Source organism: Erinaceus europaeus, chromosome 14, assembly GCF_950295315.1.
Source record: "Erinaceus europaeus chromosome 14, mEriEur2.1, whole genome shotgun sequence".
Lineage (NCBI taxonomy): Eukaryota > Metazoa > Chordata > Mammalia > Eulipotyphla > Erinaceidae > Erinaceus > Erinaceus europaeus.
Window position 1 is genome coordinate 25,257,551 of NC_080175.1, and position 58,485 is coordinate 25,316,035.

Below are 58,485 nucleotides of genomic sequence, written 5' to 3' on the forward strand. Positions count from 1 at the left end.
AAACTTTGTTTTTTAAAAATATAAATTTTATTTGTTGGATAGAGACAGAAAGGGTAGAGAGGGAGAGAGACAGCTGCAGCACTGCTTCTCCATACTGTGTAACTTCCTCCCAGTATATGGGGATGGGGGATTAAACCCTGGCTCTTGCATATGGTAACATGTGCCCTCTGGTGTGTCACTTCCCAGTCCCTCATTGGGTTTTTTGTAAGAGTATCCTCAACTTTGACTATACATTAAAAATGTTCAGACCTGCTCCTGTGCCTTAGTCAAAATTCTGGTTCACTAGTTCTGGGATATGGTCTCAACACCTGTACTTTTCCCCTAAATGTCCCTAGGAGATTTGGATGCATGGTAAGAGTTGGGAACTTATGTTACAGGGCACACACTTCTCAACTGGGGAGATATTTTCCTTCCTTTCTTCTTTCCAGCCCTCTCTTGTCTGTCACATTGCTATCAAGTAACTTGTCTATTGCATGTGCTTTCCAAAATCTGAAGTCTCTAGTTAAGAGTTTAGATTTAGAAAATTCCAACTGCTTCTTTTACTGTAGTAGGGGCTGTGTCCAAACCTGGGTGTGCACATAGTAAAGTCAGTGTACTAGCCAAGTGAGCTATTTTGCTGGTCCTAGAACATACATTGTACAATACTTGAGGACCTGGGTTTGAGTACCTAGTCACATGAGAGCAGCATGCAAAGGAGAAATCTCATGTGTGGTGCAGCAGTGTTATGGTATCTCATTTGCTCTCTTTAATGCTCTACCAAAAAGAGAAAAGAAAAAAGAAAAAGAAAAAAGAAATAGTTTTGCTGGGATCAGTGGAATTATGCAGGCACAAAGTCCCAGCAAAAGTCCTGAAGAAAAAAGAAACTGGGTTTATAATTGAATTGTCCCAAAAGTTCCAGGCATAGAGGAAAAGCAGTTTTAGCAGTCTGGCACAGGTGGTGTTGAGGATTGAACTCAGGACCTCCTGCCAGCAAGTCCTGAGTTCTACTGCTGTGCCACCTCCTGGGATGTGTCAGTTTTCATTTACTGTCTTAAACTATCTTCTTTTTTAGTAGTTTACTGATTTTTTTTTTAAAGATTCTTTTTTTTATAAAAGGGGACAAGAGAAAGAGAAAGGACCATAGTACGGATCTCTACATAGAATATGCAGTTCCAGGAGTTGGTGGTAGCACAGTGGGTTAAGCGCATGTGGTACAAAGCGCAAGGACCTGTGGAAGGATCCCGGTTTGAGCCCCCGGCTCCCCACCTGCTGGGGAGTCACTTCACAGGTGGTGAAGCAGGTCTGCAGGTGTCTATCTTTCTCTCCCCTTCTCTGGCTTCCCCTCCTCTCTCCATTTCTATCTGTCCCATCTAACAATGACATCAATAACAATAATAACTATGAAAACAATAGAAAACAAGGGCAACAAAAAGGGAAATAAATATAAATATAAAAAAATTATAAAAAAAAGAATATGCAGTTCCAGGATGGAACCTAGACTCTCACACATACAAGTCCTGTATTCTACACCTCTGTATAACATGGCACAGGATGATTCTTTGCTACGCAGTGTTGTGCACCTCAGGATGTTTAGCACCATCCCTGACCTCTCTCTTTGCTTCTCTCTCCCTGTTAGGATAACCCTATCTCCTGACATTACTAACGATCACCAAGGGGAAAAATATTCCTTAGAAAATGACTGCTCTAGAATATTATTAACATAGAGGTAAGACTCTGTCTAAAAGAAAGACTCTGAACACCCAGAGCCTAGCACAATGTACACTGCAGGTGCTCAATAAATAATTGTTGAATGAATGAATGTTAAACACTTCTTTTACTCATTGCCACCAGGGTTACTGTTGGGGTTCAGTGCCTGCACGATGAATCCACTGTTCTTGGTAGCCATTTTTCTCTTCTTTTCCTTCTTTTTATTTGATAGGACAGAGAAATTGAGAGGGGAGTGGAAGATAAGCGAGAAAGACACCTGCAGGCCCACTTCACTGCTTGTGAAACTTCCCCACTGCAGGTAGGAAGCAGGAGTTTAAACCTAGGTCCTTGCACATGGCTAACATGTAGTAGGCTCAACTGGTGTGCCACCACCCAGCTCTCCAACACTGTTTTTTTTAAAAAAATTTTTATATTTATTTGTTTATTTATTTATTCCCTTTTGTTGCCCTTGTTTTATTATTGTAGTTATTATTATTGTCATCGTTGTTGGATAGGACAGAGAGAAATGGAGAGAGGAGGGAAAGACAGAGAGGGGGAGGGAAAGACCTGCAGACCTGCTTCACCGCCTGTGAAGCGATACCCCTGCAGGTGGGGAGCCAGGGCTCCAACCGGGATCCTTAAGCTGGTCCTTGCACTTTGCGCCACCTGCACTTAGTCTGCTGCGCTACAGCCCGACTCCCAATTTTTTGTACTTTTTAAGAAATTACTACCAAGGTCTCAGCCAAGGTAGTAATTACTACCAAGGTCTCCTGATGACCTTGCCCCTTTACCTTCAGAAAGAGAGAGACAGAGGAGAGACACCGCAGCACCACTCTGCTATTCATGGAGATTCCCCTTGGTCCTACCGTGCAGAACTCCTGTGTGGTTGCTAGGGTCTTGAATCTGGGTTTCATACAGTCAAGTAGGTGAGCTGTTTCCTGGTCACTTTTCTTCCTTTCTTCCTTCCTTCCTTCTTTCCTTCCTTCCTTTTCTTTACCTATCCATCTATCTATCCATCCATCCATCCACCCATCCCTATCTTTAGTTATTTTATCAAACGGAAAGTTAACTTTTCTACCTGATTACCAATCCCATTCTAGCCAAGGCATACAGGGTGAATCAAGCCCCATATAGACTCCTGGTAAAAACAATTCTCCTTATGCACACTTTGAGACTGGCTGTCACTGCACTGAAGGAGCTTTGGCGCTGTGGTATCTTTCTCTTTCTGTCTCAAAAATAAATGCCCCTTCATTTTTTTTTTTGCCTCCAGGGTTATTACTGGGCTCAGTGCCTGCACTATGAATTTTTCATTTTTTTTTTTCCTCCTCCAGGGTTATTTCTGGGCTCAGTGCCTGCACCATGAATCCACCGCTCCTGGAGGCCATTTTTTTCCCCCTTTTGTTGCCCTTGTTGTTGCTTCGTTGTGGTTATTATTATTGCCCTTGTTGACGCAATTCGTTGTTGGATAGGACAGAGAGAAATGGAGAGAGGAGGGGAAGACAGAGAGGGGGAGAGAAAGATAGACACCTGCAGACCTGCTTCACCACCTGTGAAGCGACTCCCCTGCAGGTGGGGAGCCGGGGGCTCGAACCGGGATCCCTACGCCAGTCCCTGCGCTTTTGTGCCACATGCGCTTAACCCACTGCGCCACCGCCTGACCCCCCATTTTTTAATTTTTAAAAAATATTTATTTATTCCTTTTTGTTGCCCTTGTTTTATTGTTGTAGTTATTCTTGTTGTCGTCATTGTTGGATAGGACAGAGAGAAATGGAGGGAGGAGGGGAAGACAGAGGGAGAGATAAAGACCTACTTGTGAAGTGACCCCCCTGCAGGTGGGGAGCTGGGGGCTCGAACCAGCATCCTTACGGCAGTCCTTGTGCTTTGTGCCATATGCGCTTAACCCACTGCACTACCGCCCGACTTCCAGAATTTAAAATTTTTTTTTAAGCTCTCAAGTGACTTGGGTATATCAATGGATTTAGGAACTTCTAGCTTCAGTTCATTTTTGTAAGGGACTTATTATGGTAACCTTAGTTGACAATCCTATAGTAAAACAGAAGTGGACAAAAACCATAAAGCACATGAGAGAGTTAAGAAAGAGCCTTTTTTCTTGATTTCTAATTTTAGAAATGGACTTATCAAGCTATAGATTATTATATTTTTTAATAATTTATTTACTTATTCATGAGAAAGGAGAGAAAGAACCAGCCATCACTCTGGTACATGTGCTGCCAGGGATCAAACTCAGGACCTCATGCTTGAGAGTCTAGTGCCTTAGCCACTGCACCACCTCCCGGACCACCAAGCTATAGATTTATATGCAGCCACTGCCACCATTGCTTCTGGCAGCCATCTTTTTCCCATTATTGTTGTTGGATAAAACAGAGAGAAATTGAGAGAGGAGAAGAGGGGGGAGAGAAAGATAAGACACCTGCAGGCCTGCTTCACCACTTGAAAAGTGGCCTCCCCCCTGCAGGTGGGGAACTGAGATCCTTGCATGGGTTCTTGTGCTTTGCACTGTGTGCTTAACCTGGTGCACTACCATCCAGCTCCTTCACTTTTCTAAAAAAAAAAAAAAAAAAAACTGGGGGTCGGGCGGTGGCGCAGTGGGTTAAGCAGCATGTGGCGCAAAGCGCAGGGACCGGCGTAGGGATCCCGGTTTGAGCCCCGGGCTCCCCACCTGCAGGGGAGTCGCTTCACAGGCGGTGAAGCAGGTCTGCAGGTGTCTATCTTTCTCTCCCCTTCTCTGTCTTCCCCTCCTCTCTCCATTTCTCTCTGTCCTATCCAACAACGAATTGTGTCAACAAGGGCAATAATAATAACCATAACAAAGCTACAACAAGGGCAACAAAAGGGGAAAAAACGGCCTCCAGGAGCGGTGGATTCATGGTGCAGGCAAGGAGCCCAGCAATAACCCTGGAGGAAGAAAAAAAAAAAACTGATTTAAAATAGGTCTACAGAAATTATAAGATCTTAGGAGTATAGTCAGTTCCAATTTCTTTTGGCATGAAGAATACATTGACAGAGCTATTTTTATGAATCTCCTTGTGTGAGGAAAAGAACTGATTGTTAAAGGCTTAGCTATTAAAGCAGAGTGGGAACCTTCAAATCAAGAGAATCTACAGAAAGAATTAAAGTTCATACCGCCTACCTGTTCTAAAAATATTGACAGGCAAACCGTTTACACAGGAGGGACTAACCTGACTGATAGTTACAGACCAAGACATACTAAGTAGTGGGGCAAACACCTAGTGCACTGGGAAATGATGGGAATATTCTGAACTACTAGACACTGAGTGATCAGGAGGGCTTAAAATGGTTCTTACCATAACAACAAGGGCAACAAAAAGGGGAAAAAATAGCCTCCAGGAGCAGCAGATTCATGGTGCAGGCTCCAAGCCCCATCAATAACCCTGGAGGAAAAAAAAGGGGGGGGAGTTCTTACCTTTGGTTGCTATCTGAGGTAAAACCAACTAAGAGCAAGTTTCTTAGTGATGGATAAGGGTACTCAAAAGCAGTGTGTGAATTAAATGCTACTTAATGGTTTCTATTGTTCTGAAAGTTGAATTGCTACCTGCTACCACACTCTACCCAATCCAGTAGTCCCTCTTCTCACCTACATTACTGTAGGCTTGAAATATAAATAACAATGAAATATAAATAAGGATAAATAGGCTTAAGTTAATAGAGGATTTAGAGATAGATGTTTTGTCTCATCAACAGATTAATTAGATTCTTTCAAAGTATTTTTGCTTCACAGCTCTATTTTCTGAATAAGGTTTTTGGAGCTGAGTTGTAGAGGAATCTCTTCGAACCTCTATGTTGCACAGTCCACATGTCTATTTCAGGGATCAGAGTAGAGAAAATGCATGACTTAGCTTCTGTAGAAGGAACTGTGCTGGTTGCTGACCACTGCTCTTCCAATCTGCTTTCTTTGTCTGTGCCCTCTTCCCCACACCAGGCGGTCTTGCATTGCCCTTCAAAAGCCCTGTCAAAGATGGCCTCCAGCTCAAAATCTGAGCAGAGTGCTGCAGTCTGTCCCCTCCCCCAACACGCAGCTGCTTCTGGTTTAGCCTGAAGGAACCCTAGAGAGGTGCTTCCCAGCTCCAGCTGGGGTCTCTTCTGGAGTAGCTAAGACAAATGTTGAGCATCATCCCCAGGCTGAAAGGATGCAGGCTGAGTGGGTCTGGGAGAAAGGATGGGCCACATTAGCATCTGCAGAGAACAGGGATGACAAACACTCCTAGGGATTTTGACTTTTAGGGGCCCACAGTGAGACAAATATTACACAGTCTGACTGAAAGAGACTACTCAAGCCACTGCTCTGCTTAATGAACTCCGGTAGAGAGAGGGCTCTTACACGTAGTCCACTCACTCACAGATCACAGGCAGTTCATGCCTTACTCTTCTTCCTATCTTTGCTTTTATCTACATTTTTCTTTTTCCTCTTACCATGCTCTCAAAGTGTATGTTAGATGTACCTCAATCAGCTGGTTTACACTGGGAGTTGTGACTTAGGTCAGTGTATCCCAAAACTAGTCTGGGGAATGCTAGCATATAGCGTTTTCATTGCAAATGTGTGTTCCCAGGTCCTGCCTATGAAATACTGAATCCGTGCATTCAGTAGTGGGCCTGAGAGTTTTACATTTTTTTTTAAGCTTTCAAGTGACTTGGGTATATCAGTGGATTTAGGGACTTCTAGCTTCAGTTCATGTCTGTAAGGGACTTATTATGGTAACTTTAGTTGACAATCCTACAACAAGAAAGAAGTGGACAAGAACCATAAATAAAGCACATGAGAGAGTTCAAAGAGAAAGACCTTTTTCCTTGAACTCTAATTTCAGAAATGGATCTATCAGGCTATAGATTTATATGCAGCCACTGCCACCTCCAATCTCCCAGGGACCAGCCCCTTTCTGCTATTTAATTAGGCTGTATTCTAATCTCATACTGGAGAGAGAAGAGTGCCGACTTGGCACAGCTCCCTAGAGAGCATTAACTAATGGTGATCTTGATTGTTCAGCAAGGTCTTTCAAGGAATGTTTCAGCTTTCCAAGATGAACCATAGAATAGGGCCAGGGTCCCTAGTACCCTTCAAGAATGTCACTAGCAGCACTGGAACTCTAATGGTTGTCAAATAACAATGCAGGGACTGGAATTGACCTGTGTCAGAAATGGAAAAGACATACGCTGCATTTGAGTGGCTGCATTTGGCTTTTGGAAACAACAGCCTTAGTTCTTTATAATTTTCTCTTGCTGCCTGATTCAGAGTCTCTTATACACTACTGTGTAGTTACTATGTCACCTTGAATCATTCTTTCAAAAATGCAGTAAGCATTCTTCTCTTCAAATAGGCTGTCAGCAGTCCAAGGTAGGAAAAACATGACTTTAATGGAATCTTAGATGGTGGCAAATAGCAAAGGAAAATGGGCCTGCCATTAATCGCTGAAGCAGAAGAGAGAGGATTCCCATTACTGCAGTGAAAGGGGAGGAGGAGGGAGTGAGGGGCAAGGGAACAATGGCTGGGTCTCACTGTGGAGATTTGTTTTTCATCTTAGCACTAAGGTTGTTAGAACAACCAGAGACCACCACTGAGGTTCACAGGTCTTTAGGACCTGCAGGTGAGGCTGTGAGCACCTCCTTAATGCTTAGTCCCAAGGGACAGGAAATAGCTTTCTGTTGTCTGATTTCCTGTCCAACCCAGCAAGTCCACTGAGGTTTAAGGCCAAAGCTGATGGGGGCAGCACTGCAGGGCTGAAGATGCCACATTTTCTGTCGGTGTTTTTGTTTGCTTGTCCCCTGCAGACTATGTTTGCATGACCCTATTATTGTCTAACACTGCAAGCTTTTAAAAAGCAAACAAAATAAATCAGAAAATATTGTGACTCTCTGTATCTTTTAGAATGTAGAGACGAGGAAATGGTAAAGTCCAATTCAGATGACAGATATGGGTGATTATGTAGACTATCCACCTTCAGAAGACTATTAAGCTCACCCTTGAGGTTTCTAGAAGAAAAAACAAATTCTCAACTAAATAAATGTGATTTACTCAGAGGCCAGGCCATACAATGAAAAGTTTTGTTAGATTTTGAAGGAGAATAGGAACATTTATTTGAAAAGTACTGTGATACCAAACGAGCTAAGAAAAATGGTCAAAGCCAGATTCTTTTCTTTCATAATTTATAAACGTAATTTATAATAGCAAGTTTCAGTACATCAATAATACCTCTTTAACTCCAGACAAAAATAGTACTTTTGATGGTTCATTTCTTTTTTTGGCTGCATTTTATTAATGCTCCCAAACCTGACTAATTTTTATCAAATGTACACTGTCATCTTGCCTAGAAGGAATAGTTTGAAAGTCTATGATTTATCACCACTCTATCCAATATCTTGTTTACTGTATCTTGAAACGGAACAGCAGTCTTTACTGTCTGAGATAAGTTTCCCAATTCAAGTTGCCTTCAAGCCAATAAATCCCATTCTTTTCTTTAAAAAAAAAGATAAATAAAACGAATCACATCATTTTATATTATCTTCTGCACTTTTCTCCTGTGTCTGTGCTTTTTGAAGTCCTAAGTACAAAAGGCTTTATACAGTAGAACTGAAGATGCAGTGGTCTTTGTTTGGAGAGAGAAGAAAGAACCAATCAATATCTTCACAGGAGCTTAGAGGGCAGACAAAGGTGGAAAAGAAAAGTGGGCTATGATTATGATTTACGTGTGATTTAACACATGCATTTAGCATGGAAAATTGTTAAGGAAATGGGCATTTTTCAAGTGAGACCTTATTGCTGCTGAGCAGAGTAAATGGTTTTTGTTAAATGTTAAGCCATCCATGAAAATGAAAATTGATGCTGTTCATGAGATGACCCATGACTGCAGGTAGTCAAAACTGATGTGTTCTTGCAGGGAGGAAAAAACAAAAAACGAAGCAGTTAATTAATTGCCTGGAGAGTCACAATTAGGACACGACATGAGAAAGACATTTCTGAGATGAGAACCGCAAATCAGCACCAAGGACAGCGCCCCACTCATTCAATTTGAAAAGCTTTAGGAAGAAATGCCTTCAGAGTCTGTGAGCAAGGGAAGTGTGTGTGTGTGTGTGTGTGTGTGTGTGTGTGTGTGTGTGTGTGTGTGTGTGTTACAAGCTCAGTCATTCAGCTCGATGACTCTCATTCTCTTTTGAAGACGAAAGTCAAGAAAACGGGCTAGGATCTTTCGCAGTTCAAGCCGGCATTTTCCCTTCACCCCTAGGGCACCGCACTCTATGAATATCAATTCCGCAGTGCACAGGAAACCTTTCAAAGTCAACCAAAGAAGCCAGACAATCCAGACAGTGCCACCAACCTCTCTGTGTTAGGCTCACTCTTACTTGGGTGGGTGGGGTTCGTTCTTCATGTCGCCAAAATATTTATGGTCACTTTCTGGTAGGGAAACATGAGTTAGATTTCAGACTCTAAAGAACAAACGCTTAAGGACTTTTTTTTTTTTTTCTTTCTTAGAAGATCTGGGATAAAGACCTTAAATGAAGGGCAGGGAAAGATGGTTTGCAGGTCCCCCCCCCCGCCCCAGAAAAAAAACCAGTGGAGGAGATTCCGGGGTTTTCTTTTTGCCAACGTCCCCAGTGGGGGCCCTAGTCCCCCTTGTCCCCCCCCCCCCGAGGGTCCTGGCTGTGAGGGACAGTCAGGTGTGCGCGGGAGGGGTCGGCGCCGCAGCGGTTACCTGGTATCCAGCCACTTCAGCGCTGTGCCGCTCCTCCAGCTCCAGGATCTGCCTCTCCAGGGACTCATTGGCTCCGCGCAGCCCCTCGATCTCGATGGTGCGCGCCTGCAGCTGGCGCCGGTACTCGTGGATCTCCTCGCGGCTGGCTCGGATGGCCTCGGTGCTGCGCGCCGCCTGCTCGTTCAGGTTGGCGAACTTGGACTTGTACCACTCTTCGGCGGACTGCAGGTTCTTGGCGGCCAGGGACTCGTACTGCGCGCGGATCTCCCTGAGCGCCGAGCTCAGGTCCGGCTTGGCCACGGCCACGTCCACCTCGGCGGCGGCCTGCGACGACGCCTGCAGCGTGGCCAGCAGCTCGGCCACCTCCTCGTCGTGCACCTGGCGCACGAAGGCCAGCTCGTCCAGCAGCGACTCCACCTTCTTCTCCAGGTCCAGGCGGGCCAGCGTGGCGCCGTCCACGTCGCGCTGCTGCGCCTTCAGGGCGCGCTCCGCGCCCTCGCGCCCGCGGCTCTCCTCCTCGCAGCGCGCCCGCAGCCGCTGCACCTCGTCCGCCAGCCCGTCGCGCTCCAGCAGGGCCTGCGCGCGCGCCGAGCTCGCCTCCTCCAGCTGCGCGCGCAGCTCGCGCAACTCGCGCTGGAAGAGCTCCCCGATGCGGGAAGGCTCGGCGTGGCGCTGGCGCAGCGCGGCCAGCTCGGTCTCCAGCGCGCGGTTCTGCGTCTCCAGCTGGTGCACCTTCTCGATAAACACGGCGAAGCGGTCGTTGAGGCCCTGCAGCTGCTCCTTCTCGTTAGTGCGTATGATCTTGTACTCGTTGGTGCGCGCCGCCGCCTGGCTCAGGTCCAGGCCGTCGGACGCGGGCGAGCGGCGGTAGGCGAGGCCCAGGCCGAGCGACGAGATCGACGAGCCGGCGCCCGCGGAGGCCACGTTGCTGCGGGACAGCGACTGCGAGCGGAAGCCGCCCGCGCCGCCCGGCCCGGAGAGGCGCGAGGACAGGCGGGAGCCGTCCCCGAACACCTTGCGGTAGGAGGAGGCGGCGCACAGGTAGTGCTCGGAGCCGAAGCTCATGGTGGCGGGGCCGGGTCGGGCGCGGTGGCGGCTGGAGACGCGGAGCGGAGCGGAGGTGCGCGGGTGGGCGCGGCGGGGCGGTGCGCACCGGCTTTTAAGGCGCGGGGCCGGGGCGGCGCGTCAGGGGCGGAGCTGCCGCATCGGGTGGCGGGGGGCGGCGGGGAAGCGCAGTGACGACCGCAGCAGCGCAGGGCCGGGCAGTCTGCGTAGCTGCCGCACCCAGTGCTCTCTCAGCCCCCTCGCCCCAGGAAGGGTTGGAAAGGCCAGGGCCGAGGGGTACGTAAAGGCCTGGAGCTGCTCGGACAACGCGTTGCTGGCCCGCCCCACAGCCTGACCTCCCTGCGCCCTTGAGCCCGGGGAGCGGTGTAGGGTCCGCGCACCCCCACCTCGAGCGGGACCTTTGAGCGCGGGCACCGCAGTGAGGCTGTGTCCCCGTCCTCCACCTGCGCAGGGTCCCCGCGGTAGTGGGTCTGCAGGTCAGAGAGCGTCTCCGCAGCTGCTGGGTGCGCGGGGCCGGTGAGCCCTGAAAAGCCTGAGAAGCCCCGGGGAGAGCGGAGAGGAAGGGAACGGGGGCAAGACGAGAAAGAAGCCTAGGCAAGAACTGGAATGGCCGCACTGGGCAGAGTCGAGGGATCCCCCGCCCATTGTGTGACAAGTATGTCCTGGGAGGGCAAGAAGCTCACCTGGGTAGTGCACCTGCTTGGTCATGCCCACCATCCCAGGCTCTACCCCGACCCGCAGCGCACTGGGGGAAGCTTCAGTATTGTAATGTCTTTCCCTCTCTCCTCCTCTCTCTTTCCACCAGAAAAAGTCATCCCAGAGATGTGAAGCCCTGGTGAGAGATCCTCCCCTCCTCTCTTTCCCTCCATCTCCCTCTTCTCTTATCTCTCTTCCTCTCTCCTTCCCTCTCCTCTCTCTTTCTCTCCCCCCCCACAATTAGTTCTGTAGTTCAACAAGTAATTATGCTGTTCTTTCCTTTTTTAGTTTTAGATAGAGACTAATAGATACTGAGAGGGAAAGGTAGCTATTTAGAGAGAGACCTACAGCACAGCTTCACCACTCTGAAGCTTTCCCCTGCAGGTGGGGACTGGGGGCTTGAGCCTAGATCCTGGCACACGGTAATTTGTGTGCTCAACTACGTGTGCCACCACCTGCTTCCTCCCATTGGCTTAATTTATTTGCTTTATCTTCCTGACCCTGTAGGCACTTGGCGATTTCAGGCTGCATTAATCCTCATCTTACTTGGGAGAGTCATTCTCTGTGGAGATCTCTTTCAGAACAAAAGAGGTCCTGGTGAACAGACTGAACTCCAGTTTGGGGAAAAGCTCAGCCAATTGCCCCCTCTCCCACAGTGGGAGGCAGAGGTAGGGGAGATGAAGAATGGGAGGACTCCTGTACTAGGAATTAACTGCCAAGCTAAAAACAGCTCTTAAGAGGTGGCTGTGACTTTGGAGAGGGAGTAGGATGAACTTTGAAACTAGATTTCAGAATTCTAAACAGAAAGCTTTCTTAATCTTGGGCTCACAGGCTGTTAGTTCTCAGATAAATGCCTGAGACATACTAAAGGAAGGGGAAAAGGAGTCCTCTGGAGTTTGGAGCAGATCTCTTGGCTCTGCACTTGATGACATGGAAGATGGTTAGAGTTAGCTTGGACCTGGCTCCTTATTACAGATGAAGACCTGAGCTGCAGGGACTCAAGTCTGAGTTCTTTGCATCCAGAAAGACTAGGTGAAGTGCAGGGTGCAAGAGTGATAATACTGCTGCATAATCACTCCAGCCTAACCATTGTGTCAGGACTTTTGCACAGGGTTACTGCCTTCTAGCTCCCCTTCAAGGTGGTCCTTCTCATTTTAGATGGGGATTGGGCTGGCAAGATAGCTCACATAGATAGTGTGCTTGCTTTGTTGTGGGCACAGCCCAGCTTTGAGCAAGCCCTCCCTATCCACTCCGGGCCCCCACTATACTGAAGGAAGCTTTAGTGCTGTGGTCTCTTTCCCTCTGTCTCCGCTTTTCTATATGAAAAAGTTGGTCAGGAGTAGTGAAGCCCCACTGATGACAAAAGAAGGTTGCATCGAGCTTCAGCTGCTGCAGGGTCTGAGGGAGAGAAGGGGCAGCCTAGGGAGGAGGGAAGAATGGAAAGAGTGATAATTAAGATCAACTGCAGTACTCCCCAGGAGGTCACTAGCAAGCAAACATATATTTCTTTCCCCATTGTGTAACTCTGCTTCTTAGAGGGACAAAACGAAGTCTCATTTATTTTTAATTTTTAATTTTTTTTTTTTTGCTTCGAAGGTTATCACTGGGGCTTGGTGCCAGCACTATGAACCCACTGCTCCTAGAGGCCATTTTCTTTTTCATTTTATTGGATAGGACAAGAGAAATTGAGAGGGGAGGGGGAGATCGTGAGGGAGAGAGAAAGATACCTGCAGACCTGTTTCCCGCTTGTGTGATCCCCTGCATATAGGGAGCTAGGGGCTCAAACTGGAATCCTTGTGTGAGTCCTTGTGCTTTGTACTACATGTGCTTAACCTGGTGCACCACTGCCCAGCCACTGAAGTCTCATTTATTTACATGGAGTCATAATAAGGCTAAATGAGTTTCTGAAGAGTGCTGGCTAATCACAAAGTTGCAGGCTGTGGGGCCAGGAGCTAACTCACAGGGTGGAGCTCACACTTTACCATGAGTGAGGACCTGGCTTTGAGTCCTCATCACTATATGGGAGCCTCATGCCCAGCATCAGGGGACCTTCACGAATGGGGGAGTAGTGCTATGGTATCTCTTCATCTCCCTGTTTCTTTTCTTTCTTTTTTGTTGCCCTTGTTGTTGCCCTTATGGTTATTGTTGCCATTGATGTTTTTGGATAGGACAGAGAGAGATCAGGAGAGGAGGGGAGGCAGAGAGTGGAAAGAAAGACACCTGCAGACCTGCTTCACCACCTGAAGCGACCCCCCTGTAGGTGGAAAGCCGAGGGCTCAAATAGGGATCCTACACCAGTCCTTGTGCTTTGCACCATGTGTACTTAACCCGCTGCACTACCACCCGACCCTTGGTGCCTGCACTACAAATCCACTGCTCCTAGAGGCCATTTTCCCCATTTTTGTTGGCCTTGTTGTTGGATAGGACAGAGAGAAATCAGAGGAGGGGAAGACAGAGGGGGAGAGAAAGATAGACACTTGCAGACCTGCTTCACCACTTGTGAAGCGACTCACCTGCAGGTGGGGAGTGGGGGCTTGAACCAGGATCTTTACCCTGGTCCTTGCACTTTGCGCCACGTGCACTTAACCTGCTGCGCTATGCCTGACTCCCTATTATCCCTTTTGTTGCCCTTGTTTTTTTTATTGTTGTTGTAGTTATTATTATTTTATTATTGATGTTGTTAGATAGGACAGAGAGAAATGGATAGGGGAGGGGAAGACAGAAAAGGGGAGAGAAAGATAGACACCTGCAGACCTGCTTCACTGTTTGTGAAGCGGTCCCCCTGCTGGTGGGGAGCCGGTGGCTCGAACCAGGATTCTTGCACTTGGCACCATTTGTGCTTAACCTGCTGTACTACCGGTCAGCCCCCTTATTTCCTTTTCTTCTTTTTAAATTTTTTTTCCCTATTTATTTATTGGATAGAAACAGAGAAATTGAGAGGGGAGGGGGTAATAGAGAGTGAGAGAGACAGAGAGACACCTGCAGCCTTGCTTCACCTCTCAAGATTTCCCCCTGCAGGTGGGGACCAGGTTTTTTTTTTTAAACAGTAGTTTACTTATTTATTTATTTATTTTCTCTTTTTAATTTTTTTAATATTTATTTTCCCTTTTGTTTCCCTTTTTTATTGTTGTTGTAGTTATTGTTGTTGTTGTTGTTAGATAGAACAGAGAGAAATGGAGAGAGGAGGGGAAGACAGAGAGGGGGAGAGAAAGACACCTGCAGACCTGCTTCACCGCCAAGGGCTCAAACTAGGATCCTTCCGCTGGTCCTTGTGCTTCACACCATGTGCGCTTAACACGCTGCACTACCTGAATCCCCATTTTTGCACACTATAATGTGTGTGCTTAATCAGGTGTGCCACCAGCTGGCCCCTCTCTCCCTGTTTCTATAAAAATAAATAAAAAGAGTCTGGGGGCCAGGCAGTAGTGCTGCGGATTAAGCGCATTTGGCACAAAGCGCAAGGACTGCCATGAGGACCTGGGTTCCAGCCCCCGGCTCCCCACCTGCAGGGAAGTCACTTCACAGGCGGTGAAGTACGTCTGCAGGTGTCTTTCTCTCCCTCTCTCTGTCTTCTCCTCCCCTCTTAATTTCTCTCTGTCCTATCCAGCAACAACGACAACAATAATATTAACAACAACAACAACGACAGACAACAAGGGCAACAAAAGGGAAAAAATGGCCTCCAGGAGCAGTGGATTCATAGTGCAGGCACCGAGCCCCAGTGATAACCCTGGAGGCAAAAATAAATAAATAAATAAAATAAAAAGAGTCCACAGGGAGCAGTGGTATGAAGCTCCAGCATTAACAGCAATGTATATACATTGCAGGCTGGTTTATAATTTTAAGGCACTACACCTGTGGGGCTTGCAGTACCTCTCCAAGGTGCTGAAAAACTGAGTTATTGACATTTATCTTTCAAATAAACATTGATTTGCATCTACCATCAGCAGCCTGTACATCTGGTCTAGTGGCAGAATTATAGGGAACTGTCTGTGATAAGCCTCAGGGATAGAATGCCCCTTGGGAGAGGGAACACAGTCAACCTCACTTCTTTATGTTGAAAGGGCCAGGATTGGTGTGGTTAAGTGAAAATAACTGAAGACAACTAGAAGATCTTATTTCTGGGCTATACTAATCTCATGTCAGCCTCATTCAGGGATTTTAAAATTCACCAAATTGTTCTGATTAGGAGTCTACCTTTGCTTCTCTTCCTATCCTCTAGTAGAAGTATTCCAAAGGCAGAACATACAGAGAGGGAGGGAAAGTGAGCTAAAAGGCCCAGATGACCCCAGAAAAGGTGGTGACTTTAGACAATCAAGTGAAAGCTGCATTTGGCAGTATCTGAGCAGCTTGCCTGAGATCCTCCCAAGGGACTTCTACTTCCCTTTCTTTGGCATCCCCACTGCACAGATGTTTGGCTTTAATAATTGTAGCACAATGCTCATTTATAAAGGAGTACTCTTGGCTGAGCCTCAAACCACAGCTTCTTCCAGCTGGCTAGGTTTCCTGAGAGAGTGCCCTCTCATATCGAGGGCTGCGTCTTCATCTTTCTGATGTCAGATGAAAGCATCGCAGAAGGGAGTCGGGCTGTAGTGCAGCGGGTTAAGCGCAGGTGGCGCAAAGCACAAAGACCGGCATAAGGATCCCGGTTCAAACCCCGGCTCCCCACCTGCAGGGGAGTCGCTTCACAGGCGGTGAAGCAGGTCTGCAGGTGTCTTTCTCTCCTCTCTGTCTTCCCCTCCTCTCTCCATTTCTCTCTGTCCTATCCAACAACGACAACAACAATAATAACTACAACAATAAAACAACAAGGGCAACAAAAGGGAATAAATAAATAAAATAAATAATTAAAAAAAAAAAGAAAGAAAGCATTGCAGACACTTTGGTTGGGCATCCCCAGAATCCCCCTCGGACTGTTTATTTTCTGTGACCTCTGAGTGGCACTTGGCATTGCTTACCATTCACATTGGTTACCAGGACTTGATTTTTGTTCTTCACTTGAGACATTTTTAAACGAAGATTTATTTGTTACTTGGAGAGAGAAAGAGAACCAGGGGGCTGGGCAGTGGAGCACCTAGTGAAGCACATGTCGCCGTGTTCAAGGACCCAGGTTCGAGCCCCTGTTCCCCACCTGCAGGGGATACGCTTCACAAGTGGTAAGCAGGTCTGGAGGTGTCTTTCTCTGTCCCTCTCTATTTCCCCAATTCCTCTCTGTCCTTTCAAATAAAAATAGAAAGGGGCTGGGTGGGTGGTGCACCCAGTTAAACGCACACATTACCCAGCACAAGGACCTGGGTTTGAGCTCCCGCTCCCCACCTGTGGGGAGGATGCTTCAAAAATGGTGAAGCAGGTCTGCAGGTATCTATGTTTCTCTCCCTCTCTTGATCTCCCCAACCTCTCTTAATTTCTCTCTGTCCTATCTAATAAAAAAAAAATTAGAAAGAAAAAAAAAGCTGCTGGGAGTGGTGGATTGGTGCGGGTGGCAAAAAGAGAGAACAAGAAGCAGAGTATCACCCTGGTACATTCTGTGTTAAGGATTAAACTCAGTGCCTCATGCTTGGAGGTTCTGTCCTTTTTTGCTGTGCCACCTCGCAGGCTACACACACTTATTTTTGTTGTTGATGTTTGGTCTCCCAGAGACTGGGAGGCTCATGGTAAAGTTCTCTCTCGATAGAGTGCACACTGCCCTGTACAAGAACCCGAGTTTCAGCCCATGGCCACCACATAGGAGCCCTAGGCAAGGGGGAGGTTTCACAAGTGATGGAGTGGTGTTGTGGTATGTGTGCTTTATTTTCCCTCTGTCTTCCTTTCTGCCTCACATTCTATCTGTGAAATAAGGGGAGAGGGAAGAGTCCACCAGGAGAGGTGGAATCCTGCAGGGGTGGAACCACAGTGAAACACTGGTGTCAAAAAATGATAAAGTTTAAAAAAAAAATAAGGTGATTTAAAAAAAATAACAGAGGGTAGGGGTAGATATAATAGTTATGCCTGAGGCTCCAAGGTCCCAGGTGTCCAATCCCTCACACCACCATGAGCCACAGCTAAGCAGTGCTCTGGTAAAAAAGAAAAACAAAACCAGAATAACTGATACTCCTAGTAGCTGTCATTTAATCTGAAGAAACTATGATATCCACTTTCTGTATATAATATCATCAAAATCTCACAATTATCTCTTTTGAAGTAAATCAAATTTTTGTTTTGTTTTGCACTGGGGTGGGGAGTGAGTTGTAGGGGTATGGAGAGGTCAGTGCCAGCACTTTGAATCCACCGCTCCCGGTGGCCTCCCCCCCCCTCCCGTTATTTTATTTGACAGGACAGAGAGAAATTGAGAAGGGAGGAGGAGATAAAAAGACACCTGCAGGTCTGCTTCACCACTCATGGGTGGGGAGTAGGATCTCGAACCTGGGCCCTTGTACATGGTAATGTGTGCACTAAACTAGTTATGTCACTGCCCACACCTGATTAAGAGCTCTTAAATTTAGATTCAGTGGATCTGAGGCAATTCTGAGTTTAAATTCTAGCTTTTTTTTTTTTTTTTTTTGCCTCCAGAGTTTTTGCTGGGGCTCAGTGCCTGCACTACAAATCCACTGCTCCTGAAGGCCATTTTTTCCCATTTTGTTGCCCTTATTGTTGTCATTGTTATTGTTGCCATTGATGTTGTTGTTGGATAGGACAGAGAGAAATCCAAAGAGGAGGGGAGACAGGGGGGAGAGAAAGACACCTGCAGACCTGCTTCACCGCTTGTGAAGCGACTCTCTTGCAGGTGGGGAGTTGGGGGTTTGAACTGGGATTCTTTTTTTTTTTTTTTTTTTAATAATTATCCTTGTGTATTTACTGGATAGACACAGCCAGAAACTGAGAGGGAAGGGGGTTATAGGGAGAGTGACAGAGAGACACCTGTAGCACTACTTCACCACTTATGAAGCTTTCCCCCTGCAGGTGGGGACCAGGGACTGGAACCTGTGTCCTTGAGCACTGTAACATGTGCGCTCAACCAGGTGCGCCACCACCCGGCCCCCCGAACTGGGATTCTTATGCTCCAGTTACTTTTAATGATTGGCCAAGTTTAGAGAACAATGTATGTATTGAACATTTGCAGGTAAAGAAATTAAGGCCAGCCCTTGGCTCCAATATCAATTACTGTAATTAATTCATTCAGTAAACATTTATTGGAGTACAGGACACTGAAGTCAGTGCTAGAAATAAGATAGGGGAGACTCTTCCTCCATAGGATCAACATTCCTGGAAGAAAAGATGCTGATGTCAAACAAGCAACTGCATAATCTAGTTGTGAATTACAGTTGTTACAGGTACTCTCAGGTTGCTGTGGAGCACAGAACAAAAGTCCTGATCTATATGGAGCATTCCCAAATCTCTGTCTTCAATTTCCAGCACCAGACCCAACTATTCAGCTTGCCTCAGGGACATTTGCTGATTTTCAAATGCCGTGTCCTCTTGATCTTAGCTTCAAGGCTGAGTAGTGACCCAACTACTATATATCTAAAAAGAAACTTACATCTCCTTATAACCTTCCACTCCTGACCTTGACTTTAACTTTGTGTCCCACCCCTGATCCTCTACCGGTGGAAGTCTCTCTTCCTGCAATTTCCTCCTCTGTCCCTACTTCAACTACTAAAATCTTTAAAAGCCAACTCCTTCAGGAAGCTTTCCCTGAAATTTTTAGTTTAAAGTGATCTTTTTTCCCTATGAACTCTCCTTCTCCATAAAGCTTTTGTGATATCCACATGGCTCATAATTATGTACCCTTTTTTTCTTTTTCTTTTTTAAAAATATATTTTCAGTGGGAGTAGATAGCGTAATGGCCATAAACCGTAGCTGAGCTTATGGTTAAAAAGGAAAGAAAAGGAAAGAAAAGAAAAGAAAAGAAAAGAAAAGAAAAGAAAAACTAAATATATTTTTATTTAATCTTTAAAAAAATTTCTTTAAATTATTTATTTTCCCTTTTTGTTGCCCTTGCTTTTTTATTATTATTGTTGTTGATGTCATCGTTGTTGGGTAGGACTGAGAGAAATTAAGAGGAAGGGAAGACAGAGGGGGAGAGAAAGGTAGACACCTGCAGACCTGCTTCATTGCCTGTGAAGAGACCCCCCTGCAGGTGGGGAGCTGGGGTCTTGAACCGGGATCCTTCTGCTGGTTCTTGTGCTTCATGCCACGTGCGCTTAACCGCTGCGCTACCGCCTGACCTCCTATTTAATCTTTTTAATGAGAAAGAGTCCTACAGAGAAAAAGCCAAAGCACTGTTCAGCTCAGGCTTATGGTGGTGCCAGGGATTGACACTGGGACTTGGGAGCCTCAGGTATAATAACCACTATGCTGTCTCCCTAACCCACCCTTGCTATAATTATTAGTGTACTTGTTTAAATGGAACTAGAAGTGCTTGGAATACAACTATTATTTAGTATTAAAAAAAACTATTTATTTATTTATTCCCTTTTGTTGTGCTTGTTGCTTTTTTGTTGTAGTTATTATTGTTGTCATTATTATTTAGTATTTGTGTATCTCTCTCAGCATCTGTAACAGTATTAAACACTTGGGAGGTTAAAAAAAAAAAGGATGATTAAAAATACTCCCCTGGGAGTCGGGCGGTAGCGCAGCAGGTTAAGCGCAGGTGGTACAAAGCACAAGGCTCACGCAAGGATCTTGGTTCGAGCAGGTGGGGAGTCACTTTACAAGTGGTGAAGCAGGTCTGTAGGTGTCTGTCTTTCTCTCCCCCTCTGTCTTCCCCTCCTCTCTCCATTTCTCTCTGTTCTATCCAACAACAGTGACATCAATAACAACAATAATAACTACAACAATAAAACAAGAGCAACAAAAGGGAATAAATTAAAAAAATACTCTCCTACACAATTATTTGGGGAAAAAATCTTGATGTAACATTAGGATATGATTCATAAAAGGAAAAATAAAATCATGACCCAAGAAATGGTGCAGTGGTAGAAATGTGGAGTTAGGATCATGAGATCCCAAGTTTGATACCTGACACATGCCAGGATGATGCCCTGGTTCTCTCTCTTTCTCCCCTCAAATAAATAAATAAATGAACAAATACATAAATAAATAAGTAAAATTTAAAATAAAATAAATCCAGGGGACCGGGAGATAGCTCAGGTGGTAGAGGTCACACTTTACCATGCACAAAGACTTGGGTTCGAGCCTGCAGCAACCACATAGGAGCACCTATACAGGGGAGGTTCATGAGCAGTGGGGCAGTGCTGTAGTGTCTCTCCTTCTCTGTCTATCTCTCCCTTTCTGTCTTAAAAATAAGAAAGTTATGGGAGTCGGGCGGTAGCGCAGTGGGTTAAGCGCAAGTTGTGCAAAGTGCAAGGACTGGCGTTAAGGATCCCAGTTTGAACCCCCAGCTCCCTGCCTGCAGGGGAGTTGCTTCACAGGCGGTGAAGCAGGTCTGCAGGTGTCTGTCTTTCTCTCCCTCTCTCTGTCTGGCCCTCCTCTCTCCATTTCTCTCTGTCCTATCCAACAACGACGACAACAATAACTACAAGAATAAAACAACAAGGGCAACAAAAAGGAATAAATAAATATTTAAAAAAAAAGATCACTGGGAATGGTGGAATCATGCAGACACAGAGTGCCAATGATAATCATGGTGTCAAAAAACAAAACAAAACAAAACAAGAAAAATAAAATAGAAAAAGTACATTCAACTTCAAAATTATTAGTATTTATTTATTTAATTATTTATTTATTTTTACCAAAGCATTGCTCAGCTCTGGCTTATGGTGGTGTGGGGAATTGAACCTGGTTTTAAAAAAAAATTTTATTTAGTATATATGAGAGAAATTTTAATGTGAGGCAGAGGGAAAGAAAGATAAGCCAGAGTACCATACAGTGCTGGGGATTGAACCCAGAACCTCAGGCATGAAAGTCCTATGCTCTGCCAGTGATCTGTTTCCCCACCTACTAAAAATAAAATCTTTTGTTCTCACTAAGCAGAACCTGGACTCGAGTTGGTGTACTGCACCAAAGTAAAAGACACTGGTTTGGGAGCTGGGGTGGGGGGGGGGTGGGGAGGCGGGTTGAGGTCCTGGAACATGATGGCAGAGGACCTAGTGGAGGTTGTAGTGTTATGTGGAAAACAGAAATGTTATGCATGCACAAACTGTTGTATTTACTGTTGACTGAAAAACAATCTCCCAATAAAGAAATTTTAAAAAATAAAAATCATTTGCTCTGCAAGAAGATTATGAAGATGAAAAGACAAAACAGGTCTGGAAGATTGTAAATCAAATATCCAAGTTAGAATTTGTATCCAGCATATATAACTCCATAACTGATAAGAAAACGAACCAAAACCACACTTGCTCAGCTAGAAAATGAACAAATTACTTGAACAGACATTTTGCCAGAGACTATATATGTATATAGAAGGCAAGTAAACATAGAATGTGTTCAACATCACTGGTCTTCAGGGAAATACAAATTAAAACCATTGTGATGTATACTGTATACTTACTAGAGTGACGGAGCAAATACTGGCAGTATTAGGTGCTTACAAGGAATCAGAGCATCTGAAATTTTCATTTGTTGCTCTTGGGAGTAGCTGCTCTGGGAAAACAGGTTGGCAGTTTTTAAAAAGTTAAATGTGCCTTTAGCATATGACCAAGTGATCTCATTACTGTATATTTAGTTTAGAAAAATGAAAATATATGTCTACACAAAAATCTGTATATGGGCGGGGGGGAGATAGCACAGTAGTTATGTAAAGACTCTCATGCCTGAGGCTCCGAAGTCCCAGGTTCAATCCCCTGCACCACCATAAGCCAGAGCTGAGCGGTGCTGTGGTAAAACAAACAAACTTACCTTGTAAAAAAACAAAAAGACTGTATATGAATTTTCATACAGGCTTTATAATAGACAAAAAAGAGGTAATCAAACCATGATTCAAAAAACTGCTCAGCATTTAAAAACTCAACTATTGATAAGTAGTTGGCAAAACTTGGATGAATCATAGTCATTTTATTGAATTCAAAAGCTAATCTCTGGGGCTGGGCTTGGCACACCTTGTTGAGCACACACATTACCAATTACCGTCCTCAAGGACCTGGGTTTCCAGCCCCTGCTCCTCACCTTCGGGGGTAGGGGGTGGGGAATGAGCAGTGAAGCAGGTCAGCAGGTGTCTCTTTTTCTTATTTTTGCCTCCAGGGTTATCGCTGGGGCTCGGTGCCTGCACCACGACACCACGTACACACTGCTCCTGGAGGCTTTTTTTTGTCCCTTTTGTTGCCCCTGTTGTTTTATTGTTGTTGTGATTATTATTATTGTTGTTATTGATGTTGTTGTTGGATAGGACAGAGAGAAATGGAGAAAAGAGGGTAAGACAGAGAGGAGGAGAGAAAGATAGACACCTGTAGATCTGCTTCACCACTTGTGAAGTGAGCCCCTGCAGGTGAGGAGGGCTCCAACCCGGATCCCAACTCTGGTCTTTGCACTTCCGGGCCCTGGCGCTTAACCTGCCCAACTTCCAGGTGTCACTTTTTTTTTTTTTAATTTATTTCTTTATTGGGGAATTAATGTTTTACATTCAACAGTAAATACAATAGTTTGTACATGCATAACATTCCCCAGTTTCCCATTTAACAGTACAACCCCCACTATGTCATACATCATCTTTCATGGACCTGTATTCTCCCCACCCACCCACCCACCCCAGAGTCTTTTACTTGGGTGCAATATGCCAATTCCATTTCAGGTTCTACTTGTGTTTTCTTTTCTGGTCTTGTTTTTCAACTTCGGCCTGAGAGTGAGATCATCCCATATTCATACTTCTGTTTCTGACTTATTTCACTCAACATGATTTTTTCAAGGTGCATCCAAGATCGGCTGAAAACGGTGAAGTCACCATTTTTTACAGCTGAGTAGTATTCCATTGTGTATATATACCACAACTTGCTCAGCCACTCATCTGTTGTTGGACACCTGGGTTGCTTCCAGGTTTTGGCTACTACAAATTGTGCTGCCAAGAACATATGTGTACACAGATCTTTTTTGGATGGATGTGTTGAGTTCCTTAGGATATATCCCCAGGAGAGGAATTGCAGGGTCCTAGGGTAGGTCCATTTCTAGCCTTCTGAGAGTTCTCCAGACTGTTCTCCACAGAGGTTGGACCAATTTACATTCCCACCAGCAGTGCACCAGGTGTCACTTTTTCTATTTCTTCCTCCTCTCAATTTCTTTCAGTCCTATCAAATAAAATAAAAAGGGAAAAATGGCCTCTGGGAGCAGTGGATTCATAGTGCCGGCGCCAAGCCCCAGTGATAGTCCTGTTAGCAAAAAAATAAATGAATAAATAAGATAGTTAATTAAAAATAAAAAGCTAATCTCAAGAGGTCTGAGAGCTTGCACAGTGGATAGAGGAATAAATTCATATGCATGAGTCCTCAGTTCAATCCCTGGGACTGTATGTGTCAGAGTGATTCTGCTTCTCTCATAAGTAAATCCTAAAAAAAAAAAAAAAGAAATAGAAAACTTAATTTCACAGACCAGGAGGTAGTATAGTGGTAGACCTTAGGATTTATTTATTTATTTATTTATTACCAGAGCACTGCTCAGTTGTGGTTTATGGTGGTGTGGGGGACTGAACATGGGACTTCAGAGCCTCAGTCATGAGAGTCTCTTTGCATAACCATTATGCTATTTACCTCCGCCTGACCTTTGGATTTCCAATGCATGAATTCCCAGGTTTGATCTCTGGAACCATGTATGCCAGAGTGCTGTTCTAGCCTCTCTGTCTTATTAAATGAATAAAATAAAAGATATTAAATAAATAAAACATAATCTTAATTGTATGATATATGCTGGCTAGAGCACACACTTTACCATGCTGATTCAATCTCAAGTACAGCATGGGAGCACTGTGGACAGCACCAGGGAGGTCCATGTATGGTGGAACAGTATTTTGGTGTCTTCCCATATCTCTTCTCCTTCTCTTACTCCCTGCTCCCCTCTTCCCCCTTTATATATATATATTCATTTTTAAATTGGGAGGCTCTTTATTGGCTTCCTGCAGCTACATTATCAAAAAACAAAAAACAGAGGGACAAAGAATAGGAAAGCTATCAGGGGAGGGGATGGGATACAGAGATCTGGTGGTGGGAACTGTGTGGAGTTGTACCCCTCTTATCCTACGGTTTTGTTAATGTCTCATTTTTTAAATAAATAAAATAAATTAAAAAAAAAGACTTGGGGGCCGGGCAGTGGTGCACTGGGTTAAGTGCACATAGTACGAAGCACAAGGACTGGTACAAGGATCCCAGTTGAAGCCACCAGCTCACCACATGCAGGGGAGTCGCTTCACAAGCAGTGAAGCAGGTTTGCAGGTGTCTGTCCCCCCCCCCGTCTCTTTCCCTTCCCTCTCTATTTATTTTTTTATTTTTTTATTATTATCTTTATTTATTGGATAGAGACAGCCAGAAATCAAGAGGAAAGGGGGGGGGGGTAGAGAGAAAGAGGGACAGAGAGACACCTGCAGCACTGCTTTACCACTCATGAAACTTTCCCCCTGCAGGTGGGGACTCCCCTCTCAATTTCTCTCTGCCCTATCCAACAACAATAAAAATAACAACAAAATGGAAAAAATGGCTGCCAGGAGCAGTGGATTTGTCGTGCAGGTACCGGGCTCCAGGGATAATCCTGGAGGCAAAAAAGAAAAAAGATTCAAGATGTTAGATATCATGTGTTTCAATTTGTGTAATATTCTCAAAGTGGTAAACTTGCAGCTATGTAGGACATATTAACGCTAATGGGTTCCGGTTGGGAGGGGTTGTGATTATAGAGGGGGAACTGAGAGCCCTGGTGAATCTCAATAATATCTGTAGTTGAGTTGATTTTTTGTATAGTGTCACTTTCCTGGTTTTGAAAATGTACTGTGATTATGTAAACTGTTATCACTAGGGTGGAACTGGGTGAATGGTACCTAGAAACTTTCTGGACTATTTTGTTGCAACTTGTGAGTCTTAAAGCTGTTCCAAAGTAAGGAAATTTTGTTTAAAAAAAATATATAAATAGGCAAATGTTCTTTGGAAATAAAGGCTGTAGTACACAGAGTTGCAGTGTCATGGTTTATGTAACCTACTCTCAGATGGTTTGGTAAAAACAGTACATGTACACACAGAGGGGAGCTAAAACAAATGGAGCAAGAGGTTAACTGCTGAATCTAGATGAGGGCATACATTATGTGTGTGTGTGTGCGCGCGCGCACGTGCGTGCGTGCGTGCGTGTTCGTGTGTGTGTGTGTGGTAGCCTTACAACTTTTCTTGCAAGTTTTTCAAAATAAAAGAAAAATTGATTAATGGATGGATATTTAGTTGAAATTAGCAATATATATATATATGTGTGTGTGTGTATATATATATATATATATATATATATATATATATATATATATATATTACTCCAGTATGGGATTACTCCAATATGACCTTCTATGTAAAAATCCCCCTACTTCAGGGGCTGGGCAGATAGCAGCAGTGGTAACAATACATGTTCAGACCTGAGAAACCAGAGGTTTCAGGCTCATTCCTCAATACCACCACAAGCCAGAGCTGAGTAGAGTTGGTGAAAAACAACAAAATCCAACTTTGGCTAATTGTTAGCTTCCCTCTCCATTCCACCCAACACAGAAAAACTGCTTGTTCTGGAGGAACAGAAAAAGGCCAGAAATCACAGTCTATTGGGAATATTCTAAGTGGTACTCTGAGTCCTCGATGTTACCATTTCAACAGACATTTACCGAATTCTTTATGTTAGCTGCTGGGATTACAGCAGTGAATATAACTGGAAGTAATAAAAGCTGACAATTTTTCTCAGATTTAATAAAAATATTTTATTTCTTAGTGAGAAGAAGAGGGGGAGGGGAAGGGAGAGTGAGAGCTAACTAGGCCACCATCTGGCCAGGGATGGAATTCATGACCTCATACTTGCAAGTCTGGTGCCCTAACTGCTGCCTGAACTGCTCAGCTTATTTACTTATTTATTTATTTCCCTTTGTTGCCCTTTTTTTTAAAGAAAATATTTATTCCCTTTTGTTGCCCTTGTTGTTTTATTGTTGTAGTTATTATTGTTATTATTGATGTCATTGTTGTTGAATAGGACAGAGAGAAATGGAGAGAGGAGGGACAGACAGAGAGGGGGAGAGAAAGATAGATACCTGCAGACCTGCTTCACCGCTTGTGAAGCAACTCCCCTGCAGGTGGGGAGCCGGGGGCTCAAACTGGGATCCTTACGCTGGTCCTTGCACCTGCACTTAACCCACTGCGCTACCGCCCAACTCCTTATTTATTTATTTATTTATTTATTTATTTATTTTTAATGCAGCACTGGGCAATGAAGCAAAGACATCAAGCATATATAAATTTTCAGAGTGGCCTCCCTAGTCTAATTTTTAAATTCTATATTTATAGAGAGAGAAGGAGGGGATAGAGAAAGAAAGACAGGAATAAAAGGGAGAGACACCACAATACTGGTTCACCATCCATGGAATCCACATGATACTGTTCATGGTCCTTTGATGTGGTATTTAGGATTGACCTAGGGTCTCATGTACATTAAGGTGTGTACTCTTCCCACTGAGCTATCTCTTAATCTCTGTCAGATTGTTATAGATTTAGAATAATTACCATTTTACTCTGCAGTTTTCTTTTATTCATAAATTGTGGATCTTTCCTCACATAGTTTGTGGAGCTCTGCTTACTTCCTTTTATAGTGTAGTGTGAAATTATATAAATGTGCTGTAATTAGTTAAATCAATCTCTAGTTTGACTCTTGTGTTGTTTCTAGTCTTTTTCTAATAAAATCACCCTGATTTTTTAAATAAGAAAATACATTACCTGAAATTCAGCCCCAGTCTCTACTTTCCGTTGACCAGCAAGTCAACATTTATTGAATATCTACTGTATCTCTAGCTGTGTTTGTGCTGTTTGGGAGAAGACATGAGGCATGGTCACTGTCCTAAGGCGCTTATGATTAATTGAAGACCTCCCTAGCCTTGCTGCTTCATAGTGTTAGAATGAAATAGGATTTGAGCAACCATTTGGCTCGTGTCCTGCTTTGATTAGTCAGCAAATATCTCAAGATTAATGACCTGACTGTGGGAGATACAAGGGGCTCAAAGGGTTCCTTATCCCATCTCCCTGAATCTTTCAGTTCAGCTCAGCAAATGTAGATGAATCAAGCTTTTCACTCCCTGGAAAAAGGTGCTGCCTAAATCATATATATTCTGGCACAGGAAACAAACCAACACCAGATTGAGAAAATAACCCCTCCTAATGGGTCTCCATGGAGACTGGAGGAAGAGAGCCCCACAGTGGGGCTGGGGAGAGAATGAAACAGTACAGTGAAAAAAGAGGGACATCCAAGGAAGCTTGGGTCTCTGAAGGTGCATGTGATGAAGCCGGACTGAACACACAAGGGAAAAGCCTCACACTTTCCTACAGTGACAACAGAGACCTGGTATCTTTTCTTCTGTGAATACTCAACAGGAGTCACTACACTTGCATTCAAAAGATATTTGGGTGATAATGCATTTTGTTTTTCTCTTTCTTATTTTCTTTCTTCCTTTCTCTCCCTCCCTCCCTCCCTTCTTCTCTTTCTTTCTTTCTTTCTTTCTCTCTCTCTCCCTCTCTTCCTCTCTCTTTCTTTCTTTCTTTCTTTCTTTCTTTCTTTCTTTCTTTCTTTCTTTCTTTCTTTCTTTCTTTCTTTCTTTCTTTCTTTCTTTTTTTGCCAAGCCATTTTTCCCCCCTTATTTGCCTCCAGGGTTATCGCTGAGGCTCGGTGCCTGCACCAGGAATCCACTGCTCCTGGAGGCTATTTTTCCCCCTTTTGTTGCCCTTATTGTTATCATTGCTGTTATCATTATTGTTCGTATTGTTGGATAGGACAGAGCGAAATGGAGAGAGGAGGGGAAGACAGAGAGGGGGAGAGAAAGATAGATACCTGGGAGTTGGGCGGTAGCACAGTGGGTTAAGCACAAGTGGCGCAAAGCACAAGGACCAATGTAAGGATCCCGGTTTGAGCCCTGGCTCCCCACCTGCAGGGGAGTTGCTTCACAAGCAGTGAAGCAGGTCTGCAGATGTCTGTCTTTCTCTCCCCCTCTCTGTCTGCCCCTCCTCTCTCCATTTCTCTCTGTCCTATCCAACAACGACGACATCAATAACAACAACAATAATTACAACAATAAAACAAGGGCAAAAAAAGGGAATAAATATTAAAAAAAAAGATAGACAGACAGCTGCAGACCTGCTTCACCACCTTTGAAATGACCCCCCTGCAGGTGGGGATTTGGGGGCTCAACCCAGGATCCTTATGCGGTTCTTGTGCTCCATGCCATGTGCTCTTTTTTTAAATTAATTTATTTATTTTCCCTTTTGTTGCCCTTGTTGTCTTTTTATTGTTGTAGTTATTGTTGTTGTTGTTATTGATGTCATCGTTGTTGGATAGGACAGAGAGAAATAGAAAGAGGAGGGGAAGACAGAGAGGGGGAGAGAAAGCTAGACACCTGCAGACTTGCTTCACCACCTGTGAAGTGACTCCCCTACAGGTGGGGAGCTGGAGGCTCGAACCAGGATCCTCATGCTGATCCTTGTGCTTTGTGCCACGTGCGCTTAACCCGCTGCACTACCACCCAACTCCTGCCATGTGCTCTTAACCTGCTGCTCCACCGCCTGGCACCCTGCCAAGCCATTTTTAAACTTGTGATAGTGGTTTACAAATTGTAAGATTGTAGACTATAGTTGCACATCATGTCTGCCACCAAAGGTCTATGCCCCCACCAAACCCCAGACTCATTCACCATAAGGCATGTGCATCTCCTGTACCCAGACCCAATTTTATTTTCTGATTGATTAGGTTCATTTCCAGTCATTTCACTCCACTTTATACCACCTCACAAACCAGCTGCCTTTGTGTTATAAATGTTCTCCTCTGCTGTGATCATGTATGGTCATGGTGATACATCACAGTGTGAACTGGCTGTGAATGGTAAAGACCTGCCTTTCTCAGGAGGAGGCTGGGAGTACAGTGAGCCGAGGCCCAGAGAGTCAGTGACGTCAGCTCTGTCACGGCTCTCCCACGCTTTGCTACCGGGTTTGCCTTCTGTAACACACAAGTCACAGTGCAGAGGTATAGATGTCAGGGGAGTTCTGCACATAGTTTTAGACAAATAATTGCCACATGGTGCTTTGTAGTTTATAGTTGCTTGAAATATCCCTAGCTTACATCACCTTGCCTACTTATAATAATTTCAGAATGGGCTTGTTCCTCCCAAGACTGAAAAATCTGCTTTCAGCTCTCTTGGCAAGTCTGCAGTAACAGGAATATATTCAAAACACTGGGTACACTGAGGTATTAGCGAATCTATGAACTAGGTCCCACTTCCTATAAGCTGTCAAAAAATATGAGAGGTTTATGGGAATCAAGCCATTTCTGGTTCTGTGTCTGTGATGGAGAAAGTAGTGTTCACCAAATAGCACAGAAATATCTCATGCCCACACTCTTCTCAGTATGCTTCACAGCCCCCTGTGTAGCTGGGTTGGGTTGTGTGGCTAATTTTTAGAAAGCACTGTGAGAAGAAGCAACACATGTCCACCACTCTCCCTGGAAGGCATGGGCTTATTAGTTGTCAGAACCTCACAATATAAAACCAAACAGGAACCCTGAGTCATCATTTGGGATAGTGCTGCCCTGGGAAGTCTTCTGGCCTGCAGAGCACTTCCTCTGAGTATGGTGGGGGAGATTGCATAATGGTTATGCAAAAAAGAATTTCAGGAAGGGACTGGTGTTGGTGAGGTAGTAATGAAAAAGGGACTCTGCTACACTGCTGGTGGGAATGCAGATTGGTGCACCCCTTTGGAAGACTGTATGGAGAGTTTTTAAATAAGAATGAAATTACCATATAATCTGGCAATACCACTCACTCTTAGACATCTATCCAAGGATACACAATAATAAATGCTGCAGACAAAATTCACCACTGAGGTTACTATTGTGCAAAACTTTTATCAGAAACAAAAATTTGTATAGCTTCAATGTATAGATCTCAATATATTCATTATCTTGTCTTTAACACATATCCAAAAATGCTTTGGCATTTCTCTGCAATGTCAAGCTGAAGTTTCCTCCCCTTAAATGTGGGCTAGATTTAGCAATAGACTTCTAATGAACTAATCAGGACTGCACCAAGGTCTGACAGAAGACATGTTGGTTTTGCAGGGCACACAAGTTTCTTTTAAAAGAGTTGGCTTCCACTGTAGAAAATACAGATGGCCATGGGTGTGTGTCAGTAAAAATTTATCTGCATAATCTGGCAGTAGGCTGGGTTTGACTTACTGGAGTACTTACTATATGGACAGGAAATAAAATAGTAACTTTCCACTAGAGAACTTTATTACATACCACCTTGTTAATATTACCATAATTAAGTCATATGGAAGGGATGCCAGCAAAATGACAGGTGCTCCAAAAGTCATTCTCTTTATGATGCAAGGTGATAAAAATCATCATAATCAGAGAGTTGGGTGGTAGCGTAGTGGGTTAAGCGCACATGGCGCGATGTGTAAGGACCGGCGTAAAGGATCCTGGTTCAAGCCCCCAGCTCCCCACCTGCTTCACCACCGCCTGCGACTCTGCAGGTGTCTCTCTTTCTCTCCCTATCTCTGTCTTCCTCTCCTCTCTCGATTTCTTTCTGTCTTATCTAACAACGACGACATCATCAACAACAACAATAAAAAAAAAAAACAAGGGCAACAAAAGGAAAAAAAATAATATAAAAAAATTAAAAAAATTATCATAATCCATTTTTTTTTAGACCACTGGGCACTTAACCAAAAACCTACAACAACCAGAATGTTTTTAAGAAAGGAATTAGGACTGACAAAATAGCTCTTTTGGGCAGTATGCTTGCTTCACCATGCATATGACCCAGGTTCAAGCTGGCCCTCACCACTCTGAAAGAAACTTAGTTGTTATGGTATCTTTCTCTTTCTAGTTTCTCAAGATAGTGGAGTCTATATATAGCAAACCTACAGCCAACATCATACTCAATGGTGAAAAACTGGAAGCATTTCCCCTCAGATCAGGTACTAGACAGGGCTGCCCACTATCACCATTACTATTCAACATAGTGTTGGAAGTTCTTGCCATCACAATCAGGCAGGAGCAAGGAATTAAAGGCATACAGATTGGAAGAGAAGAAGTCAAACTCTCCTTATTTGCAGATGACATGATAGTATACATGGAAAAACCTAAGGAATCCAGCAAGAAGCTTTTGGAAATCATCAGGCAATACAGTAAGGTGTCAGGCTATAAAATTAACATTCAAAAGTCAGTGGCATTCCTCTATGCAAACACTAAGTTAGAAGAAATTGAAATCCAGAAATCAGTTCCTTTTACTATAGCAACAAAAAACAATCAAATATCTAGGAGTAAACCTAGCCAAAGAAGTGAAAGACTTGTATACTGAAAATTATGAGTCACTACTCAAAGAAATTGAAAAAGACACAAAGAAGTGGAAAGATATTCCATGTTCATGGGTTGGAAGAATTAACATCATCAAAATGAATATATTACCCAGAGCCATCTACAAATTGAATGCTATCCCTATCAAGATCCCAAGCACATTTTTTAGGAGAATAGAACAAATGCTACAAATGTTTATCTGGAACCAGAAAAGACCTAGAATTGCCAAAACAATCTTGAGAAAAAAGAACAGAACTGGAGGCATCACACTCCCAGATGTCAAACTATATTATAGGGCCACGCCAAGCCCACTGGCAACAACTGGATTAGGGCAGAGAGTAGCTCCCAAACATGAAAATATATAAATACCATTAACTGTTTACCCCATCAATCTGTAAGCAATTGTTTTTTTTTATAAATTTTTAAAATTTTATTTATTTTCCTTTTTTATTGTTGTAGTTATTATCGTTGTTGTTGATGTCGTCGTTGTTGGATAGCAGAGAGAAATGGAGAGAGGAGGGGCAGAGAGAGAGGGGGAGAGAAAGATAGACACCTGCAGACCTGCTTCACTGCCTGTGAAGCGACTCCCCTGCAGGTGGGGAGCCAGAGGCTTGAACCGGGATCTTTCTGCCGGTCCTTGCACTTCACACCACGTGCACTTAACCCGCTGTACTACCACCTGACTCCCAGACAATTATTTCTTAAACATGGTAGCTAAGAAGAAACTAGATAAATTGAATTTCATCAAAGTTATAATCTTGCATATCAAAAGATAGTACTGCTCCCTGGAGGATCCAAATGTACATGTTACAGTGTGAAAGGATATGGGTCCAAGCTCCCTGGGCTCACTTGCAGGGGGAAAGCTTCATGAGTGGTGAAGCTGTACTATTAGTCTCTCTCTCCCTCTCATCTCTCTCTCTCTTTCTGTCTCTCCTTTCTCTCTCTACTGCTGTCTCGAATGGAATGGAGTGGAGTGGAGAGTGGAGTGGAGTGGAGTGGAGTGGAGTGGAGTGGAGTGGAGTGGAGTGGAGTGGAATGGAATGGAATGGAATATAGAATAGGGTAGGGTAGGGTAGGATAGGATAGTATGCTGCAACCTAGTAGGTAGTGTAGTGTTACGTGTTGAACTCTCAGTGATGAGGTCTCTAGTTCAGTCCCTGTAATTGTATATGCCAGTGTGATGCTCTGATTGATATTCTCTCCTTCTCTCTCTCTCTCTCTCTCCCTTTCTTCTCCCCCTACCACCTTTTTTTCTTTTTCATAAATTAATAAATCTCTTTTTTAAAAAGACAATACTGGGGTCGGGTGGTGGCACATCTGGTAGATCACACACATGACTGTGTTCAAAGGCTGGAGTTCACACCCCTGTCCCATCTGCAAGGGGAAATGTCACAAACTGTGATCCATCATTTCTATTGCTTGAACCAATACTTTAAGGGAATTAATTAGGATAGATTATTCTTGCTCTAGGAGCTCCTGGTCAATGGCACGGTGAATTTAAAGTGTTTCCTGGGTATGCCTGTACCTAATTGAAAACCTTTTCTCTTTCTTTCTTTCTTTCTTTCTTTCTTTCTTTCTTTCTTTCTTCCTTCCTTCCTTCCTTCCTTCCTTCCTTCCTTCCTTCCTTCCTTCCTTCTTTCCTTCCTTCCTTCCTTTCTTTCTTTCCTTCTTTATTTCTCTCTCTCTTTTTTTTTTTTTGCCTCCAGGGTTATTGCTGGGGCTCAGTGCCTGCACCATGAATCCACTTCTCCTGGAGGCCATTCCACCCCCCACTTTTGTTGCCCTTGTTGTTGTAGCCTTGTTGTGGTTATTATTGTTGTTGTTGATGTCTTTCATTGTTGAATAGGACAGAGAGAAATGGAGGGGGTGGGAGACAGAGAGGGGAGAGAAAGATAGACACCTGTAGACCTGCTTCACTGCCTGTGAAGCGACTCTCCTGCAGGTGGGGAGCCGGGGCCTTGAACCTGGGTCCTTATGCCGGTCCTTGCGCTTTGAGTCACGTGTGGTTAACCCACTGTGCTACCGCCCGACCCCCCTGTTTATTTCTTTATTAATATCTGTTTTCACTCTCTTGCTCATGAAAATAGGCTTAAAGAAATAGGTAGATTCGGGCCTGGTAGTGGTGCACCCAGTTAAGCACACATAGTACTAAGCATGGGACCTGTTGAAGGATCTGGGTTTGAGCACCCGCTCCCCACCTGCAGAGAGGACACTTCACAAGCTGTGTAGTCGGTCTTCAGGTATCTCTCTTTCTCCTCTTACCTCCTCTGCCTCTCTCAATGTATCTCTGTCCAATTAAAAAGAAAAAGAAAAAAATGGCCTCTGGGAGTGGTGGATTGGCAGTGCTGGCACTGAGCCCCAGCGATAACCCTGGTAGGAGAGAGAGCGAGAGAGGGAGAGGGAGAAAGAGAGAGGAAGGAGAAAGAAGAAAGAAGTAGGTAGATTCTAACTACTCATTTAAATATTGCTTCAAATTTAGAGGTCTTGTGATAATCAGAAAAATAAGCATCAGACTGAGTTTCTATTTAACTTTATATCAGAAGTTTATTTTTGTCTCTAAATTTTTATCATTAGATATTTCTTTATATATATTTTATGTGTTTATTATTGGATAGAGAAAGAGAGAAATTAAGAGGGGAGGGAGACACCTGAAGCCCTGCTTCCCCGCTTGTAAAGCTTTTCCCCTGGAGTTGGGGAGCGGAGGCTTGAACCTGGGTCGTTTTGTACTGTCATTTGAGTGCTTAACCAGGTGCACCACCACGTGGCCCCTCATTAGATATTTCTACCCCAACTTTTAATTTTGAAATATCTCAGATCTTCAGGAAAGTCCTATTTTCTTATGTTGAAGTTGACATTTTTCCATGATTGCTTCCACTCTGTGTAGAGCTATCTATGTCTCTGGGGCTGGGTGGTGGCGCACCCCAGTGGAGTGCACACATTACCGTGCTCAAGAGCCTGGCTTCCAGCCCCCAGTTCTCACCTGCAAGGAGAAGTTTCACAGGTGGTGAAGCAGTGCTGCAGGTGCCTCTCTTTCTGGTCTGTCTTCCTTCTCTCTCAGTTTTGATCAAAATGAAAAGAAGAAGAAGGAGAAGAAGAAGAAGAAGAAAAATAAATGGCTACCAGGAGTGGTGGATTTGTCATGCAGGCACCAAGCCCCAGTGATAAGCCTGGTGGCAATAACATTTTGTTAAAAGGCATATATGCAGACATAAGCCTTTTTCTAAAACACTTGACTTGGTCACAGATGTTAGAATGCTTCACTCCTAAACACTTTAGCAAGTGTCTCCTAACCACAACCTTAAACAGTTTAGCAGGTGTCTCCTAACTGCTAACCCTGGGAAATCTAACCTTGATACAGTGCTGTAGCTAGAAGGATCCCACAGTCAGGTTTTCTTGATTACTATAGCTTTATAGCTGTTTTAGGACCTTGTTTTTAGATTATACAGTACATTTGATTGTTATATTTCTTCTAACTCCTTTAATATAAGACAGTTCTCCAGTCATTGTGGCATTTTAAAGAATGTTTTATTTATGTTAAGGAGAAAGGTGGGGGAGAGACTGGAGCATTGATCAGCTTTGGTTTATGGTGGTGCTGGGAATTGAACCTAGGATTTCAGTCTCAGGCATGAAAAGTCGTTTTTTTTATAGTATTTATTTGTTTTTAATTTTATTAGTGGTTTACTATTAAAACATTTTATTAGTGATTCAATATTGATTTACAAAATTACATGTCAGTAGGGGTATGGTTCCACACCATTCCCACCGACTGAGTTCTGAGTCCCAAGTCCCTCCATTGCAAACCACTGTGATTCTCCCAAGGTTGCAGACATGGGTCTACTATCATCTCTACAGCTAGCTGTCTATATTTGTACATAATTTCCCCCTTTTTCTTCCAGGTCCAGTCCTCTCTTCCCTTCAAAGCCACACATAACCCTATTACTACATCCAAATATTTCTCTCCTTTTTGTCACCTCTCTCTGGGACCTGATGAAGCTGGAGTTCAGAGGTCTCTTATCCTCTTCCTCCTATCACTTCTCCCTCACTGGGAATATGAATCCAAGATGTTTTTGGGGTGCAGAAGGTAGGAATTCTGATTTCTGTAATTGCTTCTCAACTAGAATTGGGTGTTGGCAGGTTGATCCATACCGCCAGCCTGTTTCTGTCTTTCCCTATTGAGTAGGGTAGGGCTCTGGAGAGGTGAGGTTCCAGGACACATTCATTGGGGTGGGGATTGGGTCCTGGATCATGATGGAGACCTAGAGGAGGACCTAGTGGAGGTTGAATTATTATGCATGTACAAACTATTGTATTTTACTTTCAACTCTAAACCATTAATCCCCTAATAAAGAATGAAAAAATATATATATTGTCTGGGAAGATTTAGTCAGAGTAGAGAATAAAACCAGAAAACTGGATTAGGGCAGAGAATAGTTCCCAAACTTGAAGAGAATATATAAATACAATTAGTTGTTTACCACATTAATCTGATCCAGGGCCCATATCTATTCATATACAAGAGCCTGTGTAACCTCTGTGTCCCTATCAGTCTAAGCTCCCAGTCCATGGTCACAGCTGGGAACACAGCTAGGCTACACTCATTTCAGGACCAGTCTTCCTCAAGTGGCAAAGTAGGCTGACCCAGCTTCCCAAAGTATTTTTGCAGAACCATTATGCTCTCTCTCCAGCCAGTTTGAGGTATTTTTTACATTTCTATTTTTGAAACATTTAGGTTAGTTGTTTTGTCCTTGTCTGGTTTTTATTTCTCATTCATAGATTTCAGTTAAACACTGTTTTGTGCATGGAGTCAGGGCCTCACGAATGCTTGATTTAAACATGCTTGGCCATCTTTTCAGTCAGATAGATGTGGGGAGAAAGGGAGGGAAATATGGTACCAGAGCCATGGCACTTCCCATGTGTTGTTGGAGTTCAAACCAGGGGCCTCATACATGTAAGGCTGCATCACTCTCAGGCTCCTTTTTCATTCAGAGAGAGAGGGAGAGATGACCCAGCACCAGGGCCTCCCCTGGTGCTATAGTGTCTCCCATGTGGTCCCAGGGTTTCAACCTGTCTATAAACTTGGTGAAGCATGTGTCCTACCATATGGGCAAGTGTTCTGCTCAAGCCCAGGTGTTTTAACTTCTTTCCCAATTCACTGTCCTAGGCAGGTGCTAATGATTCATAGAACTTAGGGTGGGGGAGTTGGGCAGTAGCACAAGTGGTGAAGCAGGGCTGCAGGTGTCTGTCTTTCTCTCCCCCTCTCTTTCTGCTCCTCCTCTTTCCATTTCTCTCTGTCCTATCCAACAACGACAACATCAAAACAACAACAGTAATAACTACAACAATAAAAAACAAGGACAACAAAAAGGGGAATAAATAAATAAATGAAGTTAGGGTGGGTGTTGAGATCTCTTCTTCAGATCTGTATTCAGGCATAGTAGGGTTCAAACCTGTGCCCTTTCCTTTTACTAGCTATTTGACTACAAGAAAAGTTATTAACCTTTCTGAAACTCAGTTACCTATAAATTGGATACTAGTGTGGCCATGGAAATAGTGGTAGACACAGAACTTTCAGGTGTTAAGTTCTGAGTCTGATCCCAGGCATTGCATATACAAGAGCCATGCTGTGCTTCTCATTAATAAATATTTTAGGGAGTCAAGCGGTAGTGCGGCGGGTTAAGCGCAGGTGATGCAAAGTGCAGGGACCAGCGTAAGGATCCCGGTTCGAGCCCCCAGCTCCACACCTGCAGGGGAGTCGCTTCACAAGCGGTGAAGGAGGTCTGCAGGTGTCGGGTATCTTTCTCTACCCCTCTCTGTCTTCCCCTCCTCTCTCCATTTCTCTCTGCCCTAACAATGACATCAATAACAACAACAATAATAACTACAACAATAAAAAGGACAAAAGGGAAAAATAAATAAATTAAAAAATAAATATTTTAAATAAATACTAATTTCCAGTAGAGTTACATCAGAATTATCCTGAGAATTGAAGGTATGTATGTAAAAGTCCCCTGTACTATGCCTGGCACATGCTAGGCACTCAGAAATGTGTAGCTTCTGTTTTGTATGTTTAAAATATATTTATGTGTGAGAGAGAGAACCAGAGCAGAGAATCACTCTGGCACATGTGATAGCAGCGATCTAACTCAAGAACTCATATTTTCAAGTCCTCCATTCTATCCAGGAGCTAACTCCCTAGCTGTAGAAATTTTTAACTTTCTAAAAAAATTTCCACCAGGGTTATTTCTGGGGCTTGGTGCTGGCAATATGAATCCACCTCTCCTAGTGGCCATTTCCCCCATCTTGTCTGATAGGGGTGAAATTCAGAGGGGAGAGGGAGTTAGGGACAGCAAAGATAGACACCTTCAGACCTGTTTCACGGCTTCCCCCCTGCAGGCAGGAAGTGAAGGTTGGAACCCAGGTTCTTGTTCCCTCAGCTGGGTGCACCACCTTCCCACCGCAAAAAACTTACAACTTTTAAGGAGTTCTGTCCATCATTGCAGTTAATGCTCTGGAGACTATGGAAAACATTAAGGACCACAGGCCATTATATCAAATAACTATATTGTCTGGAGGGTAAAAAAATGCACACTGCAAGTGACCCTGAATTCTCAGAGGAAAAAACAAAATGAACAACAAAAACAAATCTGGTCGTCTGTGGCCGGGTGTGCTCCTGAGTTGTCTTCTGGAGCAGGCAGGACTTGGGCAAAGCAGGCTGTGGGTGGCCCACCCAAGGGGGAAGTGGACTGTATAAGCGCCAAGAGAATATTAAGAGCACAGAGAGGCAATCCAGAGAGAGGGGTTCTTTAGGAGCCCGGCGCAGGGCCTGTTGTGTGTCTAGGGACAATGAGAGTACTCAGGCCTGAGGGAAAAAAGCCTCTTCCGAAGGAACCTTAAGCCAAACCAAGATCTGCTGCACTTTTCTTAGCTGCCACTAGGGGGCAGTGTTACCAAACAGCGTGGTGCTTCTCATTTAGAATTGTCTGGGTTCTTATTTTGTGTCAGGAGGTTGTTAAGTATTTTGTCTCTAATGTGAGCTTCTAATGTTTGTGGGGCACCTTACGTGAAGATCACAATGTTCTTTCTCTTCGTTGACTTGCTTTTATACTAACCACAGTCCTGTGTGGTCTCCATGTTCTGGTATGATCCTCAGGGAGGAACTGATGTTGAGAGTTTTAGATGAAATTCTCAAGTTTACACAGGCTGTAACAGGGAATCCAAATATGAAGCAAGGCTTGTACTCTCCACCCATTGCCCACTGCTGCAGCCTAGAGTTTTTTCTTAAGGAGCTAGGGACGACATACGCATATTTATCACAACAACAAGGTATGTTGGTAATTATGAGCCATTCAAGGAGATCAAAAGCTCTTGGGGGTCGGGCGGTGGCGCAGTGGGTTAAGCGCATGTGGCACAAAGCGCAAGGACCGGCGTAACGATCTCGGTTTGAGCCCCCGGCTCCCCGCCTGCAGGGGAGTCGCTTCACAGGCGGTGAAGCAGGTCTGCAGGTATCTATCTTTCTCTCCCCCTCTCTGTCTTCCCTTCCTCTCTCCATTTCTCTCTGTCCTGTCCAACAACGAACAACATCAACAATGGCAATAATAATAACCACAACAAGGGCAACAAAAGGGGGAAAATGGCCTTCAGGAGCGGTGGATTCATGGTGCAAAAAAAAAAAAAAGAAAAGAAAAGAAAAGCTCTGGAGGAAAAAAAAGAAGAAAAGCTCTGGAGATGGGTCCTGGAGATTTTTGTCAGTTAATGTGAGTGTGCCAATGCCACAGGATTCTGTACTTAAAAATGGTTACAGTGGTTTCTCTGAAGGTGACTCAGCAGTGGAGTGTGCGAATGTCTCACTTATATGAGGTGCTGGGTTCAAGCCCTGGCATTTAAAATCATCGCTGACTCCGAAGTAGAATGCAAGGCTTTCATAAATGGGCCTCACATTTGTTTGCTCTCATTAAATAAAGAAATCTTTTGAAAATGATTAAAATGTGCCAGAGTGGTGCTCTAGTACTCTCGTTAATAAAGATTTTTCTTTTTTATCAGCTCCGGTTTATGGTGTATTAGGGATTGAACCTGGGACTTTGGAGCTTCAGGCATGAGAGTCTCTTTGCATAACTATTATGCTATCTACCTCTGCCTTAAAGAATTCTTTAAAAAACAACAACAGGTTGTTGTATGCTTCACATTGGTTTGGTCTCGCCCCACCCCTGCCAGGAGAATTGGTTTGGCCCTTGCTAGTTTCGGGCCCCCTCTTTCTCCCCGCCCCCTATGCCGCATAGTGCCAGAGTTCTGCCAGCAGCCGCCAGACAAGAAGGATGCAGGACAGATCTGTGTGGTGATTAGTTTGGGTTAGTGTATGAATCATTGTTTGTGAATAAAGAAATATAGCTTCACTGCCCAGCTGTGTGTCTCTGGTCGTCTCTGCCTACCGCCACGAAGCTAGCCTGGCCAGCTAGAGGCCCCAAACGTTAACAACAGGTAATAATAACTATTATTATTTTGGCCACTAGAGTTTTGCTGGGTTTTTGTACCTGTATGATTCCACCACTCTGGTGGATTCTCCCACCTCCCAGAGAGCACAGCAGAGAAAGAGAGACAGAAAAAGGAGAGATACCACAGCACTGCTCCTCCATCTGTAAAGCTTTCCTTTTGCACGATGCACCCAAGTGGCTGCTAGGGGCTTGAACCCATGTCCTCATTGCATGGCAACATGTATACTCTACTGAGTGAGCCATCTCCCAGCCCCCAAATAGTAACTTTTGTTATATGTATGTTACTACAATTTTATTTAATATATATTTTAAAATATTTTATTTATTTTAATGACACACACACCCCCATAGCACTGCTCAGCTCTAAATTATGCTGGTGCTAGGGATTGAACCTGGGACCTCAGAGCATCAGCTAAGAGAGTCTTTTGCATAACCACTATGCTATCTCTCCAGTCCTTATGACCATTTTAAAATGTCAACTACTATATTTTTATTTTATTTTATTTTATTTTTAGATAAAAACAGACAGGTAGAGAGTGAAAGAAACCACAGCACCAAAGTTTCTTTTAATGCAGTAGGGGGCTGGACTCAAACCTAAGTTGCACACATGGCAAAATAGCACACTATCACCAGCCCTGTGCGATAGTTATCACAATAGTTAATGCTAGATATTTCTGGCTGTCCTTTTTTGGATACATCATTTGATTAAGTTCTCTTGAAAGAAACTTCGAACACCAGTTTATGTGGGTAGATTCCATTTGTAAGAGTGAGCACAGAGCGGAGACAGCCCTGGGGTTGAGAAACAACTTTGATTCTTGGCAAAATTTTGAGTTCACAGCTTTCTGATCAACCTTGCACTGCTCTGTAATCTTGTATTTCTCCTTTTTTGTGTTGAAGATCTCATCTTCCTGGTGTCTGGGCTTTCGCTTCTTCTTGGACTATTTGATTGGTTAAAAATATGTATTTATTTTCCCTTTTGTTGCCCTTGTTTTTTTTTTTTTTTCATTGTTGTTGTAGTTATTGTTGTTGTTTTTGATGTAGTTGTTGGATAGGACAGAGAGAAATGGAAAGAGGAGGGACAGAGAGGGGAAGAGAAAGATAGACACCTGCAGACCTGCTTCACCGCTTGTAAAGCGACTCCCCTGCAGGTGGGGAGCCAGGGGCTAGAACCGGGATCCTTATGCTGGTCCCTGTGTTTTGCACTACATGCACTTAACCCGCTGCACTACTGCCCAGCTCCTTTGCAGCTTCTTCTTCTTGGAGTAAGTATCAGTGAGATGCTTGGAAATTTTCACACTACTGATAGCAATTTTGGTGGAGGTGGCAATGACAGATTTCTGGTGTTTTCTACGCAGAGGAACTCAGTTGAGTGACAGAGGTCCAGTCACAAGGAGCAAGCCACTCTCCAACTGCTTCAGGAAAACCACCCTCTTGCCTCTGTGACGCCCAGTGAGGATGGTCAGGATGGTCCCGGGAGTGCTGGCTTGCAGCTTCCAGACATGCTGACTGAAGGGCTTTTTGCTGTGGCTCAACAGCTTCCGGGGCACATTTTCATTTGGGTAGTATCCAGGCATTTTTTGAAGTTTAACCACATGGATACCACCATTCTTGCCACCACTAACTGGCTTTATGACAGTAGCAGGGACCTTTTCCTTCTTTTTCTTCTCAGCTTTGGATTTAGCAGCTGAGTACTTCCTCTTGTACATGGCCTTTCTGATACATAGCTGATCAGGAGTATCTGCCCATGCCTCTGACGAGGACTGGGTTCCAGCTGCAGTGTGGCTTTCCTTTTCTGGCCTTGGCCTTGGCCTTGGCCTTGGCCTTGGCCTTGGCCTTAGCCTTAGCCTTGGCTTTCACCTTCTTACTCTGGGCCCCAGCATCAGCCTTCTTGGCTTCTGGCTTCTTCTCTTTTGCAGCAGACTTCTCAGTGTTTTCACCCCGCCATCTCTCAATAGCCCCCACCCTACAGCATGTCTGACCCCTGCTGATTTCCATTCAATAGGCTCCTGGTTCAGATGGCGAAAGATTGGGGTCCCGAGATCCAGTCTTGCAGAGAACACTTGCCATTATTACCTTGCAAGATGAGAAAGAGAACTAAGGGCTGTAGCTGTCTTTTTTTTTTTTTTTTTTTTTTTTGCCTCCAGGGTTATTGCTGGGCTCGGTGCCTGCATCATGAATCCACTGCTCCTGGAGGCCATTTCCCCCCCCCCCCCCCCCCCGTTTTGTTGCCCTTGTTGTAGCCTTGTTGTGGTTATTATTGTTGTTGTTGATGTCATTTTTTGTTGGATAGGACAGAGAGAAAAGGAGAGAGGAGGGGAAGACAGAAAGGGGGAGAGAAAGACAGACACCTGCAGACCTGCTTCACCGCCTGTGAAGCGACTCCCCTGCAGGTGGGGAGCTGGCGGCTCAAACCGGGGTCCTTACGCCGGTCCTTGCCCTTTGTGCCATGTGTGCTTAACCCGATGCACTACCACCTGACTCCCTGTAGCTGTCTTTTTAAGGCACTTAGGAACATATGAGTCATTTAGTTTTTACAACCAGCAGTCAAGGTAGGTACTATATTATTTTCATTTGACAAATCACCTTGTTGTTTGCTGCCGCCCCCACCAGCCCTAGCGTAGGCTGTGATCTGTGCCTAACTGACCCTTAGTTAACCAGCACTGTGGAGTTTGTGACAGTCCTGAGTCATGGACTTTGGAGCTGGGTGATCTGGTTGATACAGACTTATGCTTTAGCAGTTTTGCGTTAGAGGCAAGTTATTCCCCGTGAGTCTCATTTTTTTCCATTTGTGAAGTTAATATCATGACAGTATCTGTTTCATGGGATTGTTGTGAGCGCAGAAAATAACATGCATTGGTATAAATGTGAAATGCTTCGCAGACTCACATAACACATAAATGTGATGGCTATTCTTGTTACCTGCACAGGCTAGAGTACTTGGAAAATATTCAGTAAATGGGTTATGTGTTCTTGAAATAGTTTCTGCTCCTCCTGGGGCTGTGGGGGTTGGAGGGAGGAGTAACCCCACAGAGTAGGCCCAGTTTCAGACAGCTTTAGCTCACTGGGTGTGGTTCCTTGAGCCCAAATCCCTCATTCCATAGAAGGAAGTGGAGTAATGGAGGAGGTTTGTGCTAGCTCATGCCTTTGCACCAGTCTACCAGGAAGTGAGCTTGAGAAGCAGTCTGATGTGGTGAGAGCAGGCAGGGTGGTTGTTGGTATGTTCCCTTCCCCCGACCTCTGAGAAGAATTGGTTTGCCCCTTGCTAGTTTCGCGCCCCGCTTTCTCCCCGCCCCCTATGCTAAGGACGGGCAGAGTCCCAGCAGCAGCGGAGAGAGGATGATGGAGAAAAGCACATGGTGTGGTGATTTGCCCGTTCGTGAATAAAGATTAAATTGCATTCTCAGCCCAGCCGTGTGTCTCTGGTCGTCTCTGTTACCCGCCCATGAAGCCAGCCCGGATAAAACAACATATGGCACCCAATGTGGGGCACCTGTACAATATAGGTTTCTGTTCACCCCACACCCCTGATACTGTGGTCATTTAGTTAAAAACAGAAGGGGGAATTGTTGGTATGTTCCCTTCCCCCTGACCTCTGAGAAGAATTGGTTTGCCCCTTGCTAGTTTTGCGCCCCACTTTCTCCCCACCCCCTATGCTAAGGACGGGCAGAGTCCCAGCAGCAGCGGCGGAGAGAGGATGATGGAGAAAAGCACATGGTGTGGTGATTTGCCCGTTCGTGAATAAAGATTAAATTGCATTCTCAGCCCAGCCGTGTGTCTCTGGTCTCTGGTCGTCTCTGTTACCTGACCGTGAAGCCAGTCCAGGTAAAACAACAGGTGGTGACATGGGTTGCCACTCTGGGAAAGCACAGACATCGAGTTCCCTCAGGCTTCAGCTGTGCTCCTAGAGGCACTCACCTCTGCCCTCTTTTTGCATGAGTGGCCCAGGAGATCATGTAATTGGAAAATGAGTAACTTATCCCAGTTTCTGAGGCAAGGAGGAAGGGGAGAAGAGAGCCCTAGGCACCCTGCCCCAGCAGCATCTTTGGTTCATATTTATTCTTTCTTCTTTCTCAACCTGGATGCCAAGGGAAAAGCCAAGCAGTAGCCTGTGAATAAAATTTTTGGTTCCTGTAAGAGGTGACTCAGCACACACTCCAGTACCACAAAGAATGTACCCAACCTGGTTTCTGCACCGGCCCATGTGCACAGTGCGGGCCACTATGGCACTTACTGCTTGTCAGTTCAGGGGAGATTTTTTCTCCTAGGAGCCCGAGGACATCCTGGCAGCCTCCTCCCCCATGGGTGGGTAGTATTATGGGGTCCTTGTGGTTTGATCTCTGAATCAGGCACTTCCTTGAAGAGTCTTGCTCAGAAGCAAAGACCCTCCTCTCTAGGCTCTAGCCAGTGCTACCTCTAGGCTGGCATTTTTTGAGGGCTTTCATCAAGGACTTCTCAAAGATGCTTCACTTGGAGCTCCTGTACACTGTGTGGTCCTAACAAAATGTCTCCCTCATCCCAACCCCCTCTCCTTCCTCCATTGTGTGCCCAGAACTCTAGCCCCAGGCTTCTCCATCTGGTCTGTGCACCAGACACTTGCTTTACAAAGCATTTTCTTGGGTCTGCTGAGTCACTCATCCTGGGGCCTTCTAATGACACCAGGGCTGACTGCTTTGGAACTACTGGTAACAGTGGCCTTTAGCTGCCCATTCTCTCACACCCCCTCCAACTATTCATGGTTGGGCGGTCGTGGACAGCACAGTCTCTCTCTCTTTCCCTCTCTCTCTGCCCATGTGTACTCCAAACATGTAGGTGCTCTGAATTTTCCTGAGTAAAGTTTAAAATTCCTGAAAAATCCTAAGTTCTCAATTCTTTGTTGGGTTTATGTGTGACGAACCCATGACCATGTGGGGAATGATCTAAGTCAAATTCTTCCTAATATGATATCTTTGACTTTTTTCTTCCTTTCAGAATTAAGTGCTTTCCTTGTTTACTTTTACTATAGTGCTTCTCAGATTATGTTTTGTTATCCCAGCTATTTCTTGTTCCTCCACCTAGATGATCAATTTCTTTCTTTTTTTTTTTTTATTTATAAAAGGGAAACATTGACAAAACCATAGGATAAGAGGGGTACAACTCCACACAGTTCCTGCCACCACAACTCCATATCCCATCCCCTCCCCTGATAGCTTTCCTATTCTTTAACCCTCTGGGAGTATAGACCCAAGGTCATTGTGGGGTGCAGAAGGTGGAAGGTCTGGCTTCTGTAATTGCTTCCCCACTGAACATGGGCGTTGACAGGTCAATCTATACTCCCAGCCTGCCACTCTTTCCCTAGTAGGGTGGGGCTCTGGGGAAACGGAGCTCCAAGACACATTGGTGGAGTTGTCTGTCCAGGGAAGTCTGGTCGGCATCATGCTAGCATCTGGAACCTGGTGGCTGAAAAGAGAGTTAACATACAAAGCCAAACAAATTGTTGACCAATGATGGACCTAAGGGCTGGAATAGTGATGAAGAGTTGGAGGAACCCTTCTGCACTGCTGGTGGGAATGTAAATTGGTCCAGCCTCTGTGGAGAGCAGTCTGGAGAACTCTCACAAGGCTAGACATGGACCTTCCATGTGACCCAGTAATTCCTCTCCTAGGGATATATCTCAAGGACTGTATAACACCCAACCAAAAAGATATGTGTACACCTATGTTCATAGCAGCACAATTCGTAATAGCTAAAACCTGGAAGCAACCCAGGTGCCTAACAACAGATGAGTGGCTGAGAAAGCTGTGGTATATATACACAATGGAATACTATGCAGCTATTAAGAACAATGAACCCACCTTCTCTGACCCATCTTGGATGGAGCTAGAGGGAATTATGTTAAGTGAACTAAGTCAGAAAGATAAAGATGAGTATGGGATGATCCCACTTATAAACAGAAGTTGAGAAAGAATAACAGAAAGGGAAACTGAAAGCAGGATTTGAGTAAATAGGGAGGAAGGCACCAAAGTAAAAACCCTGGGTTGAGGGTGAAGGGTGGATGTTCAGCTTCACGGGGCAGGAGTGGGGGTGGGGAGGGGAGATGGGATGGGACACAGTCTTTTGGTGGTGGGAATGGTGTTTATGTATACTCCTATTAATTTGTAGTCATATAAATCACTATTTAATTAATATGAGAGGGGAAAAATTGATTGAATGTCTCAAACTTTTAAAATCAGAGATTGAGTCTTTTTAATACATAGGCTGAGTCTTTGATATGTTGACTCTTTTAAAAGCTTAGTCTGGGGAGAACAGAAGCAACTGGTGGCACAGCTATATACAAATAATGTCAAAGGACATAAATTATGGTGATGTTGTGTATGATACAGCAAATCCTAGCAAAGGGATATTTTAAAGTTAACCCTATTGCCAAATAATGTGATTCTAGCAATAACTATCTCTTGTCTTCTTAAACCCTAAGACATCAGGAACCTCCCACTTCCTCTATAGAGCCTATATTTCCCCCAGCCCTGGAATCTCTAGGGTGGGGCTCACTTTCCTGCATGCTTCTCTCAAGTTATACCAAATGATATTGCAACCACCAATCCCAACCTAATCAACACAGTGAGTACCAACTCAGCATGCTTCACTTCAGACTACGTTCAGAGACGTCAGGCATGGAATGTCAACCCAACAATATTTAGACGATAAATTTCTAAGGGCAGGGATCCTGACCTAACACATTGCTCAAACTTCGTAGAAGACTTGAATTAGTCTGTGCCCCAGATAGTTGCTTTGACCCTGAGCAAACTAGTTAAACTTTCTCAGTTTTTTAATAAGGTTATTTTGAAGATTAGTTGAAACCATATGTATAATATGTGTATGCTTACCCTGACCCAGAGTTAATGTTAACAAAACTGAGCAGTTCTTATCAACTGATACATCAAACTTCAATCAGTTGTATACTTGGAACAAAAAATTTTAAACTTCCCTACCCTCGGCTTTTCCTTCTGTAAAAGTAAACTATAAATGGGCCAGGCAGTGGCTCACTTGGTTAAGTGCACACACTACAGTGTTCAAGAAACCAGTTTCAAGCCCCTGGTCCCCACCTGTAGGGGGAAAGCTTCACCAGTGTTGAAGCAGGGCTGCAGGTGTCTCTCTGGCTCTCTCCCTCTCTATCTCCCCCTCCCATCTCAACTTCTATCTCTATCCAATAATAAATTAATTAAATTTAATAAGTAAAGTATGAGACCTGGATTGTCTATACTGCACATTGTAGTTACCTCTGAAACTTTCAAAATACAGATGTATATGAGTCCCCTCCTACAAAGATTCTGACCTAATTAATGGGAGGTACAGCCAGACCTGAGTACTTTTAATAAGCTCCCCCTGGTGATTCTAATGTTTAACCAGAAAGGAGAACCACTGATCTGAAGCTTCTTCCAGATCTAACACACTAAAAAAGTCAGCTGCCAACTTAACTTGGAAGCAGGGGGTGGGATGTTTCCCTGCAGGCTTCTGCTATCAGCTTTCGTTAGTTTAGCAGGAAGCTTCACTGAACAGGCTCACTAAGCTGGAATTCCAAGGGTATTTTTAAATTCCTGAGTGTTTAACATTTAGCAGCTCACTTAACCTCAGATGCCAGTGTTCTGTATTCAATGTTAGGGGACCAGTGCTTTGAAAAGGAGAAAAAAATTATTCTTCCTTATCCCTGCTGCTCCAACCAAGGCTTAAAAGTCTGGATGCTGCTTCCCCAGAGCCCCATCCCACTAGGGAAAGAGAGACAGGCTGAGAGTATGGAACAACCTGTCAATGCCCATGTTCAGCAGGGAAGCAATTACAGAAGCCAGACCTTCCACCTTCTGCATCCCATAATGACCCTGGGTCCATACTCCCAGAGGGATAAAGAATAGGAAAGCTATCAGGGGAGGGGATGGGATACAGAGTTGTGGTGGGAATTGTGTGGAGTTGTACCCCTTTTATCCTATGGTTTTGTCAATGTTTCCTTTTTATTTAAAAAAAAAAGTCTGGAAGCTCTGGAGTATTATTCTGTGGCATCCTAATCTGGCCTAAAGTGGAGTTGGGGGGGGGGGGGGCAGATCCTTGATATAAACTTTCCTGACTAGAAAAGGGGGGAGAGGGATGGGAGTTATAAGTACTTATTCTTTGACAGTACTTTGGCACCATACTCATGACCAGTTTTATTTGATTCCCAAAACAGCATGAGATATGCAAGAACAGCTCTTACTGCCTCCATTTTGTAGGAGAGAGAGGGTCGAGCATTTCCAAATACCACGTGGTGGATTAGTTACAGTGCCAACACACAGCCCCCCTGCATCCCCCGTATCCTTGTCCTGGGTTGTCTCGCTGGAAAGCCAAATGTCACAGAAAATCACTTTTCCATTATCTTTACATGACGAGAAACACTTATTTTATCATTGTTCCCACCCGCAGTGGAGGCAGGACTTACTCCATTCATTCTTTCCTTCCATCTCGAGAAATGGGGCAGTCCTGCAACAGAGAGCACCATGATAATGTACTTGCTTTGTCATGTGCACAACTCAGGTTTGAACCCAAACCCACAACCCTGCCAGAAACTCTGACACTGCGGTATTTTTCCCTGACAGCTGCCTGTCTCTGAGAAAGTTGACCCAGAGCAGTGAAGCCCCATGACTACAATAAATAAATAAATAAATAAATAAATAAATAAATACACTCTTACAGGTGTGTGTGTGTGTGTGTGTGTGTGTGTGTGTGTGTGTGTGTGTGTGTGTGTGTGTGTGTAAAACCAAGAGCTGAATTTAGAGGCAAGTAGGGAGGGAGGGAGGGAGGGACCCATGCCTTTCTGGAATTTTCCTACAGCCTGGATTGAGGCTTCTCAAATTTCTTCTATAACAAAGCCTGTGTTTTTTTTCCCCCACTTGTTTCCAGAGCACTGCTCAGCTTTGGTTTATGGTGGTGCCAGGGATTAAACCTGGGACCTCCAGTGTCTCAGGCATGAAAAATCTGTTGCTGTTTCCCAGAGCCCATATAATTGGTCTTAACTATTCATTATTATTTTGAAGGGAAAAAGATAAGCAGGATGTCTGAGGATATAAATGACATTGACCTATTTCCCAAAATTTGGTTTTAGCTTACACCTACTGAGGTTATGTTGTGGTTATCTCTTTCTCCTAGGACACCTGTTGGCCCTGTCCTTTTGGGGGTCCGAGTTTCAACTGGAACTGGGAAGGAAAATTCTGCACACCTAGTGGGAGATGATAGAAAATGTATTCTGGTGATCCAGGAGATGGTGCAGTGGATAAGACACTGGACTCTCAAGCATGAAGTCCTGAGTTCAATCCCTGGCAGCACATGTACCAGAGTGATGTCTGATTCCTTCTCTCTCTCCACCTATCTTTCTCATTAATAAATAAATAAAATATTAAAAAAAAAAAAGAAAATGTGTTCTGGTCTCTGCCCTCTGTTCCTGACACAGGGCTCCCAGAAAACTTGTAGCTCACCTGGATATGGCATCTGTTTTGCCATGTACAAAACCCAGGACTCAGGTTCTAGTCTGCAAAGAGAAAGGAGGACCCTTGCATGGAGGAATTTTCAGTGCTGTGGTATATTCCTCTCTCTTCCCTCTGTCTCTCTGGGAGACTGGTGAAACTCTAGTAATGACAAAGAAAAAAAAGATCTTGTATTTTCTTAGGTGATATGATTATCTTCAGTTCTAATGAGGTGACTCTGGCTCTATCCTGTATGAGGACTGGCCACTTTAAAATCATGCCTTGATTAGAGACTTGGGATGTTTGGTTCTGTCCCCTGTTCCTTTAAGAGAGGACTAGAAATGGAGTTAATGATCAATCATACTTATGTAATGAAGCCTTCAAAAAATCTCAGGGTAGTGGTCCAGGAGGATAAAGCATTAGACTGAGAAGCACAAGGTCTTGAGTTCAGTCCCTGGCAGTACATGTACCAGAGTGACCGCTCTCTCTCTTCCTATCTTTCTCAATACATAAATTAAAAACTTGTTTTTTGTATAAAAAAACCTCCAAGGTAAAAAAAAAATTCCTAAGTGAGGGTTCAGGGAACATCCAGGTGACACATGTGCATGCTGAGAGGTTGAGTCATTCCCAGCTCCAAAAAGTCCCTGCACTTGGGACACTCCCAAAGCTTTATCTCTCTCTCTCTTTTTTTTCCTTTTGTTGCCTTTTTTATTATTGTTGTCATTATTATTGTTGTTGTTGTTGGATAGGACAGAGAGAAATCGAAAGAGGAGGGAAAGACAGAGGGGGAGAGAAAGACATCTGTAGACCTGCTTCACTGCCTGTGAAGTGAACCCCCGGCATGTAGGGTGCTGGGGGCTGGAACCAGGATCTTTACTCTGGTCCTTGCACTTACCTGCTGCGCCACCACCCAGTTCCCACTTTATCTCTCTCTCTCTTTCTCTCTCTCTCTTTTTAAGGATATTATTTATTTATTAAGGAAAAACATAGGAGAAGAGAGAAAGAGCCAGGACATCACTTTGGTACATGTGCTGCCGGGGAGGACCTCATGAGCAGAGGACCTCATGCTTGAGAGTCCGATGCTTTACCCACTGCACCACCTCCTGGACCACGACCACTTTATATCTCTATATATGATTATTACTTGTATCCTGTAACACACGGGTAAAGGTAGTAAGTTATTGTTTTCCTAAGCTCCATGAGTCACCCTAGCAAATAGTTCTTCCTGTTCAAGGGGGAGGAAGTCACAGGCACCTCTAATTTGTGGCCAAGTCACACAGAAGATGTAGGCCACCTGGGAACCTAAGCTTGATTGTTATCTTAAGGGTGGGGATGTCCATTTTGTGGGACTGAACCTTCAACCCATGGGGTCTGAGGGTTGAATAGAAGACACCCAGCTGATGTCACAGAATGGCTTGATGTGAGGGGACCCTCCCTTACCTCTCCACCCCCACACATTGGATGTCAAAAATGACTGTGAGTATGGTAGTCCTGTCAGAGTGAAGGTTAAGCACAAGAGAGAAGACAGGAAAGATTATTATTAAAACACTTGGGTGACTTAGAGTCCTTAGTTCCTTCAAATTGGAGCCAAGGCCTTCAATGACCCCATCAGGTATTACTAAACATTTAAAATAACTCCTCCCTGTTTCCTTGCTCTCCACCATCACAGTGAGCTCTGGGATAACTGGCAAATGTCTTCAGTTTTGCAAAGCTTGAGGCTTGGGCACTCAGGGAAGTATTTGGTCAATGCCCAGAGTGTCCAGGGGATACTCACCAGGCCCCAGAGAGCTGTGCTCACCAACGGCTGGGTCACAGACAAGGTTACTGGCTCTACATGAAATGGGGGGAAAAGTGCTGTGACATTTTTACTAAGTTAAAATTAAAACCCTACTTTTAAATACTGCCATTATGCTCTTCCTACTTTGCTTTGGTGTTAAAGCTACCTTTCTTGAGACAGTAATGCTAGTGGATAACAGCTCATTTTAATATAGTTCATTTGGTATAGCTCATATTGTGTGAATCCCCAGCATTTTGAAGTGTTTCTGACACAAGGAATCTGAAGTCTGGTAGCCGTACTTTTCATGTGTCAGGTGACTGCCACCCCTCAGGACTATGGAAGGCCACAGAGAGAGCCTTAACCTTGAGAAGAGGGGCTAAACATCACACAGTAAAAGGATAAATGTGCCTGGGGTTGGGCTTTGCCACCTGCATGTTTATGTAGAGATAAGTGCCATCTCCACTCTGGTTTTATTGAACAGTTACGTAATGCTAACTAGTTGCTCAACCTTGTCTCAAATGTTGTACAATATGATCTCATTTAATCAGGCCTCTGGGGTAGGTGTGATGATCTTGACTTGCATTGCAAACATGAGGAAACTAAGACCTGAGAGTATTGAGAAACTTGTCCAAGGTCACAGCTTATTAGCAGTAGATCCAGAAGTTCAAGCCAGAGAGTCTGGCTCTGGACTCCAGGCTCTTAATCTCTACAGCATTCTGCCTGGTTGGAAGCACTTTAAGACTACATGGAATGTAATGATCTATTTTCAGCCTCTGATTCAAAGGACGGAAACTGCCCATGGACTGAGCTGCCTGGCCTGTGTGGAGCTGTTGTCACTGATCTTTTTCTACCAGGGGAATCAAAGTAGGTAGATGACTATTTGACAGAGCCTGGCAAGTGAGCGGCAGTAAAAGTGCTAGACTTGGGATGAGGTCAGCAAGCCCTTATAGCTTAGTACCAGCCTGAACCCAGGCAGAGGCCTCTGAGAGGTCCTCAGGAGCCTAGATGGCTAATTTAAAAGCACATTTACTTGTTTTTTAACCAGTTAATTTCGTGTGTATGTGTGTGTGGAGGTGGAGCATGATTTTGCTACTTCTGGGCTGGCTTTTCTTTTTCCAGCAAGACACACAGGGAGAAGGAGAGACATCATGGTACCAGAGCTTCCTCTGGTGCTATGGTAGTAGGACTTGAAATTGGGCCATGCATATGGCAAGGCAGGTGCCCTACCCAGTGAGATATCTCTCTGACTCCCAAGCACATTTATTATTGTTTTTTTCTTTTTAAGACTTACTAATGAAAGAGAGTGAAAAGAAGGAGGGGGCGGGGAAGAGGAGGGAAACCAGATCATCACTCTGACATATGAAATGCCAGGACCTCATGCTTGCAAATCCAATACTTTATCCCAGGTCATGCAAGCACATTAAAACAAAAACAAAAACAACCAACCCCCCCCCCCACCACAAGTATAGGCAAGGAGGTCTGGGAGATAGTTCACTCATGTGTGAGACCTTGGGATCCAGCCTCAGCACCTGGGGAAGCTTCATGGATGGTGGAGGGATGCTGTGGTGTATCCTCTTTGTATCTCTCTCCCTCTCTCTAGAATAAAAATAATAATAAAGTTTTCCCAGGAATTGTATTATGTATGTGCAAAGCCTTTGTGCTTACAAAAACCAGACATGTATTCATTAACACACACACACACACACACACACACACACACACACACACACACACACACACACACACACACACATACCTTTGTGCAACTCTTTAAAATAGATGAAAGATGTGTTAAGCAGAAGTGGGGATCCTCTTAATCACTCTCTGAGATCCCACAGTTGAAAACCATTGCTCCATGTCTCTCTTCTTTCTAATAAGGGAAACAGTGCCTGGCTTCCACTCATGTTTTCTGGATTTTCTTCTTTTTCTGTGATGGTATACACACTAAGATTCCTGGTCACAAATGCTTCAGGTCCTGGTGGAACTGGGATTCAGAATCCTCTGATCATTTTCCCTTATCCTTCACCCCTCTGGGAGTATGGACCAAGGAAGTTTCTTTTTGGGGTGTAGAAGGTGGGAGTAGGTGTAGAAGATCTTCTGTAGTTGCTTCTCCACTTGACATGGACATTGGCAGGTCAAGCCATACCCCAGCCTGTTTCTATCTTTCTCTAGTGGGTAGGAATCTGGAAAGGTGAGGTTCTAGGAAGCAGTGGAGAGGTCATAGATCGGCTCAGAGGAGTCAGGATAGAATCATAGTAGCATCTGGGAACTGGTGGCTGAAAAGCAGTATAGTATGATAAAGCAAGAAAAAATGTTAAATAAATAGGAACTGAAAATTAAGAATAAAGCAGATGAGACTAGGGACCTACGGTGGACTGAAGCTAGGAAGTCTTATTTAACATGTTCCTAGGGGCCCAGGTTTTTAAAAGAACTTAAAAAATTTATTAGTGATTTAATATTGATTTATAAAATTATGAGATAATAGGGATATAATTCCACACCATTCCCACCACCAGAGTTCTGTGACCCCATTCCCTCCATTGGAAACTTCAGTAGTTCTCCGAAAATATGGGTTGACTATTATTCCTATAACTATCTATATTTATATATACTTGCCCATTTTTTCTGTGGTCCTGCTTTCTCTTCATTTTTTTTTCCCTAAGGGTTATTGCTGGGGCTCGGTGCCTGCACTATGAATCCACTGCTCCTGGAAACTATTTTTTCCCCTTTTTTGTTGCCCCTGTTGCTGTTATTTTTGTTGTTGTTATTGTTGGATAAGACAGGGAGAAATTGAGAGAGGAGGGAAAGGCAGAGGGGGAGAGAAAGATAGACACCTGCAGACCTGCTTCACCGCTTGTGAGGCGACCTCTCTGGGTGGGGAGCCGGGAGCTTGAACCGGGATCCTTACGCCAGTCCTGGTGCTTTGTGCCATGTGCGCTTAACCTGAGGCACTACCGCCTGCCCCCACCTTTTCTTCATTTCTAAGTCACACCTACACCTATGACTCTATTACTACTTCTGAATGTCCTTTCTTTTTTCCTTATCTCTATGCAGGTCCTAATGGAATTGGAGTTCAGAACCCTCTGGTCATCTTCCCCTAACATTTCTCCTCCTCTGGGAGTATGAATCAAAATTCTTCATAGGGTGCAGAAGATGGAAATTCTGGCTTCTGTAACTGTTTTCCCACTGGGCATGGGTTTTGGCAGGTTGATCCATTATTCTTCCACCCCAGCCTGTTTCTATCATTCCCTAGTGGGGTAAGGCTCTGGAGAGTTGGGGTTCCAGGACACATTGGTAAAGTCATCTTCCCAGAGAGTTCAGGATGGAATCAGTAACATCTGCAACTTGGTGGCTGAAAGGCAATAAGATATAAAGCAGGACAAAATATCTAGTAAACATGAACCATAAGGTAGGGTTAGAGAATAGGGACTTAAAGGTGGTAAGAAGTTAGGAAGTCTCTTTTAGATATGTTCCCAGGGGTTCATAATGTTAGTAATTTCTGGTTGAGCTTGATAGCTAACATGCAGGTGGACTAAAAATATTGTCTGAGGAGATGGTTTCATAGTTGAGCGTAGGACTAGGAAGCTGGATTAAGGCAGAGAACAGCTCCCAAAATTGAAGAGAATATATAAATACAACTGACTGTTTATCCCCACGATCTGACCCAGGGTCCATATCTATTCATATTTAGCACAGGAGCCTGTATAACCTCTGAGTCCCTGTCAGTCTGGGCTCACAGTCCACAGTCAGAGCTTTAAACATTCTAGGTTGTACCCATTTCAAGACCAGTTTTCCTTGATTGGCAGGGTAGGATGACCCAGCCTCCCTTCAGAGAGTGGGGCAGTCCCTACCATTGCTACTTTATAGTGAGCACAAAGTCCTGGAGAAGCCCACAAGAAGACTTGTCATGATATTCCTGATGGAAGTGACCAGTGATGGTGGAGCAAGGGATCTATTAAAGGTCTAGGCCCATTGTATCTGTGTGGGAATCCAAGGATTCCCTGATTGGCCCATGTCTTTAGTAATCATTTCTTGAATTTGGTAGTTAATATGGAGGTGGACTAGAAATGTTTTCTGGGAAGATGGTGTCAGAGTTCATAATATAACTAGAAAGCCAGATTAAGGCAGAGAGTAGCTCCCAGACTTGAAGAAAATATATAAGTACAATTAACTGTTTACCACATGAATCTGACCTGGGATCCATATCCATTCATGTTTAGCACAAGACACTATATAACCTCTGAATCCTACTCAGACTGAGCCCATAGTCCTTGGCCACAGCTGGGAACATTCTAGGCTTCTTCAAGTGGCAGAGTAGGTTGACCCAGCCTCCCTTCAGAGAGTGGGACAGTCCTTACAACTGCTAGTTCATACTGAAGGCAAGATCTTTGAGAGGTCTGCAAAAGGGCCCATGATAATGTTCCTAAGGGATGTGACCAGTGACATTAGAAAGAGGGATGTCTCATGCAGACCTGCTTCACCGCTTGTGAAGCTTTCCCCCTGCAGGTGGGGACCAAGGGCTCGAACCCGGGTCCTTGTGCACTGTAACATGTGCTCTCAAGCAGCTGCGCCACCAGCACCCCCCTTTTAATATATATAACCAAAGCATTGCTCGGCTCTGACTTATGGTGGTGCGGGGGATTGAACCTGGGACTTTGGAACCTCAGACATGAGAGTCTCTTTGCATAACCATTAGGCTGTCTCCCCCTGCCCATCCCGGCCACTCTGTACAGGAGCCGCCATCCCCACTCACTGGGTGGGTGACCTGGGGCCAGGCCACATGTGACATCATGGAGCGCCCTCCCGGCTCGGACCTCAGCTCTTCACTGCGGCCAGGACCCCCCACCCCCACCCGCAACCGTTTCTAGGACACTTGGAGTCCCGCATGGAGAACATCCCAGGCAAAAAAAAAAAAGAAAGAAAGAGGGATGTCTGTTTAACCCTATCCACCTTCAGAGCCAGCAATGACCATACAAGTCTTTCTCACATAGCATCATTCTCTCTTCTTCATTTGAGGATCCTTGTAATTACGTTGGGTCTGCCTGGAAAATTCCAGAGACTCCACTCAAGGTTGGATGAATAACTAACTGAATTCCTTCTGTTACTGTGTAAATTCCTTCTTTGCCATGTAACTACAACACAGTGACAGGTTCTGGGGATTATCTCTTTGTTCTGTTTACCACACTTATTAGAGGCCGGATGCAGCTGGAAAAAATTAGGCCATTTCTCCTCTCATTAGCAAGGATTTTCTTTCAGTTATCATCTGACCAAAGTATTAGTTAAAAGAACTCTTTTGGGCTTACTGAATATAAAAGTAATATACACAGCAACCCATCCCCCCTTCCTCACCCTCCCCCCCCATGAGAGATCTGTTTACTTGAACCCAAGAGCACAGTGGTTAGAAGAGAACTGTAAGTCTGGGAGATGGTGCAATGGAGAAAACATTGGAATCTCAAGTGTGAGCTCCTGAGTTCAGTTCCTGGCTGCACGTGTACCAGAAGCAAACTGTAGGTGTCAGTTCAGGGAGGACCCCTGTTTGTGGCAGGCTTGGAAAATTATCTGGGTCCCAGGTACTGCATCTTATTAATGCCAGCAAAAGACCAGAAAGGGAATTAAGAGACTGATGCCCTGAAAGGGAGGTGATGTACGAATATGTAATTACTGAGCCTGCAGCCCTGAGTCAGTTTCTTTGCTTGTGTCCATCATGCATTTTCTGCTTTGCTCAGAAGGCTGCTATTCAGAATGGGTTCTTGGGCTAGCAAAGAAGGAAGAAACCCAAGAAGTCAGTTGTTGCCTGGGTAGCAGGCAGCAGGAGGTGGCTCACATTGGCTGTTACCATAGCAACATTGATTACTGTCACAAGCAGGCATGAGGTAACATAGTTAGCATTGTCAGAGGAAACATGGACCACCTGCATCCGGATTTCCAGGGGGCTCTGGTTAATTGTGAATTCTCAGGTCATATGACCAGAAGCTGGATCAGGGTTTAGAATCTGCCATTTGGGCAGGCTCCCAGGCAACCTTTCTGCCTGGCACAGTTTGAGAACCATTGATTTAAGAAAGAAGTGCATCGATGTTGCAAACCTCTGTGTAAACCTGTGTTGTATGTGCTTGGATGAGGCTTTTCTCATTTGGTGTGAGAATCTGATCCACTTTCTTGCTTTCAAAGACCCATTTTTAAAAAAATATTTATTTATTTATACCTTTTTGTTGCCCTTGTTGTTTTATTGTTGTAATTTGTGCCACGTGCGCTTAACCCGCTGTGCTACAGCCCGACTCCCTCCCTTAATGTTTAAACCTCTTTTAACTAGGGCTCCTGCTACTCATGGTCCAAAGTATTCTCATTGCCAAGGGTCACTGGATTACTTTGCATCCTTTGGCTTGTGGATTTTATAAGTAAGATATTAAAAGTAAAAAAAAAAAAAAAAAAAAGAATGAAGACTTTGGTCCGGGAGGTGGTGCAATGGATAAAAACCTTGGACTCTCAAGGTCCTGAGTTAAATCCCTGGCAGCACATATACCAGAGTGATGTCTGGTTCTTTCTCTCTCCTCTTATCTTTCTCATTAATAAATAAATAAAGTCTTTTTAAAAATGTTGGCAAAATAAACTTACCTTTACTTATCAAGGAACTAGCCTCCAAATAGACAACTGAGTGCTTTTGTCTATAGTTTCACTATGGATGATGCTTGGGCCAAACACATAAAATGCTCAAGTGGGCTACACTAGTCTTATGGAGGGTGGGTGCTTTCGTTGCTGAAGTAAAGAGATATTCCATTTTAGCACTCTGTTGTAGTGATTTTACTTGGATACAAATTGTTCTATTTTTTTGCTTGGGTTTCTGCTCTAGAAGACTGACAGTAACTTTGCAAGGCAGAGCACAGGGATGTAAGCATACAACTTTTCTCTCTCTCTCTCTCTTTTTTAAAGATAGAGACAAAGAGACAGAACAGAAGGGGAGAAAGAGGGAGAGAGAGAGATAAAGAGAAAATAGAGAGAGAAGAAATGTGAGACTATCTTACTGAAACTTCTTTCAATGCATTGGGGGCTCAACTTAAACCTGTGTCATGCATATGGCAGAACACCACTCATTTAGTAATTCA

At 44.3% G+C, this 58,485-nt stretch overlaps 1 protein-coding gene and 1 pseudogene across 1 annotated transcript in view; both read right to left on the reverse strand.

Moving 5' to 3' along the window:
• The window catches only part of INA (internexin neuronal intermediate filament protein alpha), a 13,920-nt gene extending 3,385 nt beyond the window's left edge, over positions 1-10,535 (reverse strand). Inside the window, exon 1 of the mRNA XM_007530609.3 lies at positions 9,411-10,535. Within this exon, the coding sequence (XP_007530671.1) occupies positions 9,411-10,475 (1,065 nt within the window). The 5' untranslated portion in view covers positions 10,476-10,535. The remainder of the gene's footprint in view (positions 1-9,410) is intronic.
• Positions 10,536-40,852: 30,317 nt separating this feature from the next.
• LOC103120562 (large ribosomal subunit protein eL6-like) lies at positions 40,853-42,142 on the reverse strand (annotated as a pseudogene).
• Positions 42,143-58,485: the final 16,343 nt, after the last annotated feature.